Source organism: Pelmatolapia mariae, linkage group LG23, assembly GCF_036321145.2.
Source record: "Pelmatolapia mariae isolate MD_Pm_ZW linkage group LG23, Pm_UMD_F_2, whole genome shotgun sequence".
In the NCBI taxonomy this organism is placed as follows: Eukaryota; Metazoa; Chordata; class Actinopteri; order Cichliformes; family Cichlidae; genus Pelmatolapia; species Pelmatolapia mariae.
In genome coordinates, this window is record NC_086246.1 from 28941364 (window position 1) to 29013452 (window position 72089).

Genomic DNA, 72089 nt, shown 5'->3' on the forward strand with positions numbered 1-72089 from the left:
CCATTATCCAATGACACATCTGTTTACCTGTATCTTTTGCTCGTTTCTCCTCTTCTTTTCTCTTTTTTCTAAACTGAGCACCTGATGGCTTTCAGCTTTTCTTGTCCATCTTCCATTGGTTTTAATTTTGCACTACAGTATGAACACCCATCCCCCAACTCGAGGATCACCACAACATAACCTAATAGACCTTAGTTCACAGATTCACTTTGTCTAGGGTTTATTTCTGGGATTTCGCACAAAACAGGATTCAAATCATGAATTAATAATAGGCTTGGATTTACAACATTATGAATGAAATGTGCTCTATTTGGAAGCAGCCAATTTAAAATGATAAATTTTAAATTGTTATTGATCCCTTTACCCCTAGTCATAAAGTGTATATTTATTTTCTTACTCTTCTTATATTTATTGTTTGTTTACTTGCACTGTTGTAACTGGAGCCTCGTCGTCTCGTTTCTCTATATACTGGACAGTATGTAGCGGAGATGACAATAAAGTTTACTTTGACTTCAGCAGCAAGCAGGCGCACCGAGGGCTCTCGCGCTCACTTTTCGCGTATAGAATTTCGAAAAAAACATCGGTGCAAATTAATGGCAGCTCAGCCATCCGTGCAAGAAGTCACGCTACAGTTTCTTTGATCCGGATTGTTTCCTCCAGCCATGATTCGGGTTTCTGCACCGATGTTTGTGCTGCTGCTGTTTGTGGTAAGTCCTTTTATGTTCTTCTGAGCTGCTGCACACTGGCGTGGAGTTTTAACACTTTTGTTTAGTTTGTGGATGTTTTTTTTTTTCCCTTTGCACTCATAGCTGCATACATAGCTTCTTTAACATAGCTACTGTAACCTCCTTTTAACTTATTAATATTTAGTTAACAAATGACACTTTGTTAACACTTTGATTTTGTGGAGACATTGTAAAATTCCGTCATCGAGTAAACTGAGCTAGGCCAAGTTTTCACGTGCTATGTTTCGATGGATTATGGCCTGCTCTGCTCCTAACTCTCAGGGATCAAACCCTGCTTGATCTGCACTCCATAACACTAATATTATTTAAACTACTTTTTTCTAATCCACATGTAACAGCTGTATGTTGGTTTTCACAGGCTGAAAAACGGTGGTCACTGCACTGAGTGGTGTAGTTAACAGTGTAGTTAAGACTAACTAACACCTCAGAACAAAACCTGTTTTTCTGTGTCTGTGAAAATGTTTACTAGTACTTTAAGGACTGCAGTAACTGAAGCTGCAACAGCTCACCCGCTGCAACTTTTAAAGAAAAATAAAATTGTTCACAAGCCGGTTGAAACAATAATTATGGCCAGTATTTTAATTCTGTGGGGTTATATCAGGTTTTAATTTAAATAGTACTAATTAAAAAAAAGAATTAATAGAATAGGATAGAATGGAATGGAAGATATTGATTTTTCTGGATGTCTACTACAGAAAATGAATAAATGAACAATGCGGTCAGCATGTCTGAACCTGTTTGTTCAAGGTCTGCTGTAGTCAAACTTCCAAGCAGTGTTTTAAATTCAAGAATGAAGCTAAATTATTTAACTAAAAATACACTAACTTTGTGTGTTTAGTGCTTTTCACTAACTTGCCCTTTGAAGTCACCATGACGTCAACATTCAGCTCTATTTCTTTGAATGTCCATTACATTGGCCGACTGTCTCACATTATGTGGAGAAAAGCAGGTGAGGAATGAATGCCTTACAAGAGAGGAAGTGGGGACAGGCTGTATGCAAACATTCATGTTGATCTCTGATGTGCAGACCTGCAACCGAAAACCTCACATGGATTTAACAGAAGTAACAATTTCTTTACCAACCAAAACTCAATAATGATCTAGCCATGCGTCAAGCATGTTAACCTGGGAGAGAGAGAGAACAACACATCTGAGAGCACAGAAGCAGCTACAACAGGCAAATTAAAACCTCACAGAATTTCAGACGATATAATGACAGTGACTCATCCACACAAGTTAGAGCAGGTTATAGGGTGTGACTGCTTTATATTCACACAGGTGTCTGCTTCTTCTCACTTATGTGTGTTTGAACCTCTGATCACTTTAAGAGGGTGTGATGATGGGCTATTTTAAAACAAGTTAATGTAGTCAAAGGAGCTTGCAAAGAAAGGCGTCTGGACTTCTTTAAGTTGCTTGAAGACGTTTCACCTCTCATCCGAGAAGCTTCATCAGTTCTAAGGTCAAATGGTGGGGAGTCCCAGATTTAAACCCAGTGGGAGTATCCCGCCAAAGAGGGACAAAAGGACCCCCTGATGATCCTCTAATCGCCTGAGCCAAGGTGTGAAAATGGGTGTGGGTCCCAATCAGCCAGGGTTTTGGGTGAGCTCATTGTGAAACCTGGCCCCACCTTATCATGCGAATTCCTGAGGTCAGATGGCCCAGGATGTGAGTGGGCGTTAAGGCGTCTGGGGAGGGAACTCAAAACTGGATTATAGATGGCAGACAGTTGGTGTCGTAAACCACCGCCTCTGTTCAAAGATGGTCGCTCACAGTGGACATAGATGGCTTCTTTCACTCCTCTTTCAAACCATCTGTCCTCTCTGTCCAAAATGTGAACATTGGCATCCTCGAAAGACTGACCTTTGTCCTTAAGATGCAGATGGACCTTTGACTACGAGCTCCTTTGACTACGATGACCTGGATGACTGAGAACCTTCACAGACAAGTTAATGTAGCATCGCTGCACCTATAAACAGGTGCAAACTGCACAAGAATATGTGAATTTTGGATTTCTAAAGGACACATTGAAAAATTGAAAAATCTGCAGATCATAAATCAGTCCATAAACTCTCCCTACAGTTCTTATAATGTGAGTCAATCTATTGTCATGAGTACTCCAATTACCTGTTTCTCTGTTTGCCATTTAAGAAACTCACAGTTGAATCTTAGTTAATGTCATGGTGAAAACTTTCAGAGGGAATCCTGAAAACAGACTTTTGAGCTATCATCAATAAAACCAGTTTTTCATGCTCTGCTTACAGTCAGCATACATGACTGTTAACCTGTTATTAAATTTTAGGTGACACTTAAATAAAGCAGTCACTGCTTGCCTTGCTTGTCTTGACCAAACATCTTTGATTAAAACACTTGCTGATTGTTAAAGGTAGTGAATTGTCGAAGGAGTTTGCGAAGAAAAGCGTCTGGACTTCTTTAAGCTGCTTGAAGCAACTTAAAGAAGTCCAGACGCTTTTCTTCGCAAACTCCTTCGACTACGATGACCTGGATGACTGAGAACCTTCACAGACAAGGTAGTGAATTGTGATTATTTTCCTGTCACAACTTTTTTGAAAAATGCTGCTGGCATCAAATTTAAAAGGAATTCATCTAATAATGAATAAGAAAACTGAAAAGGAAAAAAAAGATTTCTCCCATGATGAGAGATAATTAATAAACCAGTTAACTGTATGTAGCTGAGATTCTGTTAAGAAATTCTTCATACAAACATCTGTTTTGTTACAGCTGCAGGCTGTCGCTGTGCTGATGGCCAACTCTGAAGACAGCTCACGTAAAAAGCGAAGAATGTGCATTTTCCCTACGATGGTGATGGAAAATAGAGATTACACTAATTTAGACTACATTACCAAAGTAAGTTACTGTTTCCCAACTTTTTTGTGCTAACTCTAAAGCACAATAAAGCAGGAAGAAGCAGCTCATTGTAGTAAGTAATTACCATGTTGTACTATATATGAAAAAAGTCATTTTGAAGTTCTTCTTCTTCTCTGCGCCCTTCCTAAATGACCGAGCTCCTCGCTCTATATCTAAGAGAGAGTCTAGATACCCTATAGGGCAGTGGTTCCCAAACTTTTTTTGCTAGGCCCCCCTTTGTTTTACAAGAAAAATGTTGCCCCCCCTCCCCGCGCACGCGCACAAACACATCCTCCAACCACACACACCCATATTTTGCTCCATTGCAGTTTATTTCAAACCTCAAACATTTAGTAAACAATTAAACAAATACAAGTAATCTGCAATAAATTACAGGTAGTAATAAAATACACTACTAACTCTTTTACGCTACGTCCACACCTACACTGGTATTTTAGAAAACGCAGCTGTTTCGTCCACACGTAAACGGCGTTTCGAAACACCGAAAACTGAGATTTTTTAAAACTCTTTTTTTGCGTTTACGTGTGGACGAGGAATACAGAGTTCGTCACGCAACGTCAAAGGTATGTGCCTTTTTTCACGTCACGCTGTGCGCCACGTTATTGTTTACATGAGATGAACATGCAGAATGGCAGATAGGCAGATTAACAGTATTTTGTCTCTATCTTCATGTTTTACACGCTTAAATACACACACGCAGTTACTGTCCCTCTATTTAGAAAGGCAGAGGCGTCACGGTGTAATTATTTTACATGCAGTTGTTTTTTTCCTGTGTAATAATATTCAACATTGCTATCAATACATTTTTCAAAAAATGCCTCTCTGTGCAAAATGGGTTTAAAAACATAAACAACTGTGGGAGCTGTTTGTCCGTGATTTGGACAGGGGGAACAAATTGTGGCAGGATCAGCCTGATATTATTTGTATCCCGCTGTAACTTTACTGTACAAAGAGCTAACATCTCTAAAATGTCAGGAGTAGTTAGTCATTACAACAAGTGTTTGTGAACTAAAAATCAAGAATGTGGGATACTGTTTGTCTGTGATTTGAAGAGCCCAGCGCGTGCTCCCCACGCAGGGAAACCCAATTCTGCAGGGGAGACCTACCTTGGCACTTGTGCAGGTGAAACCAAAGGGAAGATATGCTTCACTATATTTTCTAGTCTTTGGCTTAGAATGAAGTTGGTTTGGAAACATATTCAGCGATGCTTCATCTCCTGCTTTGCGTTTGTGGAGGCGCCCCGTGCTAGCAGTGTCCAAGCATTGTTTTTTTTTTGCCCCTTCTCATACCGCGCCCCCCCTGCAATGGCTCTGTGCCCGGGGCGGGCCCCACACTTCAAGATCATTTCAGTCCCTTGTATCAACAAGTGCCTTCTTTGTGTCAGTTCTCAGAGCTCAGCTGGCCATAGGTGAGGTTTGTGAAATTGCAATAATAATTGGAAAATGTGGTGTGCCATTTTTTCTTTTTTTTTCTAGTTAGCTGCCATGAACCGATTGACTGTACTAACTTTTTGATTTTCAAAAACAAATAATGTTTAATAGCCATTAGATGGACAAATAGATGGTGGTCTGCCAACCCTGAAGCATTTATCTATGTGCTATTCTGTGTGTTTCAGGTTTACCCAGAATATGAAAATGTTACCTACTCCCTGACAGGTGTTGGGGCAGACAAGTACCCCTTCAATGTGTTTGTGAGCGACCCTCATACTGGAGACATACGTTTGACCTAAGTTCTCGACAGGGAATTCATCCACTATTATTCTGTTAGTGATTCTGTTCTATTGTACCTTGTTATTGCATTCATAAGATTTAACACTTTTTCTTTTATGTGTTAAATGTTGAAATATTTAGCAACAATTTGCTAAACTCTTTAATTTATTGCCACTTTAATTTCAGCTGTAACTCTTGATTTTAATTTGTTTGGAAGACACAAAAACAAACTCTGACACAAACTTTTACTTGAACTCAAGGATCAACTACCTTCACAGAGCATGATTATAATGTATGAATTCCTAAATATGTCAATACATTTTTTTACTCTGATGACGTGATAAAAACAAAAAACAGGATAGTGTCAATTTATATTGAAATGGTCAAAGGTAAAGTTCACTATGCCATCACAATATTCTGCAAGGTTTTTTTAACTGACCATTGATCCACTCCATAACTCATGTGTCTCATATGTGACCATATCTCACATTTAGTCTCATAGTTGGTTTCACTAATATTTGATGCTCACCAAAGCAGCTCCTTCAAAGTCTACACTACATTTGTTCTATGAGTCTGAAAAGACATGGATATAAACTGCAGTTTCGCTGGTGGTAGAAACCCCTACTACAGACACTTTTTTGTTTTAGTTTATGATTGAATAGATGAGAAAGACAAGATAGTTTAAGTTGTTTTCTTCCGCATTTCAGCTAACGCTTGTAATTAAGTTCGCTAATGGCACGATTGCAGAAGAATGGGATTGGTACCGTTACCGGATTATAGATGAGAATGACAATGCTCCAGTGTTTGGGCAAATAAAGTCTGGTGAAGTTGATGAGCTCAGTCCTGAAGGTCAGTGGTATAAATCCCATCATAAAATGTATGGAGATGTAATACTACATGATTTCTTAATGAATTAAAGAAAGCATTGTGGCTTTGTATTTGCAGGGTGATCAAATTTTTACAATGACCTGCTAAAGGTGATAGCATAAAAAACACTGAGTTATCATGCAAGGGTAAATGCAGTCTAGAGTTAACAAATGTGTCTGAATTCTTATATCTTATATAGTTAAGTTTATATTTGTAAGAATCTATAAAAGCCTCTAAAAGTTTGGCCAGTATATTGAATAAATAGTGTTACAGATGACTTAAACTTTTACAAGTTAAAGCTCTAGTGGAAAGTAAGTCATTGTTTTACATCACAAGAAAACAAACAATGCCATTTAATGCCATTCTTTTTGTTTGTTTTACGTTTTATGACTGTTTCATTTCATGCTGTTTTTCAGGTAGTTTTGTGATGAAAGTAACAGCAACTGATGCTGATGAACCAGGGAATTTAAATTCTATGATTTCCTACACCATCATAAATCAGAATCCACCTGACAATATGTTTTACATTAACAGAGATGATGGTTCCATCTTTGTTAAAAAGCCTCTTCTGGAGAGAGAGGTATGATTAGATAAAAAAAAAATGTAATGCATCTCTTTCATTCAACAAGGTGTTAGAGCAAAGTGGTTGCAGCACATTTTGTTCAATCTATTTATGTAGCACTAAATTAAGTATCACAAGCACTCAAGTTAATGTGCAGGGTCAGCAATAATATGCAACTCTGTTGATGATAGAGAATGAGCTTAACTGCAGCAGTATATGGGACTGTAACGTTAATGCTTAACCTTTTGATCAGCAAACCACAACCATAACAGTGAATTCACCCCAATGTGTCCCTTTTACAAATTTGTCTGAGAGTCTAACTTTGGACAGCCCATACATTTCTTCAGTTGCTCTTATGGTCTTGTGATATACAGCATACAATCTTCTGATTTCAGAAATGTGGTCAGTACATTCTGACTGTAAGAGGCCAAGACCTAAAAGGTTTTCCAGAAGGAAACACTGGAACGGGCAATGTTACTATAAACATCCGTGATGTGAACAACAACCTTCCCACTCTGGAAAAAGAGCAGGTACTTAACATAATATACTTTGTGTTCAATATGTTAGAATATGTTTCCAAAGGCCTTTTTAGATGATTTCAGTGATTTGAAGAAATAACACATTAAGTGTCATAAAAAAGTGTTCCACTGCAGTATGAAGGAAGCATTGAGGAGAACATACAAGGTGTGGAGGTGATGAGGATCCAAGCAGAGGACCTAGATCTGAAGGCCACAGACAACTGGGAAGCTGTCTTTAATATTGTCAGAGGCAATGAAGTCGGGTATTTCAGCATTAAAACAGACCCCAACACCAACGAGGGCATCTTAATGCTTGATAAGGTACAGTAGACTAAATTTCAAAGAAATTATGTGTTGTTATGCAGTCTTGTGGGATTCATTTAGTAAATGCTGGCAGGATGCCCCTTACATGAGAACATATACACTCATAATACATGACATACTTATATTTACACGATCCACCATTTCAGTTTTATTCTTTATGTCTGCCATTTCACAGCCTGTGGATTATGAGAATGTGAAGAACTTTGTATTGGGGTTAACTGTAAGGAACAGGGCCCCACCTTTTTCTGGAGGATCATCTTGGCAATGGGGGGGAGAATATAAAATCTATCCCATCAAAATCAATGTAAGGAACCAGCCCGAGGGGCCACATTTTGATCCCAAAGTCAAAACTATAGCCATCTCCAAGAAAGACACCTCCTTCAACATTACAGATGTTGTTGCTAGCAATCCTGCAATAGATCAAGATACTGGAAAACTGGCTGAGAATGTCAGGTCAGTGCATACACATGAAACAAGAATTACATGTTATATTCTCTTCCTAGGTACAATAATAGCTGGTTTGTGGCCTATCTCTGATGTAGGTATGCCAAAGGCTCAGACCCAGATAACTGGTTGACTATTGACCCAGAGACAGCTGAGATCAAACTCAACAGGATACCTGACAGGGAGTCTCCATACCTGGTCAATGGGACATATTTTGCCAAAGTTCTCTGCATTACAAAAGGTACAGAATGAATGCCATTAGCCTGTCTCTGAAGAAAGGAAAAACCAAAGGAACTCAAAGGAAGGTGGTGAATTATATATTATTATTTCTGTTTTTACATCACAGACACACCTGCTAAAACAGCTACTGGTACTATAGCCATCCGGTTGGACAATTTTAATAACCACTGCCCCATCCTGACCAGTGACATCAAGACTATGTGCACCACTGAGAATTCTGTTATTGTGAATGCTAACAATGAGGATGCATATCCTAATGGACCTCCTTTTAAGTTTGAGATTATCCCAGAAAATACTAAAGGAAAATGGCACATGGAGACTCTAAATGGTGAGGAAATGACTTCCAATCATTTCAAATGTATCTAGTTAAATATACAATAGAATAAATACAATAAAAAAATCTAATACATGTATACATAAATGCATGATATGTTGGAATTTAGTTTATCAACTTATATTTCTGTTTTCCACATTTTGTAAAGCAAATTTACTTCAGTTATTTTTACAAATAAGAGGTTATATTCTTAAACTACCAGTAAACTTATCAATCTCCAGTGGACTACCAAAAAGTTGTGGTATTCTGCACTTCCGCTTTGTGTTTTGTCCTGTTCTGATTTAATGCACAATGGTGTCCCACTAGTTGGTCTTGTTAAGCTTACACTATTTTACAGAGTGACATATTTCCTATCATGAACTAAATGTGCCTTCTCAAATCCCCATTTTGCTCAGTGACCTGCAAATTGTATGCGTAGCATTAATTAATTAAGATCGGTCCTCTACCTTAGAGTCCTGTTGAAAAAAGTTGCAAAAAAAAAAAAAGATATCCACGTAGTTGATGTGGGCCAGAGTAATTTAGCCCTGATTAGCTATCTTCCCGCAGGTCTCCCTGAATATTAAAAACAGAACCAGCAACATCTTGTCTAGCATGCAAACTACACCAGTCTGTTGTCAAAAACCAGAAGTTCATCCACAATATTAATGCAAACAATATGAAAATGCTGCCAGCTGCACTGGTTAGTGGATGCAAACAAACGATGATAGAAACTTTATCACAAAGAATGCCTATTGATATATAAGGAGAGATTGCCTTTACTTTGGCTAGTGTTAGTTGGTGTCTGTTTTTAGATTTCACTTGGTAAGCACTGCTTACCTTGCTTGCTCAGATAATAATTCCTTATTATCAGGTTGGTCTAAAAGCTAGCTGAAAAGCCTTCAGTCAGTGAAAAACTGCAGTAAGAACACTAGCAATACTGGAAAGAGAGATAATGTTTCCCCTATATTAGCTTCTTTTCATCAGCTCCCTGTTAAATCCAGATTTTAATTTAAAATCTTTCTCACATACAAGGTCTTGAATATTTCGCTATTAGGTGATAGGGTCTATTTAGACCCTATCACCTAATGGCATCATATTAACCTAACAGATGACTTTGCTCTCAGACTGCAAGTTTACTTGTTGTTACTAGAATTTCTTAAAGTAGAATGGTGAGACAACTTTCAGCTTTCTGTTGTCTAACCACCTAACTGTTTGGCTTGGGGAAGCATAGATCTTCTCGATTTTTTAGCCTTCAAACTTTTCTTTTTGATAAAGTTTATAGTTAGGACTACATCATGTCCCCCTGAACCATTGCTAATGTTGTGCTGTTAAAAGGTGGAGGTCTTCCCATGATGAGCATTTCTTCCTTACACTCTCTTTTCACTTCCCATGTGTCCCCAACGAGCGGGATGATAACTTTTGTGTTTTCTTCCTCCCCACCATCACCATGTGCTGCTCATAGGCGATCATCCGATTGCTGGCGTTCTCTCTAATACTGTAGGCTCTTTGCAGTAGAATTTCAAACACCCTGAGACCCTGTGAATTTGTGTTATGTAAATAAAACTGATTTCAAATGAATTTAATTCTATTTAATTTAATCTGTAAGATTGTCATTTCAGGAATAATATGTATTCATTCTGTACATGTGTAACATCTCTGTGTGGTTTCTGACAGATACTGCGGCTATCTTGCGGGCTGAGGACTCCATGTGGCCGGGTATCTATGAGGTGGAACTGGTGATTAAAGATCAGCAGGGAAAGGCCTGCCCAGAACCACAGAGAGTCTGGGTTCGAGTATGCACGTGTGAGGATGGAGTCGTGTGTGGAAAATGGGATGGCAATAATCAGCCAGTCAAAAGAGTGCAGTTAGGACCTGCAAGTATTGGGATAATGGTGGTGCTGCCACTGCTGTGTGAGTGTTACATGATTATTCTATTTCACAAAAGAAACAATTGAGTTTTTGTTAAATATCAGATCCACTGACCAATGTGATGCTACACTTTTGATAGTAAATACCAAATGTGTTAGCACATCTTAATTACTGGTAAAGAAATTTTTAGGTTCCACCCTTTCCTTGTTGTAAGAAACCCATCGATCCATCCATCGATCCATCCATCTTCTGTCAGATGCCCGAACCACCTCAACTGGCTCCTTTCGATGTGGAGGAGAAGCGGCTGTATTCTGAGCCCCTCCCGGATGACTGAACTTCTCACCCTAACTCTAAGGGAGAGGCCAGCAACCCTTCGGAGGAAGCCCATTTCTGCTTGTATCCACAATCTCGTTCTATTGGTCACTACCCACAGCTTGTGACCATAGGTGAGGGTAGAGACATAGATTGACCGGTAAATTGAGAGCTTCGCTTTTACACGCAGCTCTCTCTTCACCACAACAAACAGGTCCGCATCACTGGAGTTGGAGCACCAATTTGTCCCTTCTCCCGTTACTCATGAATAAGACTCCAAGGCTACGTTCACACTGCAGGTCTTAATGCTCAATTCCGATTTTTTGATCAAATCCGATTTTTTTGTCTGCTTGTTCACATTCAAATAAAATGTGACAGCAAACGCGCTCTAGTGTGAACCCTCAAAGCGGCCCGCATGCGCAAAAGAAGACGTCACACACAACGCGCTCTGTTTAGATCCAGACCAAAAAATATTGTTTGACTGATGGCCCTTAATATAAAGACTTGTTTCGGACTTTACGTTTCCCAATTTTGCTTTAAGTTATTTTGTTATTTACATATGGCCTAATAATTATCCTTATTGATTATTTCGCGATGTCTTCTCCGGAGCTGATAATTGGCATCTGTCTTGTGTCAGTGATGTAAAAGACGGATTTAATGCGACATGACCATTCAAACAGCAGTCGCTTTCTAAAACATCAGATATGTATCGGATTCAGTACCACATACAAAAGTGACCCAGATCGGATTTGAAAATATCGGATTTGTGCTGTTCACACTGTCATACCATGATCGGATATGGGTCGCATAGGGTCAAAAAAGTCGGATTTGATGCGCTTTTGCCTGCAGTGTGAACGTAGCCCAAGATACTTAAACTCCTCCACTTGGGACAGGAACTCGTCCCCAACCCAGAGTGGGCACTTTTCCCGCTGAGGACCATGGCCTCAGATTTGGAGGTGCTAATTCTCATTCCCACTGCTTCACACTCGGCTGCGAACCGTTCCAGTGCGAGCTGGAGGCCATCACCCGATGAAGCCAACAGAACCACATCATCCGCGAAAACGCAGAGATGGGATTCTGAGACCACCGAAGTGAAAGCCTTCCGCCACTTGGCTGTGCCTAGAAATTCTGTCCACAAAAATTATGAACAGAATCGGTGACAAAGGGCAGCCCTGGCAGAGCCCACCACCCACCAGGAACTAGTCCGACTTATTGCCCGCTATGCGGACCAAGCTCTTGCAATGGTTGTATAAGGGTTGAATGGCCCGTAGCAATGGGCCACACACCCCATACTCCTGGAGCACCCCCCACAGGACACTCCGAGGGACACAGTCGAATGACTTCTCCAAGTCCACAAAACACATGTAGACTCCCATGCACCTTCAAGGCAAACTCCCATGCACCCTCAAGTATCCTTGAGAGGGTAAAGAGCTGGTCGAGTGTTCCACGACCAGGACGAAAACCGCATTGTTCCTCCTGTATCCGAGGTTTGACTAACGGATGGACTCTCCTTTCCAGCACCCTGGCATAGACTTTCCCAGGGAGGCCGAGGAGTGTGATCCCCCTATAATTGGAACACACCCTCCGGTTCCCTTTCTTAAAGATGGGAACCGCCACCCCGGTCTGCCAATCCCGAGGTACCACCCCTGATTTCCATGCAACATTGTAGAGGCGTGTCAAAGAGGACACCCCTACAACATCCAGAGCCTTCATCAACTCAGTGCAGACCTCATCTACCCCAGGGGCTCTGACACCAAGGAGTTGTTTAACTGCCTCAGTGACCTCGCCCCCGGAGATAGGCGGGTCATCCCCTTTGTCCCCAGACTCTGCTTCCTCCACGGAAGACGTGCCAGGATTAAGGAGGTCCTCGAAGTATTCCTTCCACCGCCCCACAATTTTCTCAGTCGAAGTCAGCAGCGCTCCACCCGCCCTATACACAGTGCAGGTAGAGCACCGCTTTCACTTCCTGAGTCGCCTGACAGTTTGCCAGAATTTCCATGAGGCATTCCGAAATTCTTTGGCCTCTCCAAACTCTTTCCAAACCCAAGTTTTTGCTTCAGCCACTGCTTGAGCCGCGTTCTGCTTGGCCTGTTGGTACTTATCGGCTGCCTCAGAAGTCCCACAGGCTAACCAAGCCCGACAGGGCTCCTTCTTCAGTTTGGTAGATCCCTTCACCTCTGGTGTCCACCATCAGTTTCGGGGGGTTACTACCACGACAGGCACCAACCACACTGTGGCCGTAGCTCAGCGTGGCGGCTTCGGCAACGGAGGTGCTGAACATGGTCCATTCGCACTCAATGTCCCCAGTCTCCCTCAGAATGCTGTTGAAGCTCTTCCAGAGGTGTGCGTTGAAGATCTTGCGGACTGGGGCCTCTGCTAGGTGTTCCCAGCACACCCTCACTATACTTTTAGGTGCGCCAGATCTGTCCAGTGTTCTCCCCCGCCACCTGATCCAACTCACCGCCGGGTGGTGATCATTTGACAGCTTAGCCCTGCAGGTCTGGTGATGTGATTACAAAATCGACCTGCGGCCTAGAGCATCCTGGTGCCATTTGCACTTTTGGACACTCTTATTTTCAAACATGGTGTTCGTTATGGCCAAACTGTGGTTTGCACAGAAATCCAACAACAAAACACTGCTTGGGTTCAGATCCGGGAGGCCGTTCCTCCCAGTCACGCCCCTCCAGGTCTCACTGCCGTTGCCCACATGAGCATTGAAGTCTCCCAGTATGACAACATAGTCCCCAGGCGGAGCACCCTCCAGCACCCCACCCAGGGAATCCAAGAAGGCTGAGTACTCTGAACTGCCACTCGGCGCATAAGCACAGGACCCGTTCCTCGACCCAAAGGCTCAGGGAACAAACCCTTTTGTCCACTGGGAGAAACCCTAACAGGCAGGCAGCAAGCTGAGTAGATGCTAGAATACCCACCCCAGCCTGCCACCTCTCACCAGGGACAACTCCACACTGAGACAGAGTCCAGCCCGTCTCCAGGAGACTGGTTCCAGAGCCCAAGCCGTGCATTGAGGTGAGCCCGACTATATCTAGCTGGTACCTCTCAAACTCACTCACTAACTCAGGCTCCTTCCCCGCCATTACATGCCCCAAATGCCAGTCTTGGTAGCTGGAGAATGGTCCGCCAGGGCTTGCGCTCCTGGCCCGACACACAATGCACCTGACCCCTATGATGCCTCGTGCGGGTGGTGGACCTGCAGGAAGATGGGCCCATGTCCCTTTTTCGGGCTGTGCCTGACCGGGCCCCATGGACTAAGGCCCGGTCATCAGACGCTCGTCCTCGGGCACCCTCCTGGGGCCTGGCTCCAGGGGGGGTCCCGGTAACCCTATCCCGGGCAGGGTGAACTGTTTCCTAGGTGTTTTTCTCATAGGGCTCTTCTGAATCGCTTTTTGTCTGGTCCCTCACCCAGGACCATTTTCCCATGGGAGATCCTACCAGGGGGCAGAAGCCCAACATAGCCCCTGGGATCCATGGGACACACAAACCCTTCCACCACAATAAGGTAGCAATTCGCGGAGGGGGTCCTGAGAAACCTCCGCAAGTCCTGAGAAACCTTAGCAATAAAGTTTGCCATTCCAACATTCTGCTAAAAAATTTTTTTGTAAATTTATGTCTTTAATTTTTTAATTAGAAGAAACATAACAAGTTGGTCATCCAACACCCAGCAAAAAATGGCGATCACATGTCTGTAGGGAGATGAACAACATGCAATATAAACCGAGGCATGGACAAAGGCAGAGGCACAGCCAAGCACAGGCCAATCAATCAGCCAGTCAAATAAAATATAATCAACTATATTGTGTTGTAAATTTGCTTTTGACACACAAATGTGAAATAGTTTGCATAAACTAATGACATTACTGTTTTACCACAAGACCAAACCAGGTATTAATCTTATGCAGTCTGGAGCCATTGTTCACTACACCCACTACCGTTTAGTAATTAATTAAATTAATTAAACATAATCACATTAACTTCTTGTAAGAATTGAAATGCCTCCAAAACATAAAGAAGTCTCTAGTAATAGATTCAATTTGTGCGTCTTAAAAACTGTGAAATAATGCCTCTCCATTAAACCACATTTTGAAGCTTAAACTCTGTCTAAAACTTGTTTGTTTTCCAGGTTTTTTTCTGTTTCTGATCTTCTGCCGCTATAAAAAGGCACTGAGAGATTTGCCCCCTGCAAATATGGTCAGGTTTAAAAATCCTTCAGCAACAGCCCCAGAATACACCACCCTTGCTGTGGCTACAGAAAGTCTGAATTCTGGGACAGTATTATACTCAGGTGAGTGGCAAAAGCTCAACTGATGTCCAATGGCAGGAACTACGTGAAGGACAATTTGTTAGTTATTGTATTGAGGACTCAGGTTACTCTGCTGACTCTTTGCCTTTTGGAGTCAGACCGTTACCTTTAGTTTCTCAAAGACCTCAGACCAAAGTTCAAGGTTCTTGCAGGGTTGTACAGAAGCAAAAAAATAAATAAATAAATAAAAGTACAAATACATTAAATAAATAAATAAATAACCCTTCTAATAGCAAATTAATGGTGCATTCTGTCATGACCCCTTGTTTTGGTGTTTGATTCCTGTTATGAATTCTTCCTTAATATTTTTAGCCTAGATTCCTGTTCACAAACTTTTCTGTTTTGCTGTTTTTACAGTTTAAAAAGTTATTTTTAAAGTTTAATGCTGTTAAAGTTTTGGTTTTTATCCATTGTGTTTTGGGATCCTTGATTTTATGGTTTCATTATTCTTATAGATTATGAGTCTTAGTTTTGGTAATATTGAGTTGCTTATTATTTTACTTGGTGATTTCCAATGATAACTTTTAATTTAGTGTCACCCCGATTGTCCTGATTCTTTGCACCTGTCTGGCTCCTCATGTTTCCTTTTTCAGTACTGTAAACCTTTCATAATTTTGCACTTCTGTTACCTTATTTACTTTTTGGAACTTATTATTGACAGTTAAAGCTTGCTTTTCCATTTAATCCTCTGTCTTCCATTTTCCTGTGCACAAAACAGTATAGTAATGCCTCTATCAATGATCAGACCTTAGCTGCAGTAAAGCAAAGTATGATAACCATGAGGGAAGGGATGACCACTATGAATTCAAGATAGGCAAATTAGGCCACATGCTCCTGGTAAAGGAGTAGAAGCCTGGTAGGGGTTGGTGTGATTTTTCATTTAATAACTCACCTCTCCCAAGTTTTACTGGGTCTGCTCTTTCCTCATATGTGCACTGCATTATGTTCAGTAAAGTGGGTATGATTGATGGTTTAGATCAATGTATTTAATGAAACTTTTGTACTATGTGTGTTTTGTACCAACAAAAGACATTAAAATCCATGAGTTCACTGGATTTTAGTGTGTGTGTGTGTGTTTTTTTTTTTTTTTTTTTTAATGTCATTGGGTTTCTAAATCATCCCAGTTGGGTAGTGTTATTCAGTTTTTGCATTTTCTTTGTTCAGTACGGATAAAACAATTGTGGGTGATTTTAGCCTCCACATGGATCCTGAAAATGACAGCCTCAACACTGTTTCTAATTCTCCATTAGGCTAACTTTACTTCTTGTCACGATCCTGGGTCTTACGATCCTGGGTCTTATGACCCAGCGGTTTCAGTTTTTAATGTTTTGTCATTTTGTATTATGGTTTGAGTCCACCTTGTTAGTTCAAAATTTAGTCCTAGTCCCTAGGTTTTTATGTTTAGCTTTTGGTTGTTAGTTTTCCCTGTGTCTTTGCTCCTGTGTTTCCCTCTGTGTATCTGTGTTCATATAGTTTTCACCCTCTTATTTGATCTTTGAAATTTTAAAAATATTTTTTTAATCAATCAAGCCGGCACTGCTGGCTGACTTCTAGCATGATAAGACGTATGTCATCCATATATAGGCCAGACCTGGCATAGATGCCACTGTTTATGCGATGGCATGCCATATCTGGATCGATTGTGGTTTGGTTTATGTGGCCCAGACCCATAGAAAACAGGTCTTCCCTAGATCCGGCATCAAGCTGGCACTTCTGACTGACCGGTGTCATGGCAGAGTGTATGTCAACCAGATGTGGGCCAGGTCTGGCAATGATGGCACTATTTATGTTCCTATTTTAGTTAGAAGACCCAAATGCCATGTTGCAATACTATACAGCGTGTGAGTGTACACTTTATCCAAAGCCTAGTGAGGGTTTACTCATGTTTACCACTGGGTGGCTGTAGCTCAGGAGGTACAGCAGGTCACCTACTGATCGGAAGGTTAGTGGTTCGATTCCTGGCTCCTCTAGTCTGCATGTCGAGAATGTGTATGAATGTAGTTAGGAAGTACTCAGTTTAGAGAAAGTGCGGGATTGGGTCACTGTGGCATGTTGTATAGAGCACTTTCAGTAATCTGGGATAGTGAAAAACCCTATATATATCACTGTCTGAACAGAGTTTTGTCATGTCACTTTTGCACTATTATGCACATGTTGTTATTACATGGCTCAATTGAGGTACACATTAGGCTGACATCTGGGGCCAGAGCTGAAACTGTTCTGGGCCAGCACAGGGCCAACAGTGTGTTTGCAACTGGTCTTGTGCTGGCCAGTTGCAAACACACTGTTGGCCCTGTGCTGGCCCATGTGTGGGCCAGATCTGGGCCACCAAATGGCCAACATTCTTTGCGGCATGTGGACCGTGTGTAGGCACATTGTGTGGCCCAGATTCGATCCATACCAATTTTGCTATGTGGGTAAAGATCGTCAACTTTATTTTTAGAAGATAAAGTTACTAAAAGATGATGTGACCATCAGAGGCAATAACATTATGATTCATGCAGTATCAGTTCATCTTACCGCACCATCTCCCTAAAGAATTTCTGGGGGAAGATGAACTTCAAATTTCAGCTCCTTACTGCCATTAATTTTATCAGGTTTGTGCATGCTTGAAAAGTTCTTGAGCCAGCTTATTATAGAAAGGACAGAAATGAAAAAGAATTGAAGAAGAGCGGTGGATAGAGTCTTTGGACTCAAGCAACAAGTAAACTTATTGAAAACACTCCCCCCCCCCCCCCCCCCCCCAAAAAAAAAAAAAAACAACAAAAAAACAAAACATTATCTATAAGAATACAAATACAGTATGTTTGCATGTTTAGTACTTTTAACTAACCTGCCCTTTGACTGGCACTTCAGCATTTAGGTGCATTTCTTTTCAAATCTCTTTTTGAGCGTCCATTACACCGGCCTACTGTCTCACATTGTGTGCAGAGAAGCAGTTAAAAAATCAATGCCTTGCAGTGACTAAGTGGGGAAAGTCTGTATGGACTATGAGTCCATACAGCCTATGAGTCAAGCAACTATTGTTTTTACTAATGAAAACAAAATAATCATATATCCATACATCAAAAATGTTAACCTGAGAGAGAACAACACATCTAAGCAGCTACAACAGGGGAATCGAAACTACATAGAAATCTCAGACGATATAAATACCACGAGAATGACTCATCTGCACAAGTCAGAGCAGGTTATAGAATGTGACTGTTTTATATTATTTATATTTTATATAGTTCAGTTGATAGTTGAATGCCTCTGCATCGTTGAGAGACACACCTGTCTGCTCCTTCTGACCTCTGTGTGCAGGATGACCTATGTTAACCCAAGATAATGTAGAGTCACTACACCTGTAAACAGGTGCACAATGGCACAAGAATATGTGAAATTCTAAATTAATCCATCAACAAGGTGCTCCTACAGTACTCATGATGATAACTTGACTGTGGTTGTTTCTTTGTTTTTCATTTATGGAGTTCACAGTTGGATATTAATTAATTAATTTCATGATGAAAATTTTAAAGGGGAATCCTGAAAACAGACTTTGTGAACTATCCAAACAGGCAGCATAAATGACAGTGAACCTGTTATTAAGTGTTAGGTGATGATCTCATGGCTTTGATTTGCCTGTGGTTATAATGAATCTCTTTCAGGGCAGCCAGTGGAAACATGCTGGTGTACAGTGTTGTGACAAGATTGTTATCGGATCATCATTGATTCTGCAGTGCTGTTTTTCTGTTAGCTTTGCTTGTAATTTAGCGTTGACGGTTTGCAGTTTGATCATTAATGTTTATCAGGTAAGGCCGTCTGGTTGCTGGATGTGTTTCTAGCCTATGTGATGGATAGATTCATTTGCAGTTAGTTATAACTTAGATTCTCTACCACACACTTGGTAGCAGCACAACGTTGTGGGCATATGCCTGAATAGAGCCTATTGTTAGCTATGTGGCCTGTTTATACTTCTTGATGTCCAATGACTTGAAAACTAACCAGGGTTTTTGGTTAGGACACACATGTTTGGGTCCAGATTGAGGAGCGCCAATTATTGTAACTACTGTTAGTGTCTTTAGTCTATGTAGTTTGTAGCTTCATTAAGTGAAGTTTGAGGAAAGATTTATATACAGTCCTTGTGTTACTGTAACAGTGATCCAAAGGGCTATTTCTGTGGTTGGGAAGTTGACAAACTGGAGTTTTGATAAAGTTTTCCAAAGATTGTAGAGATTAAAATCCCCTAAAACAACAGCAGCCTCTGAGTACTTGTTCTCATATCTACGTATCATGTCATGGAGTTGTCTGAGGACATGGAGGTTGTACATTACCCTCAATACAATCCATTAGACTTATCTAGCTAAATAAGTAATAGCCACCAAAGTCTCCTGGTGTAGTTCCAGGAAAGAGTCGAGCACTATAAGATTAAAATATTCTTTGTGACCCTTTCTAGGTAATCGTATTAAGGTTTCTCTATCATACTTAACATGAGCCTCAACTGACAGCAATGGGTTTGCTGAGGTGTTTAGAACAAAATTATTATTATTATTATAATTATTATAAGTACCTGAATTAATGTTCAAGGCCATCATTGTATTAGAAAATATATACAATCAATGTAGAATCTAAAGGATCTATATTATAACTTATGCGCCTGCTATTTCATGAAAGAGCTAAGGGTGGTACCAATCCCCACAAGTGCCAAAATGAACTGCCAACAGTCCAGCATCACCCACAGAAAGCATCTGGCTCATTATATAAGCGGAAAAATGAAAAGAAAAAAAAAAAGAGGACATGAGCTGCTTGGATTAAAATTCTGTCTAAATGGGAAAACATCTGACTTTCAAAATCCAGAATTTGGTCTACTACATTTCCTGATCGTTAAAGAAAGGGAGTGGTGAGCATGCTCCTTTCTAATCTCTCATTTCTGCCATGATGTCTCCATGGTGGGATAATTAACAAATCAGCATTAAACCAATATATAGGTGAGATTGTGTTAAGTAAAGCTTCATTAACAAAAACAACAACAAAACCCATTTGTTTTGGTACAGCTGCTGGCTGTTGCTATGCTGATTCCTAAATCTGAAGATAGTCTGGTAAATTTGGGAAAACAAAAATGGCTTGCTCTTTTATATAATCGGGATTACACTAAAGAGAAATGAATCGCCAGGGTAAGTCGCTGTTTCCTTATTTATTTTAAATTGATACACTAACTTTGACATGGGGGCAGCACAGCGGTGCGTCATTAGCACTGTTGCCTCACAGGAAGGTCTTGAGTTTGATTCTACCAGCTGGAACCTTCTCTGTAGTGTTTGCATGGGTTCTCTCCAGGCTCTCTTCAGCTTCCTCCCAGAGTTCAATGACATGCAGTTAGTGAGGCTAGGCTATTGGAGAATGTTGTGTGTGAATGGTCGCCTGTCTCTGTATTACCCCGTGATAGACTGGAGACCTGTCCAGGGTTTACCTTGCCTTTCTCCATGGACAAACAGTCTGGCAAGCAACGTGGAGCAACGTTGGCAACGTGGAGCACTGTTGCTCCACGTTGCCAATGTTGGAGATGCTAGTTCTCCACATTGGAGAACTGGCTGAAAATGTGTGGCCAGTGCTTACACATGAAACAAGAATTACATGTTATCTTCTCTTCCTATGTACAAGAATAACTGGCTTGCAGTCTATTTCTGATATAGGTCCTCCCACATTCCAAAGACATGCATTTAGTCATGATAGGTTAATTGGAAACTCTAAAATTGCCCATTGGTGTGAATGTGAGTGCAAATGGTTGTCTGTGTCTATATGTTAGCCCTGTGACAGACAGGTAACCTGTCCAGGGTGTACCTTGCCTCTCACCCTAAGACAGCTGGGATAGGCTCGCAACCTTGAAAAGGATGAATGGAGATTTTATATTTTAGCACTGCTTACTCTATGCAGGGGTGTCGAACTCCAGGCCTCGAGGGCCGGTGTCCTGCAGGTTTTAGATCTCACCCTTGGTCAACACACCTGAATCAAATGATTAGTTCATTACCAGGTTTCTGGAGAACTTCAAGACATGTTAGCTGTGTCCCAATTCAGCGACCGCACGCTTTGTAGTGCACATTTGTAGACCAATTACGTCACAGTGACGCGACAAAGGGTGTCCCTAATCGAAGTGTACTCCAAATCTATCAACAAATGCGCCCTTCATTTCCCCAAATTTGAAGGCTGGGTCCGATGTAGACTTCGTGGCCCCACATATCCCACAATTCATAGCGCGGCGGTGGGTGTGGATATTTTTTTCGTAAAAAAAATGCGGATGGCTGAAGCGGGGCGGCCGAAGAGTAAACTCTTAAAAGTAAGTACTGAATATTATGTCACTATGTGTGAATGCTTAATAATGAAGAACGTTAAAACATGACTGTTGGCCACATGTCGGCAAAGTTATGTGACATTAGTGATGTTTGTACTTTCAGCGTCAGCTTGGTTTTAAAGCCTTTACTTAAAAATATTCGCCGTTCAATGGTCGACCTTAATCTTACAGAGAATGTGATGATTTTATGGATAATTAAAGTCAGTCATATATCCACAAACACAACAAGCTGAAAGTCAGTGAATGCTGCTCGGTTTGCAGTCCTGAATATCACGGCACAAGCAGGATTCACTGCACTGTTAATGTTAGCTATGTTATATTAGCTCTGTTCGGTGGTGTCGAGCCAAACGGACTTTAACGTTTGTTTGAACGAGCTGACGGTTCACTCGTTAAGCTGAAAGAAAGATGGAGTCACACATGTGTCCACTGTACCATCTGGGAACTCTTCTTGTTTAGCACTCGTAACAACACAAACACTAAATCCTCCTTCTCTTGTGCTGTTTTGTAGCAGTGTATACACCTGAGACTGTCACCTGTCTGTCTGTCCTGCACTCTCTCTCTTTTTCTTTTTCTCTGATGCTCTGCTGCAAATCATCTGTGAGGCTTTGCACCCCTGATGATCCACCAGGACAAACTCAGCAGTGTGTGAGGAAGAGGAGGAGGACGAGCCAGCAGCAGCTGACAGATGGAGAGAATAGACAGACTGTTCCCTGTTTGTGAAGGACTGCTAGAAAAGTTTAAAATAACTAATTGTCTGTCCTGAATCAGTCTTATTAGGTAATGTTCAAATAATTTTATCATTCCAGTGTTTTCAGTGTGGGAGAAAGTACTCAGGGCCTTCAAGTTACACACTATGAAAGGCAGCAACAAGTTTAATATTCAGAAACCTAAAGTATGTATCAGCAGCAGAATGGAGCTAAAAATAAATGTTTGTTTCAGTTCTATGAAGCTTTGAGTATTTTGGATTAGTAGCACTGCTGTGTTTGTTGCATCATATTGCTGTAATTGTTTATATGCTTTGTATATTCTGAGGTAAGTTGATCTATAGTGTTACATCATATTCTATAAGGATGTTATGTGTTTGTATACTTTCTGCCCAGTTTGACCCATTTAGCAGAAGTCAGCCTGTTTAAGGCTCTGATATCTATTCTGTATGACTTAAAGCAGTTATGACATGGTCTGATTTTCTCAACCAATAAAGGAATATTTAATATATCAGTCTACTCTTCATTCTATCAGAAACAGTTATCACAGCTCGTACATTTTCTTTTTACACATATATGTAAGCATTGAGCCAAATTTAGTAATGCCAACATATTACAGAACAATACTTGTCTCTTATATATAATACATCTATATATACAGTGTAAAAGATACTTGTCTTTGAGTGAAGATTTAAGGTGATAGGAAATTTAAATAAATGCAAACTGAATCTTTACTGAAGCTCAGTATTTGACACAGCGTTCAAGCTCACTGCTGTAATAAATCATAATAATATAATAATAATACATATAATATTGGCCATATTATATTTACATTACCAAAGTAAGATGACTCGTCTCATGAACAGTATTAGCTAATTGTTATTTACTAATTAACCTTAAAATGACTGTTCAGTACAGAAATGAAGCCCAGCAATCATGTTTTTAGAGTCCCGTGGTCTCAGCCTCAGATACTCAACAAATAAAAGTGATCTCATAAAAAAAATAAACAAAAAACCATTTTTGACAGAAATGTTCCTTCATTTCTGTCAAACAGTGCTGTATGAAACTTTTCTCGCGGTTAGTACCATGGTAGCTAGGCAAACTGAGCAGCGCAATGAAGGCCAGACCGTCCCATTTCACAAGCCTCGCACTTCCGCCGCCCTTCTCGCACTTCGGAGTACCCGCCCCATGTAGTCCGCGAAGTGCGGGTAACCCTAGTTCAAGGTTCCTCACAGACTCGCAATCAACAGCCTGTGAAATGACAAACACAAAGACCAGAACTGAAGTGATAGATGGATATAAATTTTATTATGTTTAATTTGCATCCGTTATTAGATTATTGCAGTGGTTGATAAATTGTGTCTACTGCATGCATAATGTGAATTTTTTTGATAAACTGAATTTCAAGATTAACATTATGTGTTATGAGTGTGCCAACAAAACTTCATTTATATTAATACAATACATATAATAATAGCTGGTAAATCAGAAAGAGGAACTCTCATAGTTCTATCTGCCTGCCATCCACTTGTTTTGAATGAGGGGGTCGGTGTCGTTGATTCAAAGCTGCAATGGGGCTCAGTGAGAAAGTTTGATATTAGCACTGCAGAGACATGGAGGAAGCTGATTGTTTTGGTACCCAAATTCAATCAATAACTTAACACATGAAGCAAACTTTCTCAACTACAACTACAACAAGAAACAAAAAACGATATTTCATTCATTTTAATCCTAGCAATACAATCCTGTCCACATATCTCCACATGTCCACGTATATTCTCTCCATATATGTAAACCTTGTGGATAACACTAAATCTGGAACCAAAATTCATCATGTGGTAGTGAAAAGTAGGCTTATTACCCTCATACTTACGTTTCTGCTTCTTCTAATTAGCCATGTCCGTTCTTCGTCTCTGCATCATAGGGGAGTAGATTTCTTTAGGTTCTTGTCTTTGAAGCATCCTGACAGCATTCACATTCTTCCAAATTCAATCTGCTGTACCTTGTCAAGCATGTACATTTTTAATTTAGACAGTCTGTATTTCTGTCTCAAGGCTGTATTTCACTGAGCCTCCATTAGGGGTCAGCGGTCAGCTAAGCGCCGCTACTTCCTCCGGGTTCGGATCGCTCTTTTCGTGCGTCGTTGACTCCGCTGACAGCTCCTCCGGAAGTCCCTAAGAGCTCCTGTCGCTTTATCTGTGAACAAAAGGTTTTTCTGGCTTTGTTTTTTCTTCTGTCAATAAGAAAAAAAAAGCAGCCCTAGCCGGTGTCAGATGACAGGAGGAATGGAGGAATTTCATAACGGAAGCGAGGTTAGTCCTGATCCGAAGTCACCGTTTTCACCACTGACAGCAGAAATGAGCTAGCTAGCCACTCCCAGTGATAGCGGCGATTTTTTTAATGCAAACGTCCTAAAATCAATAAATATAATTTATAATATTCAAAATAAGCTGCTGTTGCTTTTACTGCTTAATGTGCTGTTAAACATAAACGTTTACGTGCTCCAATAAGGTTAAATCTGTTGCTAAAAAGTGTTGCTAAAGTGATCCTATGGGTCACTTTAGCATTTTTCCATAAACGTATGTTTATTTAACTAAAGTCCTGTCATGTCATGTTATCTTTATTATGACCTGATGATCTGCTTTCTCTATTTTAGGGCTCATTCAATGCAGAAGAAGCTGACACCATAGTCAAAGAAGTAAGGTTTACTTTTATATGCAGCATTATAAATCCCTTTAATGTCTAAACCCACTTTGCGCCACAGTGTCGTCATGATTTTCAGGTCTTTATTAAACAAACACTGATTTTGTTCTTTGGGGAGTAAAACAAAAGCACATTTAACATTTTTCCCAAGTATTAAGTCATAAAAATATAAGTTTCAACAGCAGGTTTTTATGGAGAGATGCTTCGATTGTGTAGTAAACGCTTTAGTTTGATTGACTAAAGATTAATAATTAAATCTAGCCATGTAAACAGCTCAAATACACTCTTATTTTTAAATGTAACTTTTATGCGTCATTCATTTTTGCACATAATTTAAAGCTTTTTGATTTGTGGTTCATTGCTAAGCTTGCGTAGTTTTTTTGTGCTCCTGGGAAAATTCAAGATAATAAAAAAGTCTCTTTAAAACCTCTGAAAAACCTTCAGAAACAAGCTGCACTCAGTGCCTCTTTGTCTCAGTCTCCTCGGGCGCCAGCATCACCGGCTGACTAACACATGACTCTGAGCGCTGTGATGCCGTTTGTCTGTGTTTGTGTCAGTGCATTGAGAACGTCGTGGGCGGCGGAGACTACAGCCAGAGTCAGGTGAACAAGTGGACGGCGAGCATCGTGGAGCGCTGCCTCACGCAGCTCGTCAAACAGGGGAAGCCGTACAAGTACATCGGTGTGTATTTGTTACTGTTAGAGTTAACCTTTTCACGCTCTTATGTTTGCCCTCCTGTGAATTGTCACTTAAAAACAAGAAAGTCCCAGGGGGCCCAGCCAATCTTAAATCTTCACTCTCATCAATCTCTAATCTCTTCTAAAAATAGAGGGAGATGGATTCACTTGAAGATTTAACTCAAAAAACATAAAAATCTCAGACTGTTGGCTTTAAACTGTTAAAGTGTTGAGGCCAATGTGTGATCCAGCTGCCACTCAGATACAAACTTCATTGCAATACATATATATATATATATATATATATATATATATATAAATAAATTAATATAATATATTTATATAAATATCTAACTGTACTGTACTGTGAGTAATTTCAAACTATTTCTGCAATACCAGCCCACCAGGGGGCCCTGTACTACATGGAAACAGTTTTGTTTGTTTTGGGTTTTTTTTAACATAAAACACTTACTGTAGAGGAAAAAAATCAGCTGATCCAGAGACTTTTTTAAAATCTTTTATGTGTTTGTCCTCGTGGGGTAAAATAATGAAACCAGACACTAAATGCTGAGAGAAACATAAAGAGACGCTTTAAAACTAATTCTTGTGACTTTGTGTGTGCACAGTGACGTGTGCTGTGATGCAGAAAACAGGTGCCGGCCTCCACACAGCCAACTCCTGCTACTGGGACACTGCCATGGACGGTATGTGTTGATTTTGGGGTGTTGTTTTTTTTTTTTTTTTCCCTCCTCGATGTGTGGCTATAGACATTTTCTCATTGGTTTTTCGTGTCTGTAGGGAGCTGCACGGTGAGGTGGGAAAACCGCACCATGTACTGTGTGGTCAGCGTGTTCGCCGTGGCCACCGCATAGACAAACGCACACACATTAATGAATCCACGAGGAGTGCAGTGTGCTCTTGTGACCAGCAGGGGGACACCAAGTGCCACAGAGTCTTCACCCGTACAGCTGTCTGTGCCTTCTGTCAGCTCCCTCAGACCGGTGAGCTCTGAGCAGCAGCTGCAGAGGCTCAAACAGCTGTATGGCTTCAGTTTCCAGCCTTCAGGTGCATGAAATGCCTTCATCGTAATGTATTTACTCCCCTCGCGCCACTGCCGCGCTTTCATAGCTTCATGTTCAGCTGCATTTATCCCAGACGCCTGACAGCTTGCTGTAAAACGACACGTTCAATCAGGTCCTTCAGTGTTTTGTCTGTTTGTGAATCATGTAGATGAGAGAGAAAAGAGACTTTTTGTACTCGAGCTGCAGGATAATAAACACGAAGACATTTAAGAACGAGCAGCAGCTTCCCCTCGTCTTTCTTTACACTAATAAAAGCGTAATTCTGTTTTATTTTTTCTGCTTATTTATGATCCCATTGATTTTATCCTGCTTTATTTTACATTTTTATATGATTTTTAGCTACTTTTTGTTTTTTTTCTTTTTTTGAATAAAGATTTGTTTATATAATGTGTTTATTTGGAGCATTTATCATTTTAGGCTTCTTTTAGTTAAACAGAACAGTTATGAGATGCTTTAGCAACAGTGTTTTAAGAATCTTCTTTCATTTAAATAAAGTAAACCTAACTGATTATACAAATATATGACTTATAAAAAATTTTTTCTGAAGTAAAAATAAAGAAGTATTTACCCTATTTAATATTTAATTTAAAACCTAAAGGAATAACATTTTATAGTTGTTTCTTTTATGAGTTGATTGCAGGACTGGTTTTTTTAGTTTAACAAACTTAGAAAAGTAAAATATTTTCCTCTGTAATGCAATGACAGGGAGTTTACAAGCGCCTCGAATTTGTGCCGAAACACAGCAGCTCTCAGCACTGACTGGAGAACCGGGTTTGACCCGTTTTTCACTGGAACAAAAGATTATTCATGTCTGCCTTGCACCAGTGTCGCAGACAAACGTCAGATGTCGCCGTTAAACTAGGACAGCTTTGCTAAAGCAGGGATCAGCGTGCTGCTGTGACGCCGTTTCCACCGATCGATCCACCTGTGGAGCAAAGTAGTTAAAATACCAATAAAGACCTACTTTAAACATCCATCAGCACTTTGTTCTACATAAATCAGAGAGGGGGTCTAAAGCTGCGGCTCAAAGCTCCTTCTGTTTCCTGCTGGTAAATTTCCACCAGGAGCTTTATGGGGAATCATCTCAAAAGGAATTCAGTCGTAGTCTTGCAAACACTGACCCAGTCTTTAAAATAATCTTATAGGCTCAAAAGGCACGTTTTTACATGTGAACAGGTAGCAGACTTTAGTCTTTTATAAGCCATTTAGAGTGTGGTGAGAGTTACTAAGTATGTGCACACAGACACATAAGAGTACCTGTAGACTTTTACACTAATTATAAATTCTACACGTGTTGTTGTTTTCGCACATAAACTCATCCTGCCAGCCTGGTGACATTAGACTAGAGTCCTGCTGATCTTCAAATAATCAAGTCTGTTTACTGAAGTACGGTTTTAATGTGTTTGTACTTTCTTGTGCTACTTTGTTCAGTTGTGACATATTTTGGATTTAAATCTTATGCAAATTATCACAGTTTAACTGAAAGTCAGTTAAACTTCATGGATTTTGAGTCTATTTCAACAACTTTGGTGCAAATCAAAGGGACAGAGTTGACAACAATCAGACAATCAAAAAAAAAAGAAAAAAGGAATGGCTTTGAAGTTGGTGGCTCTCTCTATATCCCTCCTGATTTTTCTTTAGTTTGCTTTTTTCTGCTTGTAGCTTGAGATAGTACCTGTGTGACCTGAATGGGTTGCACAGATAGTCCAGCTCCAACAGGATGGCAGAGCCATACTCAACATCACAGGAAGGATGCCCATGTCCCAGCAAACCCTCATGTGTGGAGGAGATACCAGGAAATGAGCTGTTACGCAACGAGAGCTGGACAGGGCTGTAGAAGAGCATGAACCCAGCAGTGTGTGTGCCTTGTGTGCATGTTTCTAACCAGACTGTCAGAATGAGACTCTATGAGGGTGCTGGGCATTGTGGACAGTGTGGCCATATTAACTAGATGGGTTACCAACACTGACCGGAGGGCATTTTGCTTTGCTATTACATTAATAATATGTTTTCTTTTTCTTTTTTAGAGCACTTGCACTCATGCACGCTATGCATAATCACTACCGTAGATGCATAGTACACTCACAGAGAAGTGTAACCACAGTTATAAAAGTGGAAAATATCTTTCTTAGATTGCAGAAGCAAAGCGGGAAACAAACACAGAGACTTTTTCTCTCGGTGCAGACGTGGATTGAGTAACTCACCACACAGTAGGACAGCTGACTGTGAGAGAACTGTGTCCTCAACGCATTTCTATTAGTTTCACGATTTTCGAGTAGGGCTGAGCTTTGAAAACTAGCTGCACAAGCTGATGAATGACCTTTTTTTTGCATGGGTCCTTCCTCCCTGTCCTCCTCAGATGTGCTGGTTACCAAACCTGTTGTAGAAGCACTAAACTACTGTTAACCCAATAATCAAACTGAGATCATACAGCAAAAAGTTAGCAGCAAATGTTTACATTTTCCATTATTAAATTGTACAAATTAGTGCAACTTAATTTGACTTTATCCGTTGGTTTAATAAACTGAAACTGTAAAAATGAGAAACCTTTAAAGTCTTGAAGCTCGACAACTAGTAACCAGGACCTCACCGAAGTTTTCCTTAAATTGAGTTTTTCTGCCATGTAACATTTAAAATGTCTTTACTTTATTAAACAGTTCATGCTGTACGTTTAGCTTTAGAGGCTCTGGAGAAAATGTATTCATTATTTAAATACCAACACGTTGTTGATTAAAATCTTTCACACAATGACGAAACCCTGAGATTTCTGAGAGCCATTTGGAAAGGAAGACCTCGCAGTCAAAGCGTTGCATTCTCCTGCAGAAATAGAATCAAAGGTGTGGTTTTTTTTCCTGCAACATGAAAAGAATGAACAATTCATTCTCTATTAAATAAGCAACAAAAGAGCGTATTCACAAGTGTCCTTCAGCGAAGTTTGAACAGATTGAAGCTGTCATTTGTCAGGAATGCAGTGAAAAGTCAGGAAGTTTAAATTTAGTTTTTATTAGACATTAGGAGTTAAAACATATTTTCAGCAGATTCCAAAAGTTTTTTATTTACTATTTAATAAGAAAAAAGCAGTGAATCCAAAAAAATTACAGCAGGGATGTTATAGTCATTTTACAGCATGGGCCACACACATCCCACTTTGATGTGAAGTGGGCTGAACCAGTAAAAACGTGATAAATGTGTAGAAAATTAATTCAAAGAATTAAAAATGTCCTTGTACTTTGGTGTAGTATGGATGGCAATGAGTGGTGGGAGTCATTATCAGTAGGAAAAACTACAGAACCTATGAAAATGCTGTTAAAGTTCAACATCTATCCACTAAAGCTGTCCAGTGGGCTTACCTTTGATGCCCCTGACTTACAGTATGACAACAATATAGACATCTGATGTCTGAAAAGGATGACAAAAAGAACAGCAGTAACCAAACTATATAATAATTACCATGAAATATACCTTTTGTTTAAGAGTTTTGAACACTGTAATCAGCTAAATATGAAAATAAAAAGGTGGAACTACTTTCTCGTCTCCTTTGAGGATCTTTTTGACTATTGTCAAGAGATTGAGTTTGAGTTGTTTCATTAAAGATTGAGAGAAATTTTAAACGTGTTTACCTTTGTGGTTGATTATTTGAGAACAAGCGGTCTCACATGGTAAAATGAACTTTAGGTGACATAGGCCTCTGTTAGTAGATCCAACCATGCATATAACCCAGATTTATGCCACAGCTCTCCTTTTCTTATCATGTTAGAGCAACACCATCCAGACCTCTGTAACCGGCAGACCCTTCTCCAGCACAAAATAAAGAAAGCACTCAAGCAGATAGTCTTCTGCTCCTTCCTGTTCTTGGATTGGATCAAACAGCTATTCAACTTTTTCAGAGAAATCAGGAGATAATCACACAGCAGAAGATTGCTTCTGGTTGGTCCAATTTCTTTTCATCAAAACAAGCTAAACAAAACATTTCTAGCCATAAAAGTCTTTGCCACATTTCTACTCTCATAGAAAAAACACAGCAGCACAAAAGCATAAAGCATCCCGGAGCTTGTTCAGTCCATGGAGAACGTTTGCAGCAGCCAAAGCTTTAAAGGCCTCCACCTCTTCCCTCATACAGTTAGGGAATTGAAACCCCCTTTTAAGAAGATGAATCCACTTCTGGCACAAAGGAAAATCAATGAGGTGGAAAACAAAAAAAAAAAAAAAAAAGAGAAAAAACATTCTGAAAGTGGCGGTTTCACTTGTTGATGGAACAAAAAAGGAGAAGACAGTAACGTAGACAACGCCACAGGGTTTATTTTGAGCAACAACTGTATCTTTGCAGAAGTCTGCGGTGAAGACGTGATGAGAAGCTTGTGCCCGTCACCGATGAGCTGCCACTTGTTCCAGATGTAAATTTGTTCTTTTTTCAGAGGAAACTTGATAACTTATAATCAAACAGCTACTTGGAAAGTTCCCCTTTTTTTTTTTTATCATGATCCAGCTGCTGTTGCTGATTTTCTTTGTATTCCTAGAAATTTTCTTTATTGAAGATGAACTTGACATCAGCAGTTGAATGAGACAGACACTGTTTCTCCAGAGATTTGGCCAGCTGAGGCGGACCACACAGGAAGACACCGACTTTAGATCTGCAGGCACAAAACACCCCAACACTTTGATTATAGACATTGGTATTTATAGCATTCATCAGAGCAACAGACATGGCTGTATTCCACTCAGTGGTCACGCTTAAATAGCTTCAGAAAGAATCAAAAGGCAATGAATTAGCAGCAAAACTTCACCTGCATTTTGCTGTTTTGCAAACAATTCAAAAGTTCCCACAGAATAACTGAATTTGCGTATTTGTATGTCTGTGCTTTAAATACTTACTATTTGCTACAGGCAGTTAAATCCAGTGTTATAAAAAGATCCCAGGGACCCCACTTAAATAGAGGTACTACACATACAAGCATTAAAATTTCAAGAAACAGGAAATGGATGAAAAAAAAAAAAGTTTGGTGCAGAATGTGGCAGTAAGTTTGTACAGGCCTGCAGCTAAAGATAAAATAAAGATAGATAAAGAAAGATAAAAATCCATCCTGGATTAATGCACTGAGTGTTTTCTTATTTACCTAATTTGTTATTGGTAAAACTTTAGAAACAGTATGAAATGACCTTTAAAGTAACGAAAAGTGGCACCAACTTGGGAGATACTGCTGATAAAATAGTTTACACAATTACAAGAGGAAACACAATTTATAAAGTTTATATTATCACAAAATATAACTTGTACATGATGAAGGTCAGTCTGACTAAAATGTTTTACCTTAATAAATTATTGGTAACGTATACAGTGTGCTGGACTGATATTTTATTGTTTTGAGAAACTTTTTCCTTTGATGTACCGAACTGTATCATACAGGTATGCAGGAATTGTAAAGTTCATTGACTAACCAATTAATGTTTTATCAGTATTAAAGGGTGCTCTACAAAATGAAGACTCTCCTGTTTATATCTTTGGGTATTTAGCTATATGCAAGCAGTTATATATTTGTTATTTACTGCATCAGAAAACCTTGACTTTTTACGTAACTGTATATAATATTTCACTCTGAGCTGTAATGGGCCTAACGTACGACACAACATGATATTAATATTCTCAAATAAAATTACAAAAATTTGTACTAAATAAAATACTTGAGTAAATCTACTTAGTTTTAAAGCTGCTTAAAATTAGGCAAAGTGGAAGAAAATATGCTGACCCATTTCATTCTTTTATAACTGAGAGTGGTATGATGTGCTGACCACTTCTCCCAGTTTACCAGAGATGAGTTTAATAAGATGAGATACGTTTTTCAGTAACTACATTTTCAGTCATTATGTAGTGAAGAGGTAACAGAAGTTCTTGAGTAGATGAGATCATGGACTGTGTTTGCTTATGGAGAGATAATAACGTTAAAGAGGCTCACCGAGGGTGCTGCGAAGCAAGATTGGTAAACTCATTGTCCCAGTTAGGTTTCCCGTAAAAAGTCTTCTGCTTCAGTCCGGTGATCGGATCGTTTTCTGCCTCATGGTGAACACGGAAATGAGCCGCCTGTTAAAGGAAATGACAGATGCATGTCACTTTTTTTCTTTTTAATGACTTTTTGCTTAATTTAAGAACCACATGCATTAAACCATAACATAAGAAAATTTCTTCAATCACAAAAAATAGTATTTGTTGTCAATTCAGCCCACAGAAGTAAAAATTTATATCAGTGCCTTCATACCTCATGCTCCTTCCAGCGGGTGAGGTAGATGTTGTAGCTGAGGAAGTCCATCATGTCCTTCTCCGTCATCTGGCCCTCCAGGGACTGCAACAGGTCTGCAAACCACTCGAAGGCTTGGGTCTCCGGACAGAGCCAGTAGAAGTAGATCTGGCAAACAGTTTATTAACCTGACATTCAGACTTACTTACATTTATCATTTATTTTTTTTTGTTCATTTCAAACACCCTTATTTCACACTTTTTAACTCAAAGCCTTCAGTAAATAGTTTCACAGCAAACTGGATATGTAGCATCTAGCATTTCTTCCAGACAGATGTTGTAGATAATCATTTTTATTTTTGTTTTATTATGAACGCTTCATATGGGGCTTATGTGATATGGTTAGTTTTGGGTTTTTTTAAACACTTAAAAAAATTTTTTTTAAAGTTCTCACTCACCTTCTTGGTAAAGACATCTTGGTTGTTCTGGATGCGTTTGTACCACACAGATTTGAGGATGGAAGCAAAGGGAGTCACTCCAATTCCTGCACCCACCAGCATGACCACCTCATAACGAAACACGTCCTCACTGGCGGTACCAAACGGGCCATCTATGGCCACCCTGACAACAAAATATACACAAAATAATCTTATATCCTGTTTTTACTCTGCTCTGTGCTTTCAAGTCAAGCTTTATTTACCCAATAAAACTTTGATTATGTGTATTTATCTCAAAGATTAACTTGCTAACTTGCTTAACGTGTGGATGTATTGGGACTTTTAGCCCCACACCCTAACTAAAGACCCATGGGCTCTGTGGCTTAACCCACCACTAACTAATTCTGACATTTCCAATGTGCAACTGTTGCTAAAATGTGAGCAATTAAGAATTTTTTTGTCCCTCAGAGAGATAATGCTACTTGCTTGGTAATGCTACTGTATGTTTAGTCACTGTGATTGTTGTGTGTAAAATTAAGCACTCACGTATTGGAAGTACAAGTTCCTAGTACTTTATTAGATTTATTAGGTTAATGCTAATTTCCAGAAAATCTTTATTATGTTGAATATATAAACACATGATCTTCTTCTCTGATGTTTTTTGGGTAAATGTTTTGACCCTGTTAAGATTATAAGAGATTCCATTATTTATTTATTTAGTTATTTTTAACTAGATAATTGTGATGGCCCAATAATTCATGATGTACATCACAAAATCTAAAAATTGAACATTTTAATTACAATAATGATTTTACTTTAGTGACTGTAGTGTATAGTGAGTTTTTCTTTGTTTATTCTCTTTTTTGTCTGTGTTATGGCAAATTAATTAAACTTAAGTTACAAGATTGTGGAACTGGAAATGGGTTGTGTAACCAACATTATACTGAGATTTACACAAGGAACTATACAGAGCATGAGCATGGAGAGCCTCCCCTTGATGTTCAAGGGCTGTACTAAAACTTTGATGTTTTATCAAGTTTTTATTACAACGTGATAATGTCAGACTGTTATGGCTTCTTTTTAGGAAGCTGTATCCAAAAAATTCAAAATGTATTGTGCAACTCTGCCCTTTCATATGACATATTAATCAATATGATTTTTTGAAAGATTTTTTCAAGGTCAGCTTTGACCTTTGGTGCTAACAATGAAGGTAAGGTCAAATGCTTGAAAAAGATATCTTGAAAACTGTGGACGTTAAACTGCTGAAAAAAAGACATATTACATATTGTCTCCCTTTGGGCGAAGAAATATTTGCGATGTTGCCATGCTGTGTCTCCAAAAGTGGCTGAAGGCTGTAAAGCCTCCAACAGACATGCAAGGAAGCACGGTGCATTGCCATTTTGAATGAAGGCTGCATACATGAAGTCAGTCTCAAGCTAACTACCATTTTTTTGCATCTGCTTTGGCTTCGACTCAAATTCTAGAAAAAAATCCAAGGCCAGTTATATAATGTGTATATTTTTTTTTAAATATTAGCTTCTTTTTGTTGTCAGAACAGCTATTTGTTTGTTTTGCCTTTAAGCAACTTAAAAAATGACATAATTGCAGGATTATTAAATGATAATTGAAGACTTGGTAACTGTGCTGTTGTCTAGCAAGTCCAATCAAGGTCTATCCAAGCAAACAGTACACTGGCCTTAAGCTGATTCGAGGCAGCAGCTCAAAATAAAGGCCTCCTTCTTTCATTGTCTGGTCTAAAGAAAAGTATTAGTGTTCAAATTTGCACAGCAGGACCACTGTGAAAAGATGGTATTCTTAATATTGTATGATTTTTACTGTTTCTGCCTCTCCACTCATTCCTTATGCGAGGGAAGAGTAACAGACATACACAATAAACCTCTCAGGGCTGTAAATGCAACCCCTCCTGGCAACTTTTCAAAGGCGCGCTGGATAGGCAGCAATCAAATGTAATCACAAGCAATTTAAAGAACAATTTTCCTCTGTTGTCAATCTTTCCTACTTGGGCAGTTTCCAGGCCTCCTGAGGCTCGTTTTTGTCCCCTCCACAGGCCTCGTACAGCGCCTGAGTCCAGTCCCCGACAATACGGATGTGAGCACTGAAGTAGTCCTCCTCAGGGGCTGAGGTCAGAGTGAAGGGGTGCCACTCTAGCCTGGAGACAGATGGACACTGAATGAAGACGTACTGTCCCACCTCCATACTGAAGCCTTTCCTCTTCATCTGCAGTTCCAGTGTCTTGGAAGGGTGCATAACCACCTGAAGACCAGGTACAGGGACAATAGAATTATAATTACAGTTATTTATTCAGCCTTTTTGACCACATAGTAGCTATTGAAAGTAAGTACAGTTTCAACTAGTAATAATTTCCATGGCGCAACTCTAAAATTCTTTGTGTTGTTACCTGCTGTGTTAAGTGTAATCTGCAGTTATAGTACTAGTGTAATAATGCAGCTAAAAGTCAACCTTTTTTGAAAGAGATGAACTTTTTAATCATTTTTCTTCAGATATTTAGTTGAAACAAACTTGGTGCAGCTCCTAAATAATGTACACCAGTGTAACTGAGGCAAGACCGACCTTAGTAATGACCACTTTTTGATGGGATCGGTAGACGCGGACGATCCTCTCACACACATACAGGATCATGGGACCCAACACCCACTTCCATGTCTGGAGAACGGGAAAATATTGGATGAAGTACTTTTCTTAAAAGCCTGAGAAGAGATGCAACTTGCTGAGAGTGTTTGGGCTGGTAAGAAGTTTAGAAATTCAAAGCTAACCCCAGGTGGGTTTCCAGCAAATTCTGGCACAGCACAGTTGGAGCCATTTTTACCCCAGTCTTCAAACTTGTCGGAGCAGTTTTGAGGTTTATTTGTGTCCAGGCTGGCCACCGTCTGTCCTCGCACAATACGACTATAATCAGACACACACAGAGAAAAGATGAGCACTTAAACATGTGTATAAATGATTATTTGAAGAGAGACCTGGGAATTTAGTTTAACTAAATTAATTTAATGGAAATTATATTATTATAAACTATGTAGACAAAAGTACTGGGCCAGCTGCACATTACACCTACAGGAGCTGCTTGACTATGGAAAGCAATGCCATGAGGTTCCCAGCGATTTCAGTGAGATTTGTAAAATCAAACATTTCTGAAATAGCGTTTGTAAAGACAGACTGCATGGCTTGATGGTTGAGTTTATGGTTGGTTGAATCTGTGGCCATGGGACTGTATGAAAGAGCTGAATTCATAGACTAAGCGGCATGGCCCAATATTTTTGTTCACACAGTAAATCTGTAAATGCTTAAAACTAAGTGTATGATTTATAAAGCTCAATCACAGGTAAGTACAAATTTGACCAGTTTAGAGAGTGATTCAAGACCATGTCAGAGTAATGACAGTTCAAGAATCAAATAGTATTGACTATTAGTTAAAACTATGATCAGTATAACATGCGTATGAGTTAAAGACCAAGATCAAGCCCAAATGTCCAAATCAAACCGCCAGGCCTGAAAAATTATGTGACAAGACTGCAGTTCACTTGAGGCTGGGAGTCAAAAGGGAGTCAGTTCACATAGACTCCTATGTTACATTGCCCAACGGTATAGCAGAACTAAACACAATGAATACAACTTACTACAAAAACAGTGTTTGCCACTATGAACAGTTTTCCTCTTTATAACAGTTGTATGTAAAACTCATCCATCTGGATTCTGATAAAAGTCGGTCTTACTGGCGCGTCGTGGCTTGAGCAAGAAACCTCTGTAGATAAATATGTATATCTTCCCCTGGTCTTTCTCCTAGTTTTATTGTCTTCTCTCGACTGTCCTGTTGCAATACATGTTGAGTGGGGTTTACACTCAGTTTTGGATACAGACATGTACAATTACAGATGCCATGTTTCGATCTTGTTAAACGTCTCTGATGTCCGTAAAAGACAGGTGGCGAATTATAGCGCAGGTTGCTGTGGGCAACTCACAAAAATGCCCAAGTGGGGTTTTGTGATCACCAAAATGTTACAATCAAAATTTACTTCATATAGACCCATGCTGAGAATTGCATTCTTGCAGAAGCATAAAGTATAACATCCACATTAGTGTTATGGCTGCCGCTAGTGTCTGGTATGCTTGACATAAGTTACCTGCAGTACAGACAGGTCCAATAAGCCTGTGTTACAGTTTTGGTGAATTATAGTATTTTATTAGTCTATTACTAAGCACTAAGGGATGCAGCATACTAACCATGCTAGCTTGCACTAACTTAGTGCGCTACCCTCTTGATGAAATATTGTCACTTCTGGATCCAACAAGTGCACTAACATTAAGGATACAAACATAAAGTTGTGGCTAGATCCAGTCTGGTCAAGACAGAAACCAAGTAAATCATTTGTAATAAGCTCATTGAGGGCAAAATACTCTAAGAGGAAATACATGTGGCTAAGTGTTTTAGGTCAGAAAAAGACAACTAATGTAAAAAAAGAAAAAAAAACAGAGCTGGCAGTCCTTTTATGGTTGAAATTTTGTGCTATCTTACGCATAGCCGTGAAACACCAGTCCGATGAAGAAGATGACGAAGAGATGATGTGTGTACCAGAACACCTCAAAGTATGACCTGCGGATGACCTCCATAGATGAAGTGATGATGAGGATGAGTGCTAACGTGATGGCCACACCTGTCAGCCCAGCGACGGTGGTGAACATGACAATGGTAGGATTCTGTAAATGCAGTTTACAGATGACATTTTGAGAAGATTGTCTCTTTAAAAAGGCCACACAGATGATTAATCTAGAGTGGGATGAAGTCCCAAGTCATTGCCTCAGTTTTTCAGTTGCTTCAGTTGTAATGACACACCTCATGTTTGTTGACTAACTTCCCTCATTTACTAAATGGCTGTTTTGTCATACTTCCCTATATCACAGAGGTTGATTGTTTAACAAAAGGTAACAAGAAGGAAACAAATGCTAGAAATGTTGGAAAGCGGAATTTATAAAATGAAATGGAAATCCTAAAAGTCTCTAAAGAGTCAGCTGGAATGTTGGTGAATTAAAATAGGTTAGCGCTTAGCTAACCCCAATTAGCATCGATGGTCAAATTAAAATCACCAAATCTTATGTACATCTGAGGAAGTCAAACATGTTTACTCCACACAGAAAGGCCTCAGTCAGGATTTGAACGTGGTTGCTGTGAGGCAAAAGTGCCTGCCAAACCACCGTGCTACCCTTTTGCAATTCTTGGATCACTGTGAAGGCACCATGTCTCTGACCTCTGTTTGACCACTCTTCATTACGTGCCCCAAATATGATCACTTTTGTTTTACTTCTAGATTGTCTTTCTGTGGGAGTTTGGGCAACTGTGCTATTTTACAGTAAGAAGACGTTTTTAAGCAGTAATTAAAATTTATTGGTAATTTTGCAGAAAAAAACAAAAAACAAAAACATTTCCCCATTTTGTATTGTAAGTACACTGTACTTTTTGGGGCTTGGGCTGTTATGGAGTGGCTTAACCTTGCCTACCTTCCAGGTAATTTACAGGAAAGCAAACACTTCTTTCTTGTACACTCCTTTTGAAAGTTATGTTTGAACAGTGATTGTTAAAGAAAAGAAAGACCTGCAAGTTTTGATGGTATTTGCTTTTTCTTGTATGTTGGTAAAGAAGAACGGTCCTTCATGGGGGAATTATGCCCTTCGTTGTGGGCGGTACCAAATTTTCAAATATTTTCATGTGCATGTTGTGTCATTTTAGGAAAGGTCATCCAATCTCTGTCTAAAAGAATGAGGTTTATATGTATGTATATGTATATATATATATATATATATATATATATATACATATATACATATATATATATCAATTGTCAAAAGTTTCTGTTTGAGAAACAGTATAGTTAAAGATGTAATTTCACAACTGATCTTGAGGGTTTTTAAAGAAAAAGAGAAGTTTGCCAGATGAAGTAATACTACTCAACACAACATTTACTAATAAGTTGCAGAGATTTCAAGACATCATTGCAATACAAGAAAACTCAGACAGCTCATATGACTAATCTCACCATTATTTTTGTACTAAAAAGGAAAAAATGAGGGCAGCCTGATAATGGCAACAACTCACCGTCTCATTTGTTCTGATGGGGTTGAGGAAGGAGGCGTTGTCCCCATTACCAATTTCTGACAGAACAAAGGTCAGAAGGCTGGTGTTGCGATTGAGCTGGGCGTCCATAAAAAACTCAAAGTTAAACAGATGTGCAATAATGTGCACAGCTACAAGAAACAGAGAAAAGGGAAAAATATCATTATAAATATTCAGTGCTTTTCTCCAAAATGTATACAGTTCTGTTTGGGCAGACATTACTGCATAACTGCTCATTAAATGGTCGTAAGTTACAGTTAGATGCAGTTTTATTATTAATCATTACTCAGTGGGATATACAAACTCACTGTGATCTGTATATTCCACTGACCAGTTTAGTCAGATTCTGACTCACTTGTAAAACCCAAGTCAGTGACTTTGTAGTCATGTGTTTATCAACCTCAAGCTATGTCAAAAATCTATCGTAAAACTTTAATATGCTTTAAATCATTGCTATCATTGGTTATGGGGTAATGATTACTCCAACCCCTTTAACATTTTAAGAAAAAAGAAAAATTACCTGTATGGAAGGCAATCATGTAAGCCACCAGTTTGTGAAAAGTTAGGTTTCGATCTAGTTGGCGAGCTGCTGTGCGGCTGCAGCACTGAATTCAAACGAGAAACACACAAAAATAAATCAATAAGCGATGAACATTAAAGCACAAGCAAATGCACCACTACAACTGGTGGTTAACAACATCTACTAATCAGCCAATCACATGGCAGAAACCCAGTACATTTAAACATGCATCAATGGTCAAGATGACCTCAGTTCAAACTGAGTATCAGAATGTGGAAGCAAGGTGATTTAAGTTCAGCAGTTCACCAGAGGTCAGAGGACAGTAATGCTTTGAGGTGATATGAAGGAAACAATGACTCAAATAACCACTTAGTACTACCAAACTTTGCAGCAGAGCATCTCTTCACATTTAAACTAAGTCTACAGTATTTTTGCTGATCACAGTGTATCTATCTTCTAATGGTGCTTGCTCATAGGGGGTCAATTGATTGTTGGGTTTTTTCACTGTATGTATTATTGTAGGGTCTACCTTATAATATAAAGCGCTTTGAGGCGACTGTTGTTATTTGACGCTATATAAATAAAATTGAATTGAAGTGAATTGAATTGGTTCCTTCTAGTAGGATAAGGTGCTTTTGCACAAGCTGAAATCATTTCAACCTAATAAAGTAATAAAGTGGCCGGTAAGCAAATGTTTGCAGAAGAATCTGGTCCTATACCCTCATTACTTCTATCAAGTGTTTTCCACATAATGGAACATGTTACATGCTATATACTGTTGTTTTGTGGTAAGCCAGATTTTCATTTATCTGTTATTTATCTTTAATGAATACCTGTATGGTGCCGCGGAGGAAGGAGAGGAGGTTTCTGCAGACTGGCAGCAGGATGAGCATGCAGTTGAAGTTCAGGCAGGCAGCAGGAGCTCTGGCCCAGGGCAAAGCTTGCTGTGGAGAGTATAAAAAAATGCTGTGTTACAATAAAAAGTTTTCAAATTCACTTCCCTCACTAGCCACATATAACAGCTCAGCGGTAGGAGGTGAAAAGAGTTTTATATAAACCTGAAACTTAACTTGCTGGCAGGTGTTAAGAGAAAAGAAGAACTAGAACTGGACAGTAAATGGAAATGTCAAGCAGCATTATTTAGTGAGGTTTATGGAAGTCTGAATGCCTTTTAATGTGTCACTTGAAACCTTAAATAGATCATTGCAAACAAGGCTAATGGATATAATTTTTTATTTTCTTATTTAAAAACAGGCAAAACAACAAGATAAATCAAATTAGAGCACGGTTATGGACGTCTGATGGGCTGTGAACCTATCCAGGACTTTACACCCTACAGCAGTTGGAAATGGCTCCAAAAATTCCAATAGAGTCATTTCTATCATTTAATACTGGCAGTCATAGACTTCCATAGAGATTGACACACATTTTAATTTAACACCGTGTCATTGGTACCATAATGCATGCATGCATATATTATCTAGATCCTCTAATCCCCAGAAGAGCCCTGATGAGCTGAAGCTAATCCCTGATGGCTCACTTTCTTTATTTATTCATCTTTTCCATCAGAGTGTTATTGTACTGCAGTCACAGAGCCAGTAAATGCTGGTGAGAATACACGTGTGCTCTCACCACTCTGTTTTACATCAATAATTGACTTCATCTCAACATGGTATTGTTAACCTCAAACCCAGTCCCTCACCCCCAAATCATCATCTCAGCCCTTTCTTCAGTGTAAATGATTCATTTTTTTAAGCCTTCCTAAGCTTCTTTTTGGAGCTTACAGGTTTCTCAACACTTTTGGGAATACAGTCTCTCTAAAGAAGCAGGAAGCAGCCACGCTGAATACTGTTTCTCATCTCTCCATATTAAAATTTGAAAAACAGAAAGTACGAGCTGCAATGTTTCACTTCTGCTGGCCTGAAGCCAGATGTGCAGCTGCTGGTCCAAAGTCAGTGTGTCATGAAGCCAGCTGTAACTTACTTCCCTTCTCTGTGTGCACGTTTGCTTGTCGAATAATGCCTATGTAGATAAGGAGTGTTTAAGGAGTGTATATGTGTATATCAGGTGTAAGAATCCTAAATTTGTTGCTAAGTGTTGGCACTTTGTTACAGGAAGTCAAGTTTTATTTGCACAAGATATAATCAGAAATATTTGCAAAGCCCGACAGAAATGGCCTTTGATACAGGCTGATAGCACTGTTCAAACACACAAAACTTTATTACAAAGTCCAACGAAGATCCAATTATATCTCACAGGCACATTAATGACTACAAACAAGTATAAAGATGACATAGTTTAAGTTACTTAAATCTGTTTTCCCTATTTTTATATCTGATCACGGCATTTTTTATAGTAACCGCATTTAACCTTTACTCTTTGTGGACTTAGTTTAAAATATAATTATTATTTTTCTTCTTATCACAGTAAAAACTTTTTCAAATGGCAATTAATAACTTCCCAGCATTCAAACATTAGAAACATTTAGTGCGTCACTTACACTTTTACAAATCTGTTAAATTCTTTTCTTGTTGGCTGCCAAACAACAAACTAATTAAGTTGCAGCATTAATATTTCATGTGCAATTTCTGATAGCAACTTTGTAATTTAAAAGTGAATGAAATGAGGAGTTAATCATCGCCGTAAGCCAGTCCCATCCATAAACATGATCAGGTGAGAGGGAATAATCGTTAGCTTTCACAGTGGTTATTTTGAATGGGAGATATGAGGCTCTGATATCTTCCATGTGGACCAATTATTTGTGGAAGTGTTAACAAACCAGACTGATGGGTTTTGTTCTTGCGTACAGGAAATTTTGGCATTTTCACAACAGAAACTTTAACCAACTCCAGGAAGGGAAATTCCCTTCCTCGTTTCAGGGTATTAACCAGTTCAGCTAATTTGGGTTAAAGTTATAATATAATAATTGTACATGTTACTGCCTAGAAAATGGTCATACATTACAGATAGATTCAGTCATGAGAAAGAGAACATTTTCAGAGGATTGTATGCAGTCCAGTGCAAAACCTAAGTACACCCTTACTGCTTTCACTGTTTAGATTTGTTCGGAAGCGTTGCCAGGAGAAAGTCTCTTCTCTCTAAAAAGAACATGGTAGCACTATTACTGTGTTTTTCACAGTACGGTAAGTGGACCAATCATTTTTTACATTTGTGCGATTTCAACTCCAAAGGTCAATTCTTGGAGCTAAAATAGACCGGTATTAATTCATTTGCATGTATAGATAGGTATCATGACTCGAGTTTATCTTCACATATAAAAAACCCAAATATCACATAAAACAAAATAAAGTATTCATAATTTAGAACATAGAACTACAAAAATGTATTTCTTTTTAATACAAGATTGTTTAACTTATTGCCGTGGCTCTGCACTGTATCACTTCTCTATTCTGTTGCATACTTACAGTGTACTAAAAAGAGTAGTGGGTGGGGTTGCAGGGTCTGCTTTAATTTTCTTGTTGTAACGTTAGAAACTTTTAAACTTTTACTGTAGCTATAATTTGAGGAAATGAAAAAGGCCGAGTCCTGTTTTTTTTTTTTCATATTTGCCTACAACTTTTGAAATAGGTGCAATTGTGTGTTTAACAGCTTGGAAATTCTCTGAAGGAATAAAAACTAGAAATCTACAAATACTGACTCAGTTTGGAGTGAAAGTCTGTGCAACAGAAGTGAAGTTGCAGGTCGGACTCACCCCGAGCAGGACTCTGGTGTAATACCACCTCTCTACCAGGAAGGCCATGTAGAAATGGACAAACAGGAAGGCGTTGATCCCCAGCCATACCAGCTGTAAAATGCACCCAAACACACTCAGGTTTAAATCAGCTACAAATACAGCAACAGTTCAGGGTAGATAAAAGCATCTTTATTAACACATCAGGAGTGCAAATATCAATTAAGTGCACTTGTTTAAGTCCCACTACAACAATGCCACACTTTTCAGTGCTTAACTTGGAGAACATTTTTCTTTACCTGCTGAAAATGACTTTTCTTTGTTCAGAAAACAAGCCAGACTGTAATTGAAATGCAACTAAAAACGTGGCTCAAAACTGTGGCATCAACTCAAATTTAGAATGGATGCCAAAGAATACTTCATTCAGTTTCATGACTCTATCCTTGACACAGAAAAGAATTCAGATCTATTACCACGATCTACAGCAGCCATTTTTTTTTACCTTAACCAATTAAAACTAAATATTTGGAAAAATGTTTAACTGTTTCAACCAAAGCCTATTTCATTTCTATTCAATCAATAAGAAGAAAAATCATAGTTTTTTGAAGAAAAAGCTTGTTTTTCCATTTTTAGTCACTGATTTATACGCCTTAACTATTTTATGACACATTAATGAGACACTGGTGACAGTGCAGCTTGAATGAAAAAAAAAATTTTTGAGAAAAAAACCAAAACAAAACAACAAAAATGAACAGACGTCATTGTGGGTAGATTTCATAACAACCCAAAGAAACTAAAACACACCAGAGAAATCCAAACCAGAAGCCAAAAGGAGAAAATCATTAAATATACTCACAATAACAAAGACTGAAAGTCCATCGTTGGCGACAAAGCTCCCCATTATTAAAATTGTTTCTGAAAGGAGTGTGTGAAAGAGAGTGTTAGTGTGACGATGTAAAGGGAGACAGGAAACGGTGGAGGAGGAGAGTGAAGACTGCTGTGACTGATTACTCCTTTTATAATCTTTCTCAGGGTACTAATAAGGAAGTGGCCTTTCTTGCTTTCTGCAGAGGCAGTTTCCTTCCCATCATTCCTCCAGTCACTCTTAATCAAAGTTTGAGAAAACAACCATTAGATGGAGAACAAAAAAGGTGATAATGAACCCTTAAGCCAACACAGTTAAAAAGAAATCATTTCATTTTCCTAAGAAGGTGTGAAGGACTTTGTTATCAATTGTTTTCTTTCACTTTCAGTCCAGGGTACCAGCTAACAGTTGACCACAGCTAAGGTCCATACAATAATAAGATCGGTTTTATCCCAACTACTCTGCACTTCCAGCTAAAACATTGCTCTGACTCTGAACACCAAATAACTTCTTTCAGGTTGATTGCAGTTGGACTAAATATGTTTATATCCTGTAAAGAAGTCCTATTCGGCCTTTTTTAAGGACCAAACATGACCAAAGATGCAAAAGCTCAGACTTTAAACTGCTTTAAATACTCAGTTGCACCTACTTATTTTCTACTCTTGAGTCTGTTACATGTCAATGCAAGTGGATATCCTTAAATATTAATTTTAAGCACACAGAACTGCCACCCACCTGCAGGTCTAATCGGAATGAAGTTGACATAAAGGGCTCGGAGCCAATCAGCTTATTTGATTATTTATGTTTAATAAATAATAAAGAATTTCCAGAAACACTTGTCCAATTTTAGGATCCCTTTGCTTTAACCATTTTGAGACACCCCAGTGGTCCCTGAAGTCAAGTTAAAGCGCACAAGGGACAACTGGAAACCTTCTTATAAACCCCTGTTGGGATCGAGTGCTATTGAAAGTTAACTCTAAGAAAAAAATAGCATTGAGAAAATTCACTTAACAGGTCCTGGAAAAATCACATTTTTCTTGGCAGATTCCAGAAGAAAGTAGTTATAACTGTCATAAATAGAACATTATCATTTTTAAAGTGTGGTTTATGGTCATAGCATTGGTCTTAATGTGTACCAGCTGCGCCACCCCCCCCCCCCCACCTCCCCACCCCACACCCGTAATGATAACTTTACTTGAAGGGTGAAGCCTGACATTCAGATAAGAAATGACACTCTTACCAACATGAGCTGTGAGGATGGGTATTCTGATAGCAGCAGTTGAGTCCAAGGTATGTTGACACTCGAGGGGTTGATGACCGTTTATGAGGAACTAGGTACTTGATGGCGACATTGTAAATTTTTGTCAGAGGAAGTGGCAGATTTCTAAACATGAAGTAAAACAAAGGTGAATTTCCACATGCTTCCTATTTCAAACTAGACTGCAGCAAGGGAAACACATGAACCGAACATTAACTCTGATTTACACTCGAAGAGTACAACAGAAGAGAAAAAGGCAAAAATATTAGCACTTCTGAATCAAACACAGAGCAAAGGAAAGATGCTTTATTTGACACTAATAACTGGAGCTTTTTGTGTTTTTAAAATCAGAAAGAAGCTTAGCTGCAGTGTGTCATTCTGAGTGAAAGAAAAAAAGCAGTGAGTTATAATCTTTTCCACTGATGACAATGAAAAGATCTAGGGGTCCTTAAGGATTGTAACGAACTACAAGAGGGTTGCAGAGTTTCTTAGATAAGTCAAGAGTCTTTTGATGGAGGCTCAGATAGGGTTTTTTATGAGGTAGAGTTAAGGATTAACTCTGGGGACACATCACAGAATGTGTATACTTGTTTGGTTCTTTTTGAGAGTTTCCTCATGAGCCACTCTAAAGCTTTTTCCTTGCTAAAAAGTGGTTGCAGAGAACTTAGAGAGGTTACAGAGGCTTTGAGACAAGTCATGGAGTCCCAAAGGTCCAGCGGGTGGTTCCAGGGGTATATGAGTTAGAGTTCATCGAAGGATTTCTGTTGCATTCAGTGTTCATTAGTGAGTTTCATGGACTTATTTATGTCAAAGTACAGTCTTATCTGGGGTTCTTGGTAAGGTTTTGTATGTTTAAGGGGATTTCAATGGTCATAACATCCTTAAGTCGATTTCAGTGGGCTAGAGGGGTCTTGATAGGGTTAAAGGCATACAAATAATTAGATTGAGATTTAGAGATCTTGATGTTCAATTTAGGGGCTCGTGGGACTCATCACTTGACATTTTTCCACTGAGTTTTGTGGTGGCGCTAAATGGCCTCTTGTTGCTTAGGAACATTTTAAGGTCTTTTGGAAGTATCTGCGGCACCTTGGGACCCAGGAGTTGATGGGATTCCAAACTCAAATAGTATTGAAAGTGTTCCTGGGGGTTCCTGGAATATCTGACCTCCTAGAAAATGCCTATAATGTGATTCTTTTACTAGTCTCCATTATGTGGATGGTACCTGGAGCTAAGGGTTATTTGATGGAACTGTTCACTTGGATATATTTGATAGGAACATCTTGATAATCCCTGCATTAGAAGACATGTTTTTGTTTGCTTTTTATCCCTTTTTAGTGAAACTAAAACCAGCTCTCTTTCCTTGAAAAATAAACTTTCCAAGAACAATAACATGTTCTGGATAAAAACCTGTGGGAAGGATAAAATAAAATCAGCATTTAAAAATGATATCAAGGTCATAGTTTTTAAGTTTTATCTGGATTTAAGACCTCCATCACTTTAACGCTGGTGCTTTTAGCACAATTGCATGGATGGAAATCCAACTTTCACTTGGGATTATTGTCAATCAGATCACTGCTGATTGTGTTGAGGGATTTAACATTGCCGATTACATCACACCAATAGTAGTTAAGCCTTAAAATGGCGTCCCTCGTGTATGCTGGAAATGAGTGTAGAGTTCCCCTTGAGTGTCATCTTTTCCTTGTTAAATATCTGACTGGTGCTCAGTAAATGCCAGGGCTTACAAATATGTAGTTCCATGAAACATGATTTAAACAGCGCACGGGTTTGTGTGCATGCATAAATCATCAACATGCAAATGCAGAAACAATGTTGGCGCGTTACTGCCACCTACCAGGAAATACTACACAGTGTGAAACATGATTGACAACAGACAGTGAATACATGAATGTAGAAAGTAGAAAAAATACCACATGTATAATATTGACTATTCATAGTAATTAAAATCTTAAACTTTATGTAGCAGTTTTATTCTTTTATCATAAAATAGACTAAAAATCATACTATCATACCATCGTACTATAAATGCCAATAACTTCCTTAAACAAGAAAACTGTCAGTGCATTCCTGCTATTATAAACTTGCTGCAAAAAAACCCAACTTGCTGCATTTGTCTCAGGTGACCGACAAGTAATCTAGAGAAAAGATGTCTAAATGTAGCTAAAAAGTGAAAGGACTTCCTCTCCAACATCTCTAATGAGTCCTCAGCTGACCAGATGATTTAAAACCCAGGCCCTTCTTAGGGATTCTGAAGAGGCACTGTTTGCCACAGCATCACCATTCATAATGTCACGGTTCTGGATCATTTTGACCCTTCTTTTTGGTTTCTTGTATTTTGGTGCTTTTCCAGATTATGTTCATTATAATTATGTTCTGATTCGTTAGCTATCCTGTGTTGATTATTATTATTATTATTATGGTTTAGGTTTTGTTCTCTTGCCCTCATGTTTTGTTTAGGTTTTGTCTGTGCTTAGTCTTCTCTGCCCGTATGTCCCTCTGTCTGTCCATGGTGCCTCTCTGTTTGCTCGTGAATCTGTCTGTTAAGTTCAGTGTCTTGTCTGGTCCTGGGTTGGTTTCCTGTTTTATTCTGAAGGTCCTTGTCTTATGTGAGTGTGTTCAGTTTACGTTTCCCCTGTCTCGTCAGCTGTGAGTTCTCCCAGGTGTGTTCCCCTCCTGTGTCCCATCCCTTGATTACTGCTGCGTGTATATAAGTCCTGTGTTTCCTTTCTTCTCTGTTGAGTAGTTAATGTCTACTCATCCTCAGTCTATGCTCGCTGTTCCGGTCCCTGTTTACCTGCCTGTTAGTTTATATTTTCCCAGTATAGTTAGTCTTCTGTTCATCTGCAACCTGCAAATAAAGCTGTTTACTTTGAGTTCAACTTTGCCTCACTGAATCCTGCATTTTGGGTCCTTCTTGCCTGCACTACCTGCACACAGCCATGACACATAATATCTGTCTGTGCAGGTGCTTGGTCTCGGTAATCTAATGTCTGAATTATGCTTCAGTAGGAAATCTTAATCGTAACTTATGATGCAACTGCAGAATGCTCTTAACCTTACGCTTAAGCCTTCTATGTAACCTGCCATGCACTTCCCAAAAAATGTAACTAATCGCTGGGTTGATACAGCTTGCAGTGACTCTCCTTGGTTTGAAAGGTTATGTGATAGGGATTTGGTTTTTTGGTTACATCGTAAGTTAAGACATAGATTTCCCGCTGAAGTCTAGATCAGGCATTAGGCACTGGCAGACAAATGGACTTCAGATAGCTCCACTAAAGGTTCGGACGCCCTATCACCTTGGAGGTGGTCCTGAGAGTCATTGGTCCACCTTTTGTTGTTAAGGGCCACATGAGACAAGGTGTGAATTAATACATGGGTCATTAGCCAAGGTGTGAATTCTCTCTTTGCCTTCAACTTTCACTGTTCAACCAAATTTTAGCGATAAGGTGACGTCTTTTTATAGGTCTGCCGAGAAAGCAATATGCATGGACATCTAGTGCTTTGTGGGTTCTGTTTTCAGCTGGCAAATATATTTTTTGCGGGCAGCTGAGTGGCACTGTGGTTAGCGCTGTTGCCGCACAGCAAGAAGGTCCTGAGTTCAAATCTACCATCAGGCCGGGGTCTTTCTGTGTGGAGTTTGCATGTTCTCCCCGTGTTTGCGTGGGTTCCCTCCGGGTACTCCGGCTTCCTCCCACCGTCCAAAGACATGCAGTTTGTGGGGATAGGTTAATTGATTAATCCAAATTGCCCATAGGTGTGAATGCGGGAGTGAATGTGAGCGCGGTTGTCTGTCTCTGTGTGTTAACCCTGTGACAGACTGGCGACCTGTCCAGGGTGTACCCTGCCTCTCGCCCTATGACAGCTGGGATCGGCTCCAGCGCCCCCCGCAACCCTGAGAAGGATAAGTGAAAGCGGATGGATGGAAATATATTTTTTGTAAAATATATCATGAAAGTTGAGTTCATGTGTTTTTGGGGATGCATCTATGCAACATACTCTCAACCAAAGCTGGATGAACCTGTAAAAAGAAGAGTTTCATGTGGATTTTAAAAGACACTTTTTCAGTAAGTGGGTGACCCTTCAAGTTCAGAACGTTAATGCAAGCAGAATTACACCATCATCATAAAACCTATCTGTATGTTAACAGACTGTCAGATATCGTAGTTAAATTCGCTTCTTTAAAATTATATCAACATTTTGGAGCATGATTTGGTATTAAATTGTTTTGTATGACCATAAAAACTGTGTTATCATCTTTACTAGAAATACACTAATAATAATGGGAATTCCATTTCTCTTCACTTCTTTATCATTGGCAGGAACATACAGGAACAAAAACAAAGTGTTAAAGTCCTCAAAACTGAACTGTATTCACAAAAAAACTGGTTCCTAGAAGAATATTGTGGGTGTGCAGTCACCTACAAAAACGTGTCAGAGGCAACAGATTTGTTCAGCCTTGGATTGCTTATTTATTACTAGAAATTGTCTACATTTTGCAGTAAATGAAGTTTTTTTTAAGCAGTTGAATTGCTAGAGTATAGTTTGGTATTACTGCATACATTTTTTAAATGATATTTTATTCGATGTAGACCAGTCAGTCTTCTGTAAGAGCTGTCATTTCCAGTGATGGGAATAACGGCATTACAAGTAACGGCGTTACTAACGGCGTTAATTTTTTCAGTAACGAGTAATCTAACTAATTACTACTTCTATTGTTACAACGCCGTTACCGTTACTAACAAGGAAATGCGGTGCGGTCGCGTTACTATTTTTCAACAACCAGCTGGTTGAAGCTGTGTTCACCTTACCGCATCAGTTGTACAGAAGTAGCTGTCTACGTAAGTAATCTGGGCGCTACAACTTTAAGAAGCTGCACGTGCTCCCGCGGACGGCAATCACTTTCTGCCCGACGATCACTTTTTGGTACAACACCTGGAGCAAGGGGGCAAAACAATCGCATGAGTGCTGCTGTTTGACTGAGGAAGAATGAAGTAGTCGTGGTAAGCCAATCACATGACCACTTCAAGATGACAAAATAACAAGGTGATATATACCAGTTTTTAAATTGTGTTGATAGGCCACGTAAAACCAGAGTCATGATAAACAATATATACGTGTGTTTTTTCCTCAATAGTTTCGTCACGTTTACTGTCTAAGGACAGCGCTAGCAAGCACTCTCTGCTTATGACCAAAAAAACCAAAAACAAAACAAAAAAACACCCCTTACGTGTTGGTGGAAAAATGCACCATGTCGACCAATCAAAAATGATATGGCAACATGACATTTGGTTGTTTAGGAAGAGGGGGAAGTTTTAGGAGTGACCGCGAGAGAGACAGAGAGAGAGAGAGAGAGAGAGAGAGAGAGAGAGAGAGAGAGAGAGAAAGACAGCAGAAAAAGAGAGAGAGAGAGAGTTTTGAGATGTGAGAGATTTGTGACGTTTAGCGTGTTTGGAGTGTGTAGTTAATGTGTTGTCTTGTGTAGTTAGTGTAGTGTTGTGCAGGGCTGGACTGGGACAAAAAATCAGCCCGGGCATTTTGACTAGAGACCGGCCCACCAGGTATTATAAGAAAAACCATAAATCCTTTGAATGAAAACAAACGTCGTTGTGACAGTGATGTACACTGTCTTGATGGTATATATGTATCAATCTAATAAACTTAAACCTACACCATCCTCCCTATTCTGGTATTCTAAACAGTACTTAGCTGAAACCCAAAGACTTGGTTGAGTTAACCTCCTGAACTATCTACAACACATGGTGGAAACCTGAAATTAAGACAGAGAAGACTAGAGGTGAGACATGACCATTACTGAATATTAAAAATAATAAATGTACTTACTTCTGAAGAAATTATGTTGGGACCCTCAAAAAAATTACAATGTACAATAATGGATTTCTCTATATTTGACATCAGATGAAAACTTTGGTTGTAAGATTTGGATAATTATTTAATAAAAGCTAGAAATTTTAAATGAGAATAAGAAAGAAAAGTATTTCTTTGTGCCCCCCTCTCCCTGTTAATGCCCTACCTGGCCCCCTGGCAAAACTTTGCTAGACCCGCCCCTGCACAGTTACCAGCTGTCAGCTACATAGAAAAGGATTCTGGTGTTATTTGTCTCTCAGAAACAGTTCATAACTTCCCTTCAACCCATTCATGTCACCTAAAAGGTAAACCTGTTTCTCCATCACCTGTTCAGCTCTGATGATTCAGTAAGGACATCTCCTGGTTTCATCTTCATGTTTCCCTCTCACCAGATAACCAAACCGATATCATGACCAGCAGCTTTTACAGCTGTGGCTCCAGCAAACATCAGCTAATACTAGAAAGTAATATTAAATAAATTCTAACAGCAGCTGATCAAGTTTAAAGGTGCTTCTGCTGTTTAACGCGACATCCGCTAGTTTCCTCTTTCTGGCGCAAAGTGGGAGATAAACAAGCAAGAGAGAAACGGCAGAAACGCCGATCAGCTGATCATTGATCAGTTTCGTGATTGAAGTAGCAACAGGAGAGGGAGAGGAGAGATTAAGAGAAGAAGAAACAGCTGACAGCATAACGACAGAATAAATCCAGCTTTTTTTTTTCATTCTAGCTGGTCCGGGACAAATCGCGTTTATTTTCAGCTCAATACGAAACGCGTAATATTAACTCTGAATACTAGAGGATTTTTATGGGACGGTTGGCAACTCTACTAACTAACCTTATGAATAAAATTAAGTTCACTATCAGTAACATCATAGCACCCACCCAGCAGTATATAAACGTCGTAATGCTAGCTAGCACGCAGTACGAGTTATTGTAACTGACTGTAAAAAGTTAACATAATGAAAATAAACTACACCTCAATTTGGTTTATATCTGACCCAGATAGACTGCAGGTCATAACTTCTTACCTGAAGCTCAGTTCACCTGACACTCGGACCGGCGGCCGCCTCGGGTCTCTCCTTCTCCGCCTCCCCTTTCCCTCATCCACCTGCGGGCCTCCACCACTTGCTAATTTTACTCAATCTGTGAAAGCTCCACCATAGCCACTACCAAACAATTGAGTTATTTTTACACATCTGCCAGCATCTGTCCAATCCGCCACCTTTCACTGTTTACACCGTTACGGAAAAAAGGACAACAACAAAAAAACATCGGCCCATAAAAACGAAAAATTACCATCGGCCCACCGGGCAAATGCCCGGTATGCCCGATGGCCAGTCCAGCTATGGTGTTGTGGATAGTTTTGTGTTGTGTGTCAGAACAATGAGGTGACTGCTGTCTCCAGGTAGAAACAGGAGTGATACACCTGCTGCTGTCAGACCTGCAGGTATCAGGCTGTGATGTTCTCCTTTATAGTGGACAGAAATTTTTGGAGTGGCACAAATAATTTGTGTGGCATCTTATTGAATGCAGAACAGCTGATTGTTATGTCAATAATCCGAAATGGTTATTTTAAAAAAAGGGGTAAAAGGTAAATGGCTGCAAATAACTTTGTGTGCAAAACTTGTGCATATGATTTTAAAATTGACAATTTATATTTGCATTTAAAGTTATGAAATATGATTCATTAAACATGTTTGTGGTTGTTTTTTCTACTCGGATTTTACGTTTTTTGTCTGATTTTAGATCAATTGTGTTAATACAGTATGTCAAAATGAAAACATAACTGTAAATTCAGACACGTGAGGTTGTGCTGAAAAGAATGATACCAAACAAGGCAAATAAATAGTTTTTAAAGGTGAACTGTAGAGGTAAAATCAAAAGTAGTTAAAAATGGCCAATTATACCCTGGAAAAAAATGTTAAACTTTTTTTTTTTAAGTAATGCAATAGTTACTTTTCAAGTAATTAATTACTTTTAGAATCTTGTAACTCGGTTACTAACTAAGTTACTAGTTACTTCTTCAAAAAAGTAACTATAATTAATTACCTTTTCAAAGTAACTTGCCCAACACTGGTTATTTGTATCTTCAGCTGTAATGTGCCATTATTTAGAGACTGAAATAGATCAGACCACTGGGATAATTTAAACACATCTGTGTTCCCATGTTGAATGCTGGTTTGCATTTGTGCACTGGAATAATGTGTGTGTGCGTGTTTTGTTAGGTTTTGTATGTCAGTTTTGAGTGTCGAACAAGCAGACAGATGGTTGTTGAAGAGAATGGGGGAAATGTATTATTCAACACGAATGAGACTGAAGTTTAATGGCAGAGTGACACACATTAGATGTGACAGAATGAGTCCAATACCACACACATGCACAGACACAAACACAGAGTGCAGGTGTATCTTCTCTTTATTGCTGAAACATGTTGGAGTTGTTTGACACAGTTGTGAAGATCACATCGAGCTGTCTGTCACAGCCAAACTTTCATGAGTCGATCAAGACCAGCTGAGGATCATTTGGCTCGATTTTGCAAAATTTAAACACTTCTGTCCAGTACTGATGAAAATATTTGTAATAGATTAAAGCTATGTGCTGAGCCCAAAACTTCAGATTACAAGGTAGAGACTAAATATTGATGCTGGTCCCCTGGTACTCCAGTACAGGTGTCCATCTCAACACTAACGTTAAAGTGGTGTGACAGGGCCATGTGAGATTATATAGTTTTACTGGCTCACAGTGAAGCTAATTTAATTAATTCATATACTACTGGTTACTACTGTAGACATACACTGGACCCCCTTGTACCTCCAAAACAGCTGCACATCCAAAATGAATATCTCATTACATCACATGCCAAGAGTGCTCTATTGGCTTAAGATCTGGTGACTGTGGAGGCCATTTGAGTACAGTGAACTCATTGTCATGTTCAAGAAACCTTTTTGAGATGATTTGAGCTTTGTGACACAGTGTGTTATCCTGCTGGAAGCAGCCATCAGAAGACAAGAACAATGTGGACATAAAGGGATGGACATGGTCTCAAATAGGTTTTAGTATTTAAATGAGGCCCAGTATAATACTAACGTGACCAGAGGGTGTCAAAAAATATCCTTTACACCATTACACCATCAACAGCCTGAAGTACTTATACAAGGCAGGACTGAGTCATGCTTTCATGTTGTTTACTCCAAATTCTGACCCTATCATCTCAGCGTCGAAGAAAAAATCAAGACTCATCAGACCACACAAGCTTTCTCCTATGTTGTCCAAATGTGGTCTTCTGCTGTATTCAGAGATGCTCTTCTGCATACTTTGGTTGTAACAAGTTAGTTATTAGTTAGTGGTTGATTTACTGTTGTCCAATTCAGCTTGAAGCCATCTGACCATTCTCTAACCTCTGACATCAACAAGGCATTTCGCCCAGAGAACTCTCTTTTTCAGACCATTCTGTAAACTCTTGCAAGGAAAATCTAGTAAAAAATTTATAGCTATATGACAAGAAATGCCATGCCTCCTTTAGACTTATATGATTGTGAAGGAGATTTGCCCAGCTGCGTTAGCACCTCTCTTGGCCAATCCAAGAATACAGATGAAAACATTAGTTTTGGAGAGTCCATCAACAGGAGTTTTTGTCAATGGACCTTACTTGACTTTATTACAGCAAACTGGCAAAAATAGAGGCTAATAAGAGGCTTGATGTCATGTACCAGGAAAACATTATTCCTATCTGAAAGTATCATTCTTCCACCATCTTCGTAATTCCTTTAAACACACACTCTGGAGAGGTTACTAGCACTTTAGGAAAACCTCTGAGCAAATATAATGAGGCTATTTTTACAACAGATTTTAAACTTTATTTGATAACAGCAGAAGCTAAAGGCAATATTTAGTAAAATTGAACAGTAAGACATCCAGTAATGCATACAGTTAAATGAATCTTATTCCACTGTGTTCACCACCTCTGCTGCTGTGCCATGTACACAACCTTTGTGATTATTTTCATTTACCTCGTATTTGATGTAAACCGTCAGCTCTCCACATTGTAGGTGCTTTATTTTATTTATTTGTTTTTTCCTTGGGATAAAATCCAACTTGTGTTTGTCACTCTGCCTCCTGTGCCAAACAATCCAAATGAATTATGCATGTCCTCCAAGTGCACAAAGTCATCCAGTCAAACCTACACTAACTGTTGTCTCTATTACACTGCTATTAGTTAACTATCAGTTAGCCTGTTGGTTTTAGTTAGGGTTTGGTGTCGTTTACACCCTAAACAGTCTTTGGATGTCTGCCAATTAAGAAGCTCAGCCTGGTTAAAATGACTTGTCCACGTTGGTGCAGTTCCTCACTTCTCGCAATGCCTCCGTTAGGCATAATGAATAATTATGATTCTCCATCTGAAATGTGCTTGGTTTGAAGGGAGAATGTTTGAGGCTGAAATCCTGCAAAATGAATAATTTTTTCACTCGTCATCCCGCAGCTTCGCACTGTATTTCTATGTCAGTCGTGAGCAGTATAGCCTACAAAAGAAGTCAAAAGTTAGTCCAGGGTGGAGCGTCACAGCATATGGTAAACCTGCTGCAGGAGATGGAGGTTAAACAAATGCTCACATGGTGTGTAATTTAGACAAAAGACCTTCTAGTGATTTTTTTTTTCTAATCTGGGGGAAGGGGATTAGATTAAATCTGTTGCATGGCGACTGTGACATCACTGCTGGCCCGTTTCACAATGTATAATCACAAAGAGCTGCAGGCACTGCAGCTGAGACCTTTGAGCTGCCAAACCAGAACCAGGGCTCGAACGTTTGTAGACCAGGATTCACATTCACCATTAAAAACACATAAAGGCTTCTCTCAAGGACTTAGAAAAGAGGGCGAGGGGAGGGGGTTCCTAATGGAGTTTGTTTCCATTAGGGCTGCCCACTGAGACTCAGTCCTCTGTTTTCAGTGCCCTGACCTTCATGAAATGCACTGTGGACCACATGACATAAAAATGAACTATCGTACTCACAGTGCCAACATAAAGTGATACAAGCAGAGGTAGACCGCACACACGCAACACCCTGGCATGGACAACTAGTGCTTGTATTTTTTATCCTGACCTGAAAATTTTCACCCTGTGTTCTTTTCCCTCTGTGAGCAAAATGAAGCCAGCATGGAAAACTGCAGTTCCTCTAATGTCCACTTGAGGCTGAAGCTAAGTCGATCCTTATAGATTCCCATATTAAAATGTCCAGCATTGTAGCAGAAATAAAAAGGTTTACAGCCTGTTTTCCAATAACTCAGCTAGGAAGGCTTAAAGTACTTTGACAGATGGATGCTGACAGAGGGAGCTGACTAACAGGGTTGCTGCCTTTGTAAACATTTTTAATAGAATCACCAGGTAAATATCATGGCTTTCTGTTTTTACAGCAGTTAAAAAAATGAATTTAAACACAACCAAAAACAAAGCAGTTCAATTCATTATTATACAGCTCAATAACAAAGTGAAATCTAATGTGAAATTGAAAATAATCCCACTAGAGTAAAATAAGCATACATTCAAATGCTTACATAAGAAGGTTAAATTTCTCAAATTTAAGATGCCAACATAAAACAGAATTAAAAATAGTTGTGTATAGTAAAAAAGAATATGGTAAAAAACAGATTAAATCACAGTCTATCGGACAATGCACTGCAGTATTAAGTATTGTGACAGTGCATCCTGTGATATGTTAACATGACATTATTGAATATCTCACAACCATTTTCAAATATTTCAGTTTTATTGTGTTTGATCTCATATATAATAATCGGCGCCCAATATGCCTAATTAATATTTTATGCATTTACAAATCCCCATCGGGAGGTTGGAGGGGTTCAGCACTCACACTGACTCAAGGTCTTACACAGCAGACACACTTTTCATTGCAAACAACGTAGTGAAGTTAATGAAATATAAACTGCTTGACTAAGCTAAGAAATATAGTTTGGGTTATATATAATGGCTTCAGCTTTTTTGTTGTTGTGGCCATGGTAACTATTCACTTCTAAAGAGTCTGGAAAACAAAAATACTATGTCCTGCAGCTATTACAGTTTATGGATGTAGCTGGTAATAAAAACTAACAATACATACCAAGGGCGTAGATTTGGTTTTGGCATTGGTGGGGACGGATGATTCAACCACCGAACCCTGCCCTGTTTCTTTTTTTCATTTTCGTCTTTGCTTCTTGATAAAAAGAGGAGAAATATACTTGCCTACATATGCTATTCTACGTGCTTTTAAACCATTTAAAATTACAATTCATAGTTTTATATGTGAATTATATAATGTTAAGTTACTATTAAACAAATGACTGACTAAATATTTTATACTTTAGTTTACTTCAACCATATTCCATATAAATCAGATATCATAAAAAAATAAAAATAGCTTCAAAAACAGTCATGACAATAAAAGAATATGACTTTAAGGACTTAACAACATTACTTCAGTTATAGTACACCAACATCTCTTATACATTAGCACTAAGGGAACACTGAATGACCTGGTGGTTTTTGTCCATAAAACTACTCATCTAAGATTACCACAAAGTAAAAGATCTCTCAGCAAAATTATGCAACATTTTAGGCACACTGTTGCTCCTATCAAATCAGTGAGCTGGGATGTTTTTTTCTAAACATGAACTACTGTTACAGCAACAGACATGGACTACTGGAGTCCCACACAACAACTTAATGTCCACTATGTGAAGGAGCCAAACACATGACTTCTCCTCTCATTAACTGAGATAAACAGCTGGCATATTTGTTTTACATATACTGTCCAGTCTCTCCTGGTGGACATGGCAACACATTATTCATGGTTACATACAATTTTAGACTGATGTGGGCCAAAGCCTAAAACGATGTGCCGGGAGTTTGCTGTTCTCCCCGGCTCAGATATTTGAAGTTTGCACAGCTACATTCTCACCTGAAAATTTTTTAAAAGTTTATTTTGCAACCCAGAAAGAATAATAAGAGGGGCACTGAAATTCGGGATTGTCTGAGAAAAAACGGGAGGGTTGGCATGTATTGCCTTGCATAGCCTGTAACGTTATTATAATGGTCAGATTTTATGAGTAAACTTGACTTTAAGTGACTTACAGGTTTCTTTGAAAAATATTTTTGTTATATCCAGGTTCTTTTTGCTGCCATCCTCCTCTCCTCCTCGCAGGTCCTCGCAGCGCAGGCTTGCCGCTGCTAAAACTAAACAGAGCTCCCTGAAAGGCACAGCCAATCACATTGGCCATATTTGTCACATGATGTAGGACTCCAGTAGAGAGCGTAATTTAACTCTTTCTGCACCGCTAGGTGAATGAGACGTTGACAGATCGTTTTTTTTCTTTCTATCGGTTTTGTTTTTCTTTACTCGCAGAGATCAAATTATTGGTGGGGACAATTCAATAATCGCTGGATATTGGTGGGGACATGTCCCTTCCGTCCATGCCAAATCTACGCCCTTGATACATACGCCAGCTCAGTCAGGCTGCTGAGTGGTGGAATTTGTTTCTTAAAGGCCTTTTTTAAGGTGTAGGTAGGTGCTTAGGGTGTTGAAGAAAAAGCTAACTAAAAGTTTTCACTCATCATACTTCATTAGAGTAGAAAATAGAAAAGGAAAAGAAAAAAGCGGTATGACAGCTGCAAACATCCAAACTATGGATATTCATGTGAAGTCCTACATCCAAAATTGAGAGATCTCAGTTTCAAAGGAACTTCAGGAGTGCAAGGTTAAGCTGCTTCAGCCGTGTTAGCATCTGAAACAGAAAATTCATGCCCGGAATGGAGTCCTTGATTTCCTACAAGGTAAAAATACAAGTTGTAATGACGAGTCAAGAAAAATGGGGGATGAAATAATTTCCCTCAAAATGCGGAAAAAAGCAAAAAAAGCAAGCACTCGTGAAAACCTCAAAGCCCACCAAAACATCATCCGAGATTTAAAGCGTCAACTTCAAAAATTGTCGCAAGCATGGGCTGGAGACTGAAGAGTACGCCGAGGAGTTGTGCTGGGAGAACTTTTGGCTACAACATCAGGCGAAGGAAATGCAGGAAAATGCCACCAGAGTGAGTTTGGAGGCTGCTCGAAACAAGGTCTTAACTTTCCAGCTGAAGGAGACTCTAAAAGTTGTGCATCATTCAGGATCATTCCCATCAGTCAGAAGACCTGCCACAGATGGAGAGACCCACAGAGGAGCAGAAAAAGCCCACCTCCAGCTTTCTGCCCACTGAACTTCCAAATGAGGCTTCAAATCCAGAACATAACGTCTAGGTTACAAGCATGGATCCCTGTGAGCAAAATAATGAAGTTTCAGAGAATCAGAATACCTTGGAGAAAATCGAGGACGGACACCACCAGAAAGTAGAAACTCTCTTTGTCCTGAGAATTTGACCTGTACCAGAAATAAAATATGAAAGCAATTTTCACTGGCAAAATATTTGTTTCCTATTGATTGAAAAGCACTTTTGATGTTATAATTTAGTTTAGTTTAAAATCGTCACCAACAAATATCTATCAGAAAAAAAGTTATTGTCCTCGGCCCTTTGCATCCAGCAGCACTGTGAGCAATGTATGAGTCAGGCCTCAAACTTCCTGTCTCCCTGCTCTCTTGTTTTCCCCCTAACACTCAAGCAGTCATGGCAGATGGCCACCCCTCCCTCAGTCTGGCTCTGTGGGAGATCTCTTCCTGTTACAAGGGAGTTTTTCCTTCCCACTGTCACGAAGTGCTTGCTCTTAGGGGATCATGTTGGGGTTTCCTTTCTTATATTGCTTTGTACTTATGTTACAATGCAATGAAATTGCATTTTGTTTACAAATAAAAATTAATTGGATTGAAAAATATTAAAATGAGAAACAAATGTGTCATGATCCAGGTGAGTGCTGGGTTTTTCCACAGAGTCGCGGGCTCTACCTATGGGCGGAGTCGCTACAGTCCAGCGTAATTCCACACCTGTGAGTAATTGAGCTGCCAGTATTTAAGATCAGCGCTCACCACTACTCTATGTCAAGTCTTGACACTGGTTTCTCTCAGCAGCTTTTCCACTGCAGCTCTCACTTACCTGCCTGCCTTCCTGCCACAATCATTGTACACCACGGACCATCTCTGTCTGGAGCCACGCTGTCTCACTCAGACCACTTACCCCTCCTCTACCAAACCTCCACCTGCAAAATGCTCAGAGACTCCTGGTTGTGTGTCTTGATTTGAGGCCTGTTTTCCCCCCTTAGGTCACAGAATTCCAGTGTCTTTAGTTATTCTAGTTTTTCACATTGTTTTATGCCATTCATGTTTTCTACTGTTTTCTTCTGTTGTTAGAGTTTCATATACCCCTAATAGCTCACGTTATCCCCTAGTTCACAACTCACAGTCAAGTCGCCTTTATTCTCTGCTTTTGTAAATAAATGCTTGTAGATCACGCTCACCAGTGACTCCGTGTGAGATCTGCTTTTGAGTCTATTTGTGTGGTTCGACCTTGGCTGTGACAAAATGTTCTGAAAATATTACAATCAAAATAAAATATTGTGGATCAAACATTAGTTAAAAGTGTTTAATTTTCTGAAATGTGATCCACAACTATTTACACAAGGTGCAAAATGTGTATAAAAAACACAAATTAAAAACATCCTGCAATTAAACCAAGGGTACTCACAACTTAAAACCAGCCTGAACACAGCAGGTTCCTTTGGTGCTGCAAGCACTCCAAGCAGTGTTTCAGTTCAGGTACAGTTGACAGCGGGTACAGTTTAGGTTCACAGTGAAACACAATGACCATCTTCAAAAAAGGTGGCCAAAGGTAATTTCTCTTTCCTTATTGCTAGTGTCCTTGTCACTACTGGCAGGATCAGATGGTGCCTGCAACTCATTCAGGTTAATAGGTTTTCAATTTCAAGATGGGACGGTCATGTTTGCTGCAATACACTGTAAAATATAACTTGTTGTTTCAACTTAAAAATATGAGGTAAAGGGCTGCCTTAAAATTTTAAGTTAAGTCAAGAAATAGAGTTTGTTCTTATAACACAACCAATTGTTATCTTAATGAAAAATCACATGTTGTCTAAACTTTCATCTTAGTTTAGTTGACTGAGATTTATTAGTCAGTTCAACTCCTTTAATTGTCATTTTTACTTGGGAAAACCCTTTCAGCTAAATTAAAATAATCTATTGTTTAAACTCTTGTCCTAGTTCAGTTGACTTGGGTTTTTTAGTTAATTCAAATACTTTAGTAGTTCATTTAACTTAGGAATCTATTTTAGCTTAACTAACATAATCTGTTAGCTAAGTTGATTTAAGTTTATTAATTAACTGAGCTCCTTAAGGTAGCTGAGTGAACTTGTAAATCAGTTTCATTTTAATTATCAGAGTTGATTGACTGGATGTAAAGAAAAATGTGTATTAAACATCTTAAGTTTTGTTTTTTTTGTTTTTTTGGCTTTCTAACATCCATTTCAGCAAAACTACCTGTTAGGTTTATCTTAGATCTCAGGTTTAAATATCTACATTCCTTTAAATTAATTTTCTGTTGTTTACAGAAAAAAAATAAAACCCCACAGATTCCATTAAAGTCTATCTGATCATTTCATACAGAAAGTTTGTTTTAAGAACATGACAAGACAATTACTCATGAGCACCCAACATTCACCATTTATTGTGCCATCTTAGTCATCTGAGAAACAGAAAAATCAGTGACGTAGCTCATCAGGCTCACAATCCATCAAAACTCAAAGGCTGCTCCCTGTGAAACAATAAATTTGAACTTGGTCTTGAGCCCAGTTTGGGTGAAGATGAAATTCTGACCAATACTCTAGGAGCAGTAGTGATTCTTGTGAAGTAACAACATAAAGTCTGCATTAATGTAATGTATCAACGGGACACTTGCTATTTTAGAAAAGTTATTCTTTACATTTACAAAATTTTTAAACTTCATTGTGCTCAGTCACACCTGTTAGCATAAAACTTGAAATATTAAAATAGTACAAAACCTTTGATAAGTGACAGTAAAGATCAGTTTATAATAACTAAGACATCAAACTCTTGTATTTGTCTTCGTTTACAATTGCAACAAATTCCACAGAACCAATATCTCTGAAAATGACTGCATGCTTCTGAAACATTTGATAATATGGATATTTCAGAAACATCAGTTTGAGTCTGCTCAATGGCAAAACAAAGGAAAAACTACTGACTTGCATGAGATAAGCATCTGCAAAGTCCAGCATTATATTGTTGTTCACATAAGTTTCTTAAACCATGAACAAATGAGTAATTGTCTAATCTGGAATGTAAAGTGTAGTCATTTAGTGACATACAAAAGTGAGAATGAGATCTTGCAAGAATAAAAAAACAAACAGTAAAATAAAAACTGTCCTTAACACTAAGGATCATACAATTACAGTTCTGCATGGCTTTCTGCAAGAGTCTGTTTCTTAGACCATGCACTAGTGAGATGCACTGCCTTCCACCAATGTTCATTATGATGTTCTGAATGACTTCAAAGATGTCCTTAAGTTCCTTTGGATAGTGTATGTTGAGGGCAAAAAGAAGGCCCATCAGCATGGAAATGGCACTTGAGACATCCCTCAGATTAGACAGGATTACTGCCGCCTCAAGGACAACCAACACATCGATGTCTTCTTCTTTCACCATCGCAATGCCAACTTTCATCCTCTTAGAAAACGTGTCTTCAATACCTGTCGGCTATAAAAGGGTTCAAAGACAAAAAAAAAAAAAAAAATTACACAATTACAATTACACAATATCCCGTGTGCTTAACAATTCATGTCTTTCCAAAGAAGAGCCATACTGATGCTTTGGATGATGGTGATTGGCTTTGGGTAACACTTATTAGTTGTTAAAGTTTTTTCAGAATGAGATATGCACCCCCATGTTACAAATCCATTTCTTGCTTTAAACAAAGACCATGTTCATAAATAACTGAGCATGTCTTCAATTGCAGAATTCAAACAAAATTTTCAATTTAAATGGTAAATGGCCTGTATTTGTATAGTGCTTTACTAGTCCCCTAAGGACTCCAAAGTGCTTTACACATTCAGTCATTCACACACATGGGTGGATGACTGAATCGTGACTCAAGAGTTGACAGTTCGTCTTATAATTGGAAGGTTGCCGGTTCGAGCCCTGGCTCCGACAGTTTCAGTCGTTGTGTCCTTGGGCAAGACACTTCACCTGTTGCCTACTGGTGGTGGTCAGAGGGCCCGGTGGCGCCAGTGTCCGGCAGCCTCGCCTCTGTCAGTGCGCCCCAGGGTGGCTGTGGCTACAATGTAGCTTGCCATCACCAGTGTGTGAATTTAAATCTACTTATGCTAAATATTGGCTGTGCTCTAAACCAAATCTGGCTGAGAATACATGAAATGTGCAAACTGCAGCTACACTACAGGATCAGATTATGGCTCCATAGACAATGCTTCTTCAATCAGTTTATTGATTAAAGTTTATTTTTTCCCCCTATATTAACAGCATGAAAAAAGAGCATATAGACATGGCTGAACAGGTTGCATAATTGGCACTGAATATCAACATCCACCTTTACCCAGCTGCCCAATGACTCTCGGCCAGTAACCTTTAATTGCTTACCCAGTCTACACAGTCTCTTTTCCAGGGTCCAGGACATTTCACCAAAGTATTGCCCCCCACAGCTGTAGCAGCCACTGCAGCCCCTTAAATATCCTAATATCTCTGCCATTACAATATACAATGTGAGAAATCAAACGTAAAGCTGAAGTGAACAGTACAGCAGCGAAATGTCAAAGACCCTGGTGAAGACATGAATAAACACAAGACACTAATAATATCAATGCTAGCTTGCCAGTTAGTTTCTCTGAAACCCAGACCAAATCCAGTGTCAAAGATCTTGTAATAATACATTTGGTGAGGAAAAAGTACACATGTACTTTTTAATTTAAAATCCACTGTGGTGCTGTCATTATTAAATTTACTAAAAGAAACAATGCTAACCTTCACAGTCTTGAAAGTGTGTGAGGGATCTTCCTTTAGAAAATGAGGTCCTCTGTCCTCTTCCTTTGTGTAGGGCTCTGGTCAAAGAAGTCAAAAAGAAAACAAAAACACTTGTTAAACAGTGTTTATGAAGCATGTAGACAGCTCCAAATTCACAGCTTTTTGATGCATAATTCCATCAATATATGATTATCATTGGAGATTTTGAATCAGGCTTATCAGGACATTCAAGTAGAATATGATATCCAACCTACCACCAATATACATAGATTCTGTAAAAGTTACCACACTAAATGTCCAGTTGTGAAATATGATGACAGACTTTACTTATCAGCTTTCTTTCAATGAGTTCATCAGTTGAACTGGATAACCTAAAACTTAAACAAAGGATTAGATTTCGCAGTTGAACACTTACATCATCTCCGAAGCATCTTATGAGCCTAGTTAGCCTTTCTATGCCGCTCTTGATTTTGTACAGCTCCACGAACCTCTCCATAATGGTCAAGCACAGCAAAAAGGAACCCTTTCAGCTCAACAGATGTAAGACGGGCAAATTCTGCTTCAACCTGAGCAATAGAAGAAGAGGGGTGGAGAGTACAGGCAGAATTAAAAAAAGATTCTTTGAGACCCAAATTTAAGCAAACAGTCATCTGAGGCCCATTAGAGAAAACACAAACACACAAAAGCAAACAAACAAAAAGATGCACTTTACCTGCCGTTCAGCAAACAAGGAAGTTCAGAGAACAATAAGCTCTGTCTTGAAATCTTTTAAAGTAGAATGATTGTGAAAATGACTTATGTGATGTAAAACTTTAGTAAACGTGCGATTAAAAGAACACTGAGTAAAAGGACAAGTAACAATTTCCTTATTCCTCAGATGTTTACCTTGATGAGCAATACTGTTTTAGTCCAACTGCCTCATTAAAGTTACACAACAGGCTTTTTACATTAAAGCCAGCAAGTCCATTACATACTCCCTTTTTAGATCTGAAATACTGTGCAGATTCTGTGTATATGTAGTGGACAGCAATTTACCCCAAAGAGCGCAAAGTTTGCAAGTCCACCTCATTTAAATGACAAAGTCAAATGTGATCATCTAGACCTGTGAAAATAAATTAATGACAAACTTGCAGTTATGGATGTTATTACAACCACAAGAACCTAAACAGTCTGCTCCATTGCTTTTGTTAATGAATCATTTGTTGGTAACACGTCTGAATATTTAGTTTATGCCACCTGCATGTGATCATCAATAGTGCCATATTACTTCTTAAGAAGTACCCTGACACTACAATCTTTATATCATTTGTTCTACAGAGCTATTAAATTACAATATAATCTGAGGTGTTTCCAGTATGACAAAATGCACAAATTGTAACTTACCATTTGACTCCACTGACAAAAATAAATCCCCAGCATCAAGTTTGGCTTCACAGACCTAAAATAAGTAAAATAAAAATATATGTTATAATTATATTGTTTTCGCCATTTATTCATGTTTGCTAATTTTCTGACATATAAACAATGTTAGTTTTGTTACAATACAGAGAATGCAGTTTAATTAAAAGGTAAATTATGCAAAAAAAAAAAAAAACTTCTGCAGTATACCATGCCAAAAATCAGTGTCTCTGATGCCAATTATTTTATCACTACAGCTCGTTTAGTATGGAAACTCACACAATCTAGTCATACTGATCACAAGAGTTCAAAAATAAGTCAAAATAGTGAGCTGTTGTTAAGCATAAAGCATTTCAGGGTAACAAATAACTGCACAATATAATTAAAGCAAAAAATAAGCACACTGGAGGACTATCTGATAAAAACTAATATAATGCTGGTTTGTAGACCATATTTTGTCTCAGTCCTCAGTGCACTCTTGCAGCTTAGCATGCAGCAGTTAATAACACCTTAAGTGATTACATAGGGATAAACAGATGACAACAAGCATCCGAGTCCTGCCAAAAAGTTCTTTTTGAACCCAGCCAGTTATTGGAAATATTGCCAAAATGAACTTCCACCAAAATACAACAGCCTGTGAACTTGAAAGAAATTTACAAGTACAGAGACAATATGAAATAAGCTTTATTAATTAGCTGAGTTAGCTTGCTAATATCGCAACAGGGTGAGTGCACAACCTTAAAGCTAGCGGCACAATACTTGTGATTTGCTCAGCGCCACATTAAACCCATAAAAAAGGCCATGTGTCAGTTTATTAGGTCAAGTTTGGTCATGACACACAAGCTGGACCTTGTCGGCTAAAGTTACATTAGCTAAAGCAAACATTTCGGTAAAAGAGAAAAACACACGTCATGCCATAAATTCAAAACATGTTCCAACTTTTGTAGCTCTCTTTCCTTATAGTTATAACCAATGTTACTCACCTTGAAAGCATATTCCAAAGAAGACGATTAGAAAACGTCCAAGTAAAGTGAGCATGTCGTTAACCGCCAATTCCCCATGATGCACCTCGGTAGCAGTCACGTGAGGCAGTTTTGAATCCTGCTGTGCTCAACTTACCCGCATTGTCAAGTTCACATAAGTTTCTGATTTAGCTGGACATGAGTTTTCAAGTTAGCTTTTTTTGGTGTAATTGGGACGTTTTTAACTTGTAATTCTATGTTATAACAACAACTTCAGTCATCTATCGTCAAACTGATATAGAATAATATGTTGAAATAACAAACATCTAGAATTACATTTTACAGTGTAGGAATCTTTGCTAGGTCTCCCAGCACAGAATGTAGAGGTGACACAAGGGAATGGATATGCAAAAGAAGAGCTGGACAAAATTGTAGAAGGGCATCAACTCCACGGCAGGGCTAATTATAGACACTAAAAGCTGCTTGGGAGAATTTCAGTCAGTAAAAATCTACAAGTTTGTGCTGCAGTTGAGAATCTGCCCCTGTAAAAACAGTAATCCTAGGAATTGAAAACTGAAAGCACTTTTATTCAAACCTCAACCTAAATTCAAACCTCAACTGTCTGCCATCTATAATCCAGTTTTGAGATCCCTTCCCAGACGCCTTAACGCCCACTCACATCCTGGGCCATCTGACCTCAGGAAATCACATGATAGGGTGGGGCCGGGTTTCACAATGAGCTCACCCGAAACCCTGGCTGATTGTGACCCACACCCGATTTCACACCTTGGCTCATGTGATTAGGTAGAGGATCATCAGGGGGTCCTTTGTCCCTCTTTGGGGGTGAAACTCCCACTGGGTTTAAATCTGGGACTCTCCACCATTTGACCCTTAGAACTGAAGAAGCTTCTCGGATGAGAGGTGAAACGTCTTCAAGCAACTTAAAGAAGTCCAGACGCTTTTCTTTCCAAGCTCCTTAGACTACGATGACCTGGATGACTGAGAACCTTCACAGACACCTCAACCTAAATTAAATAACAGATTTATAAAACAAAGTTTATGCTGGCTAATGTCTTCAGTTCTATCATATGTGACATATCCGTGTCCCATCTGGTAGAAAAATATTCCACTACCACAACCCCCCCCCCCTCACATCAGCTTTCATTTATCCATGCAGTCGCCTCAGTCACTGCGTCTCTGGATCTGGGATCTCTTTGATGAATCATTCAAAGGACGATGCACTCTAACTAATTTGAGTCATGCCTCTTGGCTTTGGGGAGCAGTCATGCTTTTCTCATTGGTTAAACATCGGCAGCGACACAGTGAACAAACAGAGCAACATACAGTGGAGGCCTTGCAGCACAAGGGCCCTGAATCAAACAAGCTGCTCCTGAGAATAATCTGATTATTTTTGTCTCCGTGGGGCAGAGCTAATACTGATCCAGGATGACTGCTCTTTCACACGTCGTGTGGTACTGTCAGTGCTGCTGCAGGATCAAGATTTTTTTCCCCCAAAAGCTGTCAGTGTTATTTTATGCTTCTCCCTCGCCACGTTTTAAAGTGAATAATTGTACTTTTTACTGCACTAGGTGTATCTGACAGATGCAGTTATGTCTCAGATTAATATTTTATATACTAAAAAACAGATGACGTCTTTAGAAATTGTGCACAGTGTTGGGAAGGTTACTTTTAAAATGTATTCCATTACAGATTACAGAATACATGCCCCAAAATGTATTTTGTAACGTATTCCGTTACGTTACTCAATGAGAGTAACGTATTCTGAATACTTTGGATTACTTAATATATTATCGTGCTGTTTACAACTACATGAATGTGATTTATTACTATTACTGAAGGTCCGCGGCTCCGAACCATAGTAAAGGGACCTCTGGCTAATACGTCGGGTTCGTGTCGGGCTCGTAGCCTAAAAATAGCTTTACTTTGTTGTGTGGGTCACGTTTGCTAGCAAGAGACAGAGAGAGGCGTTGAAAGGCTGCTCCAACGGAACTTATTGTTTCGGAGGAAAACACGAACACAGTGTACAGTCGAGTCTTAATAGCTTACTTACAACTGGGCTCGTCAGGCACTCTTCTTGGCTGCAGTGGTTATTATTATATTTACATGCTTCCAGCTCCCGTTTCTGCTCGATGACAGCTCGTACTTTTCCACTCCCTTTTTCTCCCTCCTCGCGCTCACAGACACATAATGGGTATGGCAGTCCATTCTCCCTGCAGCACGGACTACACTGCTCATGAGGCTACATTCTTTAGAGCTATGCCTGTAGCATTCTGCCTATTAGCTTAGCGCAACAACAACAACAACAACAAAAAGCGCTCTCTCACCCAGGAAACACACAGTTGCAGAGAGAGCGCGTCACCCTGTAACCATGGCAACCGTAACGCTGCCGCCTGGAACAACAGAACATAGCTGTCAAACAAAACACAAACAGTCCTGACTCGTGACAATATGAAACAGGAAAGTACCGCCGTGTAATCCATTTATTTCAACAAAGTAACTGTATTCTAAATACCACCTTTTTAAACGGTAACTGTAACGGAATACAGTTACTCATATTTTGTATTTTAAATACGCAACGGCGGTACATGTATTCCGTTACTCCCCAACACTGATTGTGCACTAGTATGATTAAACAAGTGGTTTCCAACCATTTGGCTTGTAGACTCATCCCTTAACCTTTGTAGGTAGCTTTATCTAAGCCTCTTTTTTAAAATCAAGATGAAGAAAAGTCTATAAAATTCAAATATTTGTGAAAATATATATAGTTTTTTATCCCTCAGATGTATAATGTGGCTCCACTAAAGTCTGGAAATCTGAAATAAGTGAAATAGTGACAATGAATACTGGACTTTTATTTTGATGGTATTTTCTTTTATTTTGTAATGTTTTGGGATTAGTATTTTTATTCTTTCATCATTTGGGCGAGGCTTGTAACAAACACTCCAAGACATCATTGCTTTGGTTGTGTCAGATGAGCCTGGTTCTGCTGGAAGTTTCTTTCTGTTAAAAGGGAGTTCTTCCTTCCCACTGTCACCTAATGCTTGCTCACAGAGGGGCTGTCTGATTTTTGGTGTTTTCTCCTTAATTCTGCAGGGTGTAGCTGTGATTTGGTGTTATACAAATAAACTGGAATTGAATTAAGTTTATAATGTCATTTGACTTTTTATTAATTATTAATAATATAGGTTTTATTTATTTTCATTTATTTGTTTCATTGTAATTCTTGGATTTCTTTTAAATGCACCAGAAGTCATCTGGAACCAAATAGTGGGCAGACCTTTACCTTTTTCTTCAGTTGTTTCTGACCATAATGACTTAAAATCACAACAATCTGCTTGTCCCGTGAACATTATGTTCATAAATGCTGCAAGCAAACAAAAAAACCCAACACATTTTATTTTGCTTTTTTTATCAATACAGTATCAAAAATTTAACATAGTTTACATCCTTCAGTTTTTCATTCATTTTCTTCTGCTAATTAATCCAGGTTGACCGTGTAAGAATTTACGACAGGACATCCTGACTCATTGGCGCTCATTTCCAAACAGGATGTTACACTTGAGTACTTTGTTAAACCTATGAAGTAGCCTGACATGCAGCTTCCCAGAAAGATATGTACACATTGTGGTAACATAGACATTAATATGAGGTATAACCAGAATATACTGATTAATACGGAGATCCAAGACATTCTGAAAGTACGGCACAATAAGCACCAGCAATGGGAAGTGGGTGGGAACCAAGAGAAATGTGTCCCTGCTTCCAGGAGAGCCACTGAAGTGACTGCCAGTGAAACTGAAGAATGGAGCTGACTGAGCTGGTAGTAAATACATTAGAGCAGGGGTGACAATATATATATGTTTGAATATTTCTACACCTTAAAGAAGCGCTGCTAACTGACAGAAATCTGTCAACACGACTTCATGGGCTTAAATGTAAGAAATAAATGTGTAAAATTACAGAAAACAACTTCTGGTAGCTTATTGTCCAAAAGAAAGCAAAATAATTTCTGTTGTAGACACTGAAAAAAAAAAAAAATCTCATTCCATTGTTTCTCCATTATTTAATTTCACCGGTGTCAATTTCACAGGGGGTGGGGGAGGTCTTCAAGTTGTAAAACCTTTGAAAATATAATTAAAAGCCAGTTTTCCAAAACCTTCCAGTGGGCTGGATTGCCAGGCCAATTTGCATTAGAGGTCACCTAGGCTACAGAAGCCAGGTCACATGTCACAGTGGCCATCGCCATCTTTTAGAGTTTTAAAGATTCAGATTAAAAAAAAAATGCAACCCCCCCCCCCCCCAAAAAAAACCCAACCCTTATTTAGTCATTTATAAATTTCCTTTCTCTTAAAACTGCGACTTCTTCATATAAACAAACTGGCTCTATTATTTATTTATCTATTATTTAAAAATGTTACCTTTTTCTTTTTGTTTAAATTGCTTCATTTAGCGCACACGTTGTATTTCTATTTTGGCACTAACTGTCTTCCACACATTGCTCCTCGGAGCAGAGCGCAATGGAGACGAGGAGGTGGTTCAGTAGAGATGGGTGGGGGAGTCCAGAGCTCCAGCTGGTGTTTGGCTAATGACGCGGGATCAGGTGGAGGAAAAGCTCCTTATGGAGGGGAGGGGGACAGAAATACTGTGACAGGGTGGTGAAAGGCGCATTCGCTCCGCGGACAGCACATCAGCACCGAGCAACAGCAGCAGCAGCTGTTAGGACAGCTCCCGACTCTTCGTACGGACTTCATCCCCACTATCTGCTCAATCGACGGGCCACCGGCCGGTTCCTGCTCCCCGCGTGGGTTTATGTTTGAGGAATCGCGCCACAGGAGGCGTTAAAGAGGCTTACTCCAGGTAAGACGGATTCCTGCTTTTTAATCTGCAGGTCAAGTGCGCCAGTTTGTAAGGTTAACAAGAAGATCCCAGTTTACAAACTTCATGTAAAGCGGAAAGAAAATGCGTGAACTGTCTGAAGAATCACACAACTGTTTATTACTGCTTATTTATTTTATGCACAACCCAAATAGGAGATTTTTACCACAGTTTGCTCACTCACGCCCCCCCCCCCCCCCCCCCAACACACACACAC

At 39.2% G+C, this 72089-nt stretch overlaps 4 protein-coding genes and 1 long non-coding RNA gene across 6 annotated transcripts in view; 3 read left to right on the plus strand and 2 right to left on the minus strand.

Moving 5' to 3' along the window:
• Nucleotides 1-662: 662 nt before the first annotated feature.
• Nucleotides 663-11885, plus strand: LOC134621202 (desmoglein-2.1-like). Its single transcript, XM_065469759.1, is given in 12 exon segments — nucleotides 663-707; nucleotides 3486-3611; nucleotides 5248-5394; nucleotides 6049-6190; nucleotides 6625-6788; nucleotides 7166-7300; nucleotides 7424-7609; nucleotides 7788-8065; nucleotides 8155-8297; nucleotides 8403-8624; nucleotides 10284-10520; nucleotides 11797-11885. Coding segments are annotated over 12 exon segments (1914 nt in total).
• A 12390-nt stretch (nucleotides 11886-24275) lies between these two features.
• On the plus strand, nucleotides 24276-26819 carry LOC134620533 (dynein light chain Tctex-type 1-like). Its single transcript, XM_063466737.1, has 5 exons — nucleotides 24276-24452; nucleotides 24797-24838; nucleotides 25401-25524; nucleotides 26147-26224; nucleotides 26319-26819. The coding sequence occupies exons 1-5, from the start codon at nucleotides 24414-24416 to the stop codon at nucleotides 26390-26392; spliced, it is 357 nt and encodes a 118-aa protein (XP_063322807.1). The 5' UTR covers nucleotides 24276-24413; the 3' UTR covers nucleotides 26393-26819.
• Nucleotides 26820-29620: 2801 nt separating this feature from the next.
• On the minus strand, nucleotides 29621-45835 carry LOC134620259 (cytochrome b-245 heavy chain). 2 transcript variants are annotated; one of them, XM_063466325.1, is made up of 14 exons: nucleotides 45730-45835; nucleotides 44481-44539; nucleotides 43646-43738; nucleotides 40767-40877; nucleotides 39934-40018; nucleotides 39396-39544; nucleotides 37821-38002; nucleotides 36064-36196; nucleotides 35861-35953; nucleotides 35289-35542; nucleotides 33290-33452; nucleotides 32854-33000; nucleotides 32554-32678; nucleotides 29621-31233 (listed from the first exon to the last, which is right to left on the minus strand). In XM_063466325.1, exons 2-14 carry the CDS (start codon nucleotides 44523-44525, stop codon nucleotides 31116-31118), a joined length of 1698 nt encoding a protein of 565 aa, XP_063322395.1. In that variant the 5' UTR covers nucleotides 44526-44539; nucleotides 45730-45835; the 3' UTR covers nucleotides 29621-31115. The 2 variants fall into 2 exon arrangements, with proteins under 2 accessions (XP_063322395.1, XP_063322394.1); XM_063466324.1 differs by lacking the exon at nucleotides 45730-45835 and having other exon boundaries at nucleotides 44481-44589.
• Nucleotides 45836-62966: 17131 nt separating this feature from the next.
• On the minus strand, nucleotides 62967-65159 carry LOC134621061 (uncharacterized). Its single transcript, XR_010092181.1, has 3 exons — nucleotides 65032-65159; nucleotides 64617-64693; nucleotides 62967-63338 (listed from the first exon to the last, which is right to left on the minus strand). It is a non-coding gene; the product is annotated as an uncharacterized LOC134621061 (long non-coding RNA).
• A 6457-nt stretch (nucleotides 65160-71616) lies between these two features.
• LOC134620495 (prolactin receptor-like) overlaps nucleotides 71617-72089 on the plus strand; it is a 54975-nt gene continuing 54502 nt past the window's right edge. The window contains exon 1 of the mRNA XM_063466677.1: nucleotides 71617-71854. The gene's annotated coding sequence lies outside the window, so the exon portion shown is untranslated. The remainder of the gene's footprint in view (nucleotides 71855-72089) is intronic.

Coding starts and splice junctions, on each gene's coding strand:
- LOC134620533 (XM_063466737.1), top strand. CDS start 24,414: ATGACAGGAGGAATGGAGGAATTTCATAACGGAAGCGAG. Junction 24,453..24,796: donor AATTTCATAACGGAAGCGAG/GTTAGTCCTGAT, acceptor TCTCTATTTTAG/GGCTCATTCAATGCAGAAGA. Junction 24,839..25,400: donor CTGACACCATAGTCAAAGAA/GTAAGGTTTACT, acceptor TGTTTGTGTCAG/TGCATTGAGAACGTCGTGGG.
- LOC134620259 (XM_063466325.1), bottom strand. CDS start 44,525: ATGGGGAGCTTTGTCGCCAACGATGGACTTTCAGTCTTTGTTATT. Junction 40,019..40,766: donor TCCTCCGCGGCACCATACAG/GTATTCATTAAA, acceptor GTTTGAATTCAG/TGCTGCAGCCGCACAGCAGC. Junction 39,545..39,933: donor CATGATTGCCTTCCATACAG/GTAATTTTTCTT, acceptor TGTTTCTTGTAG/CTGTGCACATTATTGCACAT.